Source organism: Brachycentrus maculatus, unplaced genomic scaffold (genome assembly GCF_059751285.1).
Source record: "Brachycentrus maculatus isolate JH-2025_06_01 unplaced genomic scaffold, ASM5975128v1 h1tg000751l, whole genome shotgun sequence".
NCBI lineage: Eukaryota > Metazoa > Arthropoda > Insecta > Trichoptera > Brachycentridae > Brachycentrus > Brachycentrus maculatus.
In genome coordinates this window covers 6,835-78,923 of record NW_028281481.1, presented here as the reverse complement: position 1 = coordinate 78,923, position 72,089 = coordinate 6,835, and the positions used below count along the sequence as shown (strand labels likewise).

Below are 72,089 nucleotides of genomic sequence, written 5' to 3'. Positions count from 1 at the left end.
CCACTTTGACAACGTTTTTTTGTAAATCTGTAGGTTTTGTCTCCGTATAGCTTTAACCGAATTATTGGTCCAGCATAATCATCTCGTTCCGAAGGTTCTGGTACTTGTGGGGAGAAGGGTCTTCCTTTCGTATCTGGGCACGCTTGGGTGACCAGAAATTAGAGCTCTGGGAATTTTATAGCATAAAAGATAACGAAGTTTGAAAGCTCATAGCGCTGAAAATGTTACCCCACTTACTACCGCCCTCTCAAAACAACTTCAGCTCGCCTAAACAGTTGTGTTTTAAGCTGAAGTGACTTAAATATATTCCAATATTATTTCTTCCTAAGATTTTACCTTCAAAATATATAGACATAATTTTTTATAGATAAATTTGGCGAATATCTCCCAGAAGTACCATTATTTTCTCACATTATTCAAACCTTGTGTTTTTAAAGCTTAAATAAACATTTTTTTATGGTAAAAGCAAAAAATTGTTTTTTTTTTAATTTTATTTATTTTGTATTTATTGGAAAACCAACAGAATATTTAACAAAAATAACAAAATATAAAACAATTGAAAAAATAACATCACACTTAGAAGTTTTCACTTAAGTTATCTAAAAATAAAAATAAACTGTCATGTTCATAAAAGTATTACTATATACTAAACTTTCATTACATGTTTTTTATCAAATAATAGAATTTTTCTTTATCAACTAGTCAAATAGACATAAACAATATTTCTCTTAAACGTATGAAGAAACATTATTGATGTCTATTTCCTTAAGCATTACATTACACATATCGCAGGCTCGATTTAAAAATGAATTTTGGTAGGACTTGGTGTGCGTTTTAGGGATTTATTGCATATATCAGTTGAATCTATCTGACTTGCGTTTAAAAATGGGTATCAAATCAAAATAGACTTATAAATTAAACTATTATTGGAAAAAATCAAACCTAAAATAATAATTTACATATTATGAATGTTTGTATTGAAGACCGAAGAAATTTCGGATGCTGCAGAATAAAAACATAATTCGAAGGCATTGCCTAGGTGATGTTACTCAAAATAGAATGACTATCAATCTGAGTACAAAGAAAGCTAACCCCAACAATCTAAAAAGATGATAAGTAGGGATGGAGCCAGGAAGCTGAAGAAGAATGTTTGTATTTAGTTTTCTAAATATAATGGATATATATATACTATATATATATATATATATATATATATATATATATATATATATATATATATATATATATATATATATATATATATATATATATATATAATATATATATATATATATATATATATATATATATATATATATATATATATATATATATATATATATATATATATATATATATATATATATATATATATATATATATATATATATATATATATATATATATATATATATATATATATATATATATATATATATATATATATATATATATATATATATATATATATATATATATATATATATAATATATATATATATATATATATATATATATATATATATATATATATATATATATATATATATATATATATATATATATATATATATTATATATATATATATATATATATTAATATATATAATATATATATATATATATATATATATATATATATATATATATATATATATATATATATATATATATATATATATATATATATATATATATATATATATATAAATATATATATGTGTGTATATGTGAAATTAACCCACCACTTAATGATCCAATGGAAATAATTTATAGACAGCTAAAACAGCTGTACGCTCATTTTGACTCGTTATTTTTAAATATCAGGGTTTATAAAGGCCCGAGAATTTTATAAGTGCATTGAGCGGAGTTTTTGCGGTTTAAATTTCTCACTCAAGAATTAGATGACATTAAAGTTATTTTGATTATTTATGAATAGACTAAAAACTTACAAAATTATTAATACTAAGCCTTGCAAAGGATATGATAAGCGATGCTGCACAAGTCCTAGAAAAAGTTTGGAGTCACTTAGACATCGTGTATTAATAAATAAATCATAAACCTAGGCATGTCTAGCGAAGACTGGTAAAAACAAATAATTTTACACAACTGAGAAACTTCCACAATCAACATAATAAAATTATTTTGTTTTACCTAGAACCTCAGTATGAGTTCGTTCATCAAGCTACCGAATTTTTGGAAAAGAATTACGACTTTTAAGACACGATTGCAAACCAACCTCGAAAAAGGGATGATAAATTACATGTGACATTACATGTGACTTCCGACGAACGTCGCCACTGTAACATCTCGCGTTAGGACACCTGACGTCCTGACAGATGGGTTCCGTCCAATTAGAGCAGGAATGACGTCGCAGGGGCGCGTAACACGGTGTTACGTCCCCATAAAGTCCACCCTTGCTGAGTTCTGGCGTCATAAAGAGAAACCGCGGGGTTTTCAGATAGTTTATATGAGCGCAGTGATATTTGTTCCTATGCACTATAAAATGTCTGGTACGAGATAAACCGGTGAGTGATTAACGGTTGCAGCCACATTACGAAAACTAATTATTTACGAGTATGTGTACATTCCATTACCTTTGCCTGGTAAGTAGGTACGCCAAATGTTGTAAATTTGTCATTTATCATTTCTATTGATAAAGTATAATATATTTCTCATAATATTCAAGATGTCTTTGATACATTATTTAAAAAAAATGTTTTAACCACTTTTTTTTATTGGCATACTTTATCCAACTGATTTCGACTGGAACCTTGTTATCATCAGGGTTTGTGTACTAAATTAAATACAAAAAAGTGGTTAGAACAATGTTGTTTTATTTTATTCAGTGTATAACATGTGCCACAAAGTATCTGAGAAAACATTTAAGAAAAATTATATTATTTAACGTAATAACCATCCAAAACCTATCACAGTATTGAGATACATCTGATTGCTAAATTATTTCTTTTGAGGTACTATTTTATGCAATCAGCACTACATAAATCAAAATTATTTCATGCAGGTTCCTTTTTAAATATTATTATTTCAACATAAATGAAGAAAAATATGGTAAATTGAGCTTTTATACAACCACACAACTCAAATTTTCAATTGTTAAGTACCTATTAATTTTTCATGTATGATGAGATATCAATACAATCTTTATATAAATACCTTTTAAGTGGAACAAATCCATAACGAAAGCTTAGACATATAGGAATTTAATAATATAAGATTTACTACTTAAAACATTTTTTTAAAAAAATAAAACATGTTTATAGTTTTCATCATTTCTGTTGAGGTATTATTATAAAATAACTCTATAAGTGGATAAGCTCGGATATATCAATAACATTTTGGACACATTCAAAATTATGTGAATGGATGGTCGAAATATTAAAATATTCAAATGAAATTTTCAAGTATCTCTTTAAATGGTTCGGAATCTTACAAATATTTTATAAAGATATTTGCTAATAATAAAACCTACTAAACTTGACCGTAGACGACGCCAAGAACTAGCATGTGAAAGGATGTGTTGATTGAAGGATCGTTACTTCAAAATGTAAATTCCGAAATTTGAGTAGTGTAGTTGTCGATCATGGGTATAATGGTGAATGTTACACGTGTATAAAGTGATCACGTAAACCGACCGTTTATGACAGGTCGTAAGCCTTGTTAATTCCCAGAAATATATAGTCTTCTTCATCTTTATTGTGATTTCAATATAAAATAACTCTAAAGTGGAAAAATCCAGTTTTGTGAACAAAGATTTGTATATACTCAAAATATTGTGTACAAAATATTTCAAATTAGTTAACTTTAAACGCAAAGTGTATTCAGGGATTACAATTTTGGTTTAATTTTACTGGTTTTGTTTTTTGTATCGACGACTTTAAAAACGGCCATAAAATGTAAGTTGCGTGGGTTAACATATTTTATACTTAAAAATTCTCTTTCATAAGAATTTTTACAACACCAAAAGCAAAGCACGTTCTCGGAACGTGCTTATTATATGGGTACATGATTTTCTCTTTGATGAACAAATGTTATCTTTTTAAACCACCGCACATTGTAACACAGAAAATTATTTAGTAATGGACGAAGCCTCATCAATAATAACGAAAATGTGCTAAGGGAAAAATTACATCCCCAAAAACCATACCAAGTGTTCGACACTCTAATCTTTTCTCTTGTTTTTTCCCGGCTTTTGTAATTACTGAGGTACGGTGCACGTGTAAAAAAGACTTAAATATATCTTTCTTTTCAATTTGAATAAAATTTAATCACAATTTTATTAGTGTATCCAAATCCAAACTCCAGAAAACATGATTTTTTAAAAATTTTATTAAGCTTATAATTTGACCAGTTATTTTTATTCACAAAATTTTGAGTGATTGCAAATACTTGTTCACGAATCATATTTTATACTTGGGAGTCATTTTTGCACTTTAAGATCTCAACATAGATGAAGAAAAAATATAAATCTGAGTATTTACAGGGCTTATGAATATCAAAGGCTGGATTCATTTTACACACATGTAACATTCACTATTCTACTTCCATATTCTTCGTATGCTATGCATGATTTTTAATGTTGAAATTTATGATTTAAAGTTTCTGTTTTTACAAAAAAATTAAAATATATCGATCAATAATTTGAGGAGATTCGATATTAAGAGCAAATGAATAATAACATTTTTTCACGCAGATTACCCTTGACTGGTAACAGAAGCGTAAGATTGTTCACCCTGTCTTTATTAAATCAACGGCCAACTTTATAGTGGCCCGATTTGAAGCAGTGCCTTATGCGCCATTGGGAGGGGATGAAGGTAAGAAGAAAAATAGTATAATATTTAATATAATAATTAAAGAATCTAAGTTTAAAAAAAAAGGAAATAGAATGGTGCCAAGTATGAACTTTTTATTCCTTGTTTAACTGTTGTTTATTTTTTAACAAAGATAATCTTACATATTTCTGTTCTGAAATCTCAAATGTATAAATATTGGAAATTTTTGCCAACGTCTGGTGAATTTATTAAGGATAGCCACCCAAAATCAAGAAAAATCATAAGAAATTGTTTCATTGTTCGCCCCAATTTGAAATTTGCCACAAGGGAGGGATTTCTCCGCCACTAATTCGATCTAGGTTATCCTGTTTTGAGGAAATAATAACTTAACTGGAGCGGACTAAATAAAATAACGTTTCCTGTAGAATTTCGTCTGGTAAACACACAACAGAAATGTTATTGATGTTACCAGAGTGAGTTTTTAAAACGAATGTTTGTTTATTTGGATCAAAGGTTCTGTAAATATTTTTGAAGATCCTTAGTTTATGACTATGTACATATAAATTAAATATAAAATAAATAAAAGAAATCGTTGTTTGTAGTATTAACTTACACAAACTTACATCTGTATCAGACAATAAAATAATTTTGCCTGTCATAAATATTTAATATAAATGCTTATTATTCACATTAAAAGCATTTACTTATTTTACAACATTTTGAGTGTGTCTAAATACTTGTTCACAAAATCTGGATTATCTCCAATTACAGGAGTTATTTTCATATTATTTTTTGACATCTCGTCAAATATGAAGAAGTAGAGAAATATCTACATCTAATTTTAATTTTGATCTTAAGAAATATCTAATTTTACATCTCATAAAAAGATATCTCTAGTGATTCTCTAGTGATTCAAGAACAAGTTTTCTTAATTGGTTTATATATATAGAGCTTCCAAGAATTTGAGTAGTGTGGTTGTCAATAATGGGTTGAATTCATGAATGTTACACGTGTGTGAAATGATCACTTAAATCAGCCTATGACGGTCGTCAGCCCCGTAAATGTCCAGACTTCCATATTCTTCTTCATCTTTAATGAAATGTCATAAAATAATATCATTTACTTAGTGGGTAGTAATTTTTACTTTTATGTTTTTTTTAACAAAATTTTAAGCAATAATAGTGTAGCACTAATCACCGAGATTTTTATTTCTACCAGTTTCGAGACGTACACGTCTCTTCGTCAAGACAATCACTACAACAGCATGCAAACAATACTACCCGTCAACACCATAGCACTATTCACACATTGCGTAGTTTTAAGTGTGTGAATAGTGCTATGAAAGTGACGGGAAGTATTGTTTGCATGCTGTGGTAGTGATTGTCCTGATAAAGAGATGGGTACGTCTCGAAACAGGAAGACATAAAAATCTCGGTGTGTAGTTATAAACTAATATAACTAACATTTTTGTTAAAAAAAAAATATTCAATAAACAATGTGGCAATTTTTATCAGTGGCGTTAAAACCTGTAAATAAACAAGCTTTCATTTTTATTTACAACATTTAGACTGTGTCCAAATACTTGTTCACAAAATCTGGATTATCTCCAATTACAGGAGTTTTTTTCATATTATTTTTTGGCAAGAATTTGAGTAATGTGGTTGTCAATAATGGGTAGAATTGGTGAATGTTAAACTTGTGTAAAGTGATTACTCAAACCTGCCTATGACGGTCGTCAGCCTCGTAAATGCCCAGACTTCCATATTCTTCGAGATGTCAAAAAATTATATTTCATTTTTATCTTTATGGATGTAAAGATATCAAAATAACATAACTAATTTTTTTATATTTTATTATTTTTTTAAATTTGTTTATTCGGGAATTGTACAGCTAACATATAAAAAATGATAAAATAAACAATAGTTACATTAACAATAAAAGACATTACATAATATTAACAAAAAATAGTTACGTTGAAAAAAAAGCCAATTGAACAATTCCACATTTATGTTATAAAACCATTAAAAAACATTGAAATAGATTAAAAAAAAGGGTACTATATAAAATAATAGATTTAGCAGGAAGGAGAAGTATAATGTAGGCGAGAAGTATATAATGATATAATAACATAACATAACCGGAGAAACTCAGATTTATGGATAAAGATTGGACGCACATGTTGAGCAAAAATGCAATGGTTACATTGTATGCGCTTTCTGTGTCGAAAAGTTCGAAATCGAAACTACATTATCCGGCCCCGCCTGAGTCTGTTGAAAATTCCGCTTGGCTAGCTTCACTTGTGGTGAGGGCAAAAAATAAACTTTTGTTCCGCGCTTTGCCGTTATTTGTTGTTTGTGGAAATTTTAATTAATGCCGCAAACTTTTCCGCAGACGTATCGCGGGGGTATCAAAGTTTGACTAGCACATTAATTAATGAATCGTTTGGCGGTACCTCCTAAAATAATTGATTTTATCACTATTGTGGGAAGGTAATTAAACTCGACGGTCCAGTGAATCTCAAACTTTTTTTACGTGTAGCAGCACGGCTGTTCAAACTTAAAACACAGTAAAGGACATTTTGTTGTAGTACGTTTTTTTTTGCATTTTAAGACTAAGTAGAATCTACTTAGTCCGAAAATGCAAAAAAAAACTACTACAAAAAATGTCCCTTACTGTATTTTGAGTTTGGACAGCCGAGCACCTACATTGACTATTTATTTAATAATTATTTTTATTTATTTCATAAATACATAGATACATTCATGGATACATATTTATTTCATATATACATTTACTATATGTATTACGGCTCTTTAGGCATGGCCTGTGTTAAGCCGAATACTAACATGTTAATACAATTTTTACATATTTTATTTTATTATTATAATATTTTTATTATTAGATTATATACATTACAAACAGCAGATACAATAATAATTTACAGTATAAAGTCCCGAGTTTGATTCCCAGGGGATGGTGAAAATTAACATGAATTATTTTACACTCTATTTATTAAATGTTACCCAGGACTGGTCCCTGAAGTGCAGGATTGATCACTTTACCTTTGTGCAAGAAACGATCAAGATAACAGTGCATCAATACGATTCATTGTTCTATGCATCATTGGGTGTGAATAGCGGATAGAAGAAAAAGGTTAACATTATGGAATGACATGTTGATTATTAAAAATTAATCTCTTTTATGAGACCACTAATTTTACCCCGAGTTTTATTTCACACGATTGGTTTTGAAAACTACAAATGTTTTCATCGACAAGTGATAACTAAAACTTGTTATTACCTTTTATTATTCTCATTAACATATTTTTAAATTGAACGACATTCTAGTCTGTCTTTGCAAACATTCTTCCCGTCTTCAACATTCATGCGCATCTTCATACAAATCCGCCAATTGCTCCGACCCCTAAGATGTCCCCTTTCAAGTATTTAAAGTGCGTGATCATGGAAAGCTTTCTTTGCTTTTCTAATTTTTATAAATCTTCTTGATTTTTATTAGTTTATCCTCTTCCATCATTCATTCAGTGTTCAAAACAAATTAATTTACATTTTTCCTTAATATATCGGTAGTTTTTATCACAGCCTTACATAAAAAAAACAACATTCAATTTTGTCAGTAAATTAAACGATTCATCGTCATGAATCAATCAAATTCGACGTACTAAGCTAAGAATCTGCCATGATTTGCACATAAAAATACAAAAATCGCACGTTTTCACCCTATTTTTCTCAAAACAGCTTTATAATTGTGCAAACATTAAAAGTCTACCCTAATTTCATTATTGAGCAGTGTTAAAAAAATATGAGGCGAAAATGTTACATGATAAATTCGTTATACATGATATCTTTCTGGGTAGACTACGTAGGTACTTTGTAAGTTTAGTAGCTATAAAGCTTGAACCTACGTTAAGATACATTGTGTTAGAAATTCATTTGATCGAGAAGCCATAAAAGTCACATGTTTGATATTGAAAATTTTATTTTCTCATTTTGTTATTCGGCAGTTACTTCAAGGCTACATTTTCATACATTTCTAAAATAAAGTTAAGTAAATAACACGTAAAATTGTACATTGGATATGAAACATATTTTGATGTAATCTGCATTATTTTTAAATAAATAATTATGTAAAGTGAATGAATAACTTACTTACTAACTAGCTAGAAGCTCCTACCACCAAGACAGATCGTGAGTTACATGACTTATGTAGGTCTTGGTAGTGAGCTATGATACAGAGGGAGGTCACAATAGACCTAATAAGGTCGCAGTGACATAAGGGATGCAAGACCCATTGACCTAAAAAAAAACTAATTAACCATTAAACCTCTTCCACGTTCAAACATTTCCTCATTCATACCCGCCGATTATTCCAACTCCTTTCCTGACACCACTTTCACACATATAAAATTCTTGATCATGTTAAATTTTCTTCAATCATCATTTGCTCCTTTTTTCAACTAAATTTAAATCATAAATTTGTTTCAGTTTTCTTTTTTCACTCATTTGTTACACACGCTTAAACCAGCTCATCCCAATACATATTCAATATTATCAAAAATGCTTATCATATCATACTTCCATTTGACACACGTATGTCTGAGAAATCGTATTTTGACTGCATTTTGTCTACTTTCATCCGTTTTTTGTTAAATCCACGCTTCACTTCCATATATTTAGGTTGGAATCAGGACTCTGTTGTGTACTGCCAGCTTAATACTGATAATTCATATTTTTCTGTATTTTATAATCATCTGACCTCTAGTGCATTCCGATCATTCCCCTAAATAGCGTCTTGTTCTTATTCCTTTTCTTTTATTAGTTATAAATGTCTGTTTTTTATTTAAGAAGTGCCTCCTCTTGTGATGTTGACGCTCAGCCATCCCTCCATCTCTTTGGTGGTCTTCCTGGAAGGACTAAACTGGTGGTATCTTGTTAACTCCTGTACTATAATCCCGTTAAACGTATTAAAGTGATTAAAAAATACAGAAAATTACTTTTGGTTTTACTCATGCATGTGAGTATAATCCAGAATTCGGACTTCACATACAAATAAAATAGTTTCTGTTCAATAAAAAAGCTTCTTCGTCTCACCAATACATGTCTCTAGTGAAAATTCTAATGATTCTTATTAAATATTTCTAAATTTATTAATACATATAAAACTTCCAAGAATTTGAGTATTGTGGTTGTCAATCATAGATATAATTGGTGGTAAAGTAATCACTCAAACCAGCCTATGACGGTCGTAAACAATGTCATTGCCCAGACTTTCATATTCTTCTTCATCTATGTTGAGATGACAAAAAAAGTATTAAAATTTTTTTTCTCTAAAATCTAGATTTAGATGGAGTTTAGAATACAATTGGGGTGTAATGGTAATCTGTCTGTAAATTATAAAATAACGATGTTCCGCCATGACATATTTTGATTGCGTAAACACACTTCGTAACGCATCTCCAGTAAGCCCGAACTACAGGCATGGGCTGCGGGCACGGCCTAAAGCCTGTGGCGTTTTATGTTACCGCAATATAACCTCAAACAACCAAATAACCACCATACAATCCCATAAACCATCCCCCACCAAGCGTATGTATAATACAAAGTACGTAGAGATTTGAAATACGCAGTACTAAAGCGTGTACTGCGTTATTATCTCATAGAACCCTTCGTAACTTAACGCCGAAATTTACACTAGACTTTTACATTTTGACATTTCGACATAGAAGAAGAAGAAAACGGAAGTCTTGAGTATATATATATATATATATATATATATATATATATATATATATATATATATATATATATATATATATATATATATATATATATATATATATACTCATGAGTATATAATAAAAATATATATATCGATATATTTACAGAGGTTATAACCTATCATAGGCTGGTAAAGTGATCACTTTCCACACGTGCAACATTCACCATTCTACCCATTATTAACAATCATATTATTGAAATTTTCGGAACTCCTAGATATATTGATCAATCTCATGATATAGTACGTATGAGTTTACAACATACTATATTGAGTTGAGAAAGCTTTTATTACGAAGAAACCTTTTTATCTGCATGCAAGACCAGAACCCCGGATTATTTGTTAATATTAAGAAACGTCTGAAAACATGATTATTATTTTTTGTGTAAATGTAGCTTATAATTTGACTAGTTATTTCTATTCACAACATTTTAAGTGTGTCCAAATATTTGTTCATAAATCTGAGTTTTCTCCACGTGGGAGTTATTTTTACATTTAGATATCTCAACATAGAAAAAGAAGAATATGAAAGTCTGGGTATAAACGGGACTATTAACAAAATCTGTTTTATAAGATATATTATCCAAAAACATCGATACAAACATATCAAAAATATATTGTCAATAAACTTTTTTCTTTCCCTCATATTAAATAACAATAAACAAATAATATTATTTTTTTATTAAAATGACAATGTTTTAAACCTCTCTCCCCCTATTGCCCTTTTTCTATGTTCCATGTTCCATTTAATAAATAAAAAGAATTACCTCCTCACCTCCTCTCATCTTTCATCGTTCCAAGCGCACAACTACTTCTAAGGCTGCGTTTCACATACGATGTTTGACAATGTTATTGAATGCTTTGAAATACGTATCACAATAGGTTTAACTAAGTAAAAGCTTTCTTTTAAAAAAAGTATTATAATTTTTTTCCACATTTAACTTTGTATTTGCTATTTTAATCTCTTTTAGCGTCTATCCTGCGTCACACACCTGTTGTTTGATGTGAAACCAGTAGTGTCAATAACTGGGAAGGTGTCATCAACACTCCCGTTTACGCTGCTTCAATTAAAAGTCAAACCTTTACTCATAAGAATACGTTGATCAACATAATGGACTAAGGTGGCGTTGTTTATATAGTTAATTACTCTGAAAGGAATCAATATGGTTTAGTTTAAGTATAGCAATATTGGTGCAGTGGCGTGCTTTACAACAATTCACTTTTTAATGATCCTTTTTCACGACTTGTTTTACCATTAAGAATCTGCGTTACTTATTGATTTTTGGATGGATTGAAATTATTGCTACATAGTTTTTAACTAGGCAATTTAAGAAATAAGAGTTCAGATAAGTTGAAATCAATTGTTTTATTGATTGAAAACACGATAATTACGAATTTTACTTCACCTCTCTTCAAAATAACTATGAAGAAAATGGAAATAATAGTATTATTTTCCTACAAATTGTTCTTATAAAAATGCGTGATTAGTCTATGGTGAATTTATAAATCAAGTCGTTTGCTTGAAGTGCTAATTGTTTCTTTAGAAAAAAAATAATTTGTGTTGTTGTTGTGTTATCTTGATCATTAACACACGAAGGAAAGGTGAGACCCCTTTGCTTCGGGTACCAGTCCAGGGTAATATTGTTATAAAAAATCGCTTTTAAATTTATATATTTATTTGACCCCCCCTGGGAATAGAACCCAGGATCTCCAGAACGGTAGCTGAGTGTATTGACCATTTCACTACGGAAAAGGTCAAAAAAACATTATTCTCAGATATATGAATTCATCACCTGTTTCAGACTTTCACTGTTGGACTTTTTCATATTCCGTCAACCATTTATTATTTTAAACACCTTACAATTCGATTTTATGGCATTCATTGAAAAAATCGTAGATTTTTCCATCTGAAAATAAATTTAATCGTTTGCATTAGCGTCTATTGAATAATAGTATGTAAAAACAAATACAAACAAATATCCATTTGCTTAGGATGTTAAAAGAAGAAAAATGACACTTAATTAGTTAATCTCGTTAAGAATCAGCTACTCCTGTCCTGAGCGTTAATACGGTAGAAAGAGAGAGAGTAATTCCTCGGAATATCCTTCATTTATCATCTCTTGTCAGAAGGGATATGGGAATAGCCTAGAAAAAAGGTACTTCACCTAGGATATCTCGGTGTTATCTCTGTACAACAACTGTATCTCGAGACGCCTCTCCTCGGATCGCATGAACCTCGGGGAGGCACGTCTTAGTTAGGGTGAAGAGGGTAAATGACTGCGGACTATTAATCTTGTTTATTAAAGCGCCGACGCCGTTTGAGGGCTGCTCGAAAATGGCGAGTTTTTACGACGTCGCCTTGGAGGCTTCATAATACCGCCAACTAGAGTACCATACAAATCCTGCGTCATCGCGAATGTTTTCGACGATTTTAATCCACATTTGTTAATTACGGCCATCGATCACTTTGCAATCAACGAATTTGTGGATTCCAAGTTCAAGGTAAGATAAAATAAACAAATTTATAAGAAAATTTATAAATATGATAAATCAAAGTTTATGATAGTAAATAAAATATATAAATATGCATATTTTTCAGACATATATAAATTACCAAGACTTGAGACAATAATATAACAACATAAAATTCATAATTAACGGTGATAATTTTTTTTAATTTTTTTTTTAATAACACTCTCCTTGTCATTCATCGTGGAATGAATCGCTATGGGAATATATTTAAAAATATTTCCACTGTGATAAATAAGCCATTTAAGCCGTAAAATCCCATTAAATTTTTTAAATAATTATTTACTTTTTTTGTATAAAGAAAATAATTATATTAAAATAATTGATAGTAAAAAACAAATATTTAACAGAAGTATTTGATGTGGGCTAAGATTTTAATTTCAGTGAATTTTTACAAGATGTTAATTTGTTACGAACTCACATTTAATTATGTCGTCAATCAAATGATATTGATAAAAAAAATTAGTTGGATGATAGTCGCATTAAACGGTTAATATTCTGCATTATCATTTGTAAACAGATTTGAATTTCAGTGATATCCTAATATAGGTAGAAGATTAGGTCACTTTTTATGGATGAACATTAGTATTACATATAATTTATGTATACATATTTAAACATGCATGTGTGTAAATAAAATATTATAAAGTCATTGATACTTGGCCAGCACTAAACATGTGTCGTCAACATTTAAAAAAAAATATCTATGTTGTACTTTTTTTGCCTCAACTATGATAATGCGTACCTACATCATTTTTATACAAAGTCTTCATGATACGCACTACTCTAAATCTTTATATCGGTTGATTTTTTTCTAACCCTTATCCGCACCCAAGGGTGCATAGAGTATTGCATCGTATAAAAGCAGTGTTATATTGATTTTTTTATACACGAAGGAAAGGTGATTATCCTTGCATATTAGGTACCAGTCCAGGAGTCATCGAGTTTTCCGGAAACCGAGAAATGTAACGAATACCATTCGTATTAGGTAACCGAACAAGTAACATTTACCTTTTGTTCACATCTCAATCGTTCGCCTCCGTAATGTAATGGTCACCATGCTCGGCTACCGTTCTGGAGGTCCCAGGTTCGATTCCCAGGGGGGTAAAGTAAAATGAGTGATTTTTTCACAGTTATATTTATTCAATATTGCTGGACTGGTGCCTGAAGCGGAGGGCTGATCACCTTTCCTTCATGGTAAACGATCAAGATAACACTGCGTTTATATGACGCAGTGCCCTATGCATCATTTGGGTGCGGATAAGGGTTTTTTTTTAATAATTATTCACATATCTATGTGTAGATATAATTCAAAATAATATGCACTTATTTTTCACATATCATATATTGTAAGGCAGAATGTTGAAATTATTAGTTAATTATAACTATTTGAGACAATAAGACAGAAAATAAAAATTTAATTTATCCAGGAATTAAAATAACTTTGTTTTGTGTCTGTTATAAGCTTCAAACACATTAATTCATCAGTTAAATAAACATACTACACCCGAATAAGTTTATTACTAAACCTGTTCGGCAAATATTTTGATTCAAAAGCTTCGGATTGAGGTGTTGTACAAAAAATGGTATCGTATTAAAACAGGAACTTTTCTGACACGGTAATTATTTATTTAGCGGGAAAAGTCTGGCGGTGTGGAGTGCTAATGAATGCCCCGATAGAATTCCCGCCATTACAGAAAATGGCGCGCGCCATATCGGCTTTTGGCGGGAAATGCCTCGTCTTTGTATATCCCCAAAGCACACATATTAAACGTCCATAACAACCTCTTTAATGGCGTTACTGTAATTACCACTGTCACCCGGGTGCTGATAAATATATATGTACACACACTCACTGCTCTAAAAGAACATGAGAAATAATTTATTAAATATATTTATTAAACTACGTAACACTTTGAAAATTTTGACACGTCTGCGCGTAAGAACTACAAAACTCAAATCTGCAAGTCGTGTTAATTATTGAAAGTAAGAAAGAAAGTTGCAAAAATAAATAGCTGAAATAAAATGAATAGTTGGATAATAGAATGGACAAATTATTCAAAGAAAAAAATGTTACTGGAAACTAGACATACTAGTAATTTAAAAAATAGTTATAGAAAATCAAAATGGATAGCAGTAATACATTATTGGATTTTTATGTAAATATTAATATTTTTTTATCTTTTCATTATATTTTACGTCGATAATTCTGCTATAGTTACTTGCTTAGGTTGTAAATAATTAAAAATATAATATAAGTTATTGATATATTGATAAATATAATAAAACAACAACTAAGTACTTTTTTCCACTTCAATTTTACTCTTGTCCAGGTTTTTTCATTACCACATATCATCATCAGACTGTTTTTTATTAGATAAAATCATCAATTTAATGAGGATAGTAACAACGTTGAATATTTGAGAGATGTTTAATTAAAACGGTTCACTGCATGATCTTTTTTTTTTTTTAAAGAAACATATGCTTGACTTTGATAAGATAGAATATCCTATTCAATCAGATTTCTAATCGCTAACTCCTATCAAAACGGATATTTTAGGCTACAAATATAAATACTATAGACTTATTTAACTTATCCCTATGTCTGGTAACTCTCCGAAACTCTCTCTTGTGTCGGGTTGTGGTCCCGTGGTTAGTGTCGCGGACTTTTAAGTAAGAGTTTCTCTGTTCGAACCCACACTACCACAATTTAATACCTATTTCTAATAATGAGCCACTTAGGCTCACAGAAATAGCATGAAATTCAAATATTTGTGTAAATAATAAAAACAAAAAATATTTATACTTAAAAAAAGTCGTTATATGTAGATTCTTGTGATCCATCTTATCAAATAAAATTATTTATAAAAAAAGGTGTTGTAACCCTGACGTGTCAAAAAACATGTGTTATCTCTTCGTATATAAATAAGGTTATCATGATAACGTTTTCTGAGTATCATCGTTGTTTGATAGTTTTGGTAAACGTAATAGTTCGCGGTAACATACATTTGTGAAAATGGCATCCCAACCTCTAAAAGTGTGGAAAAGATTTGAAAAGAAGCTAAAAGATGGGTCAGTGAAAAAATTTAAGATTCAAGAAGTTCCATCGGATATGTATGAGGATGTTATGAATTTCATGAAATTGAATTTCTTGTGTGATGAACCATTTACAATAGCCTCAGGTAAGAAATCAGCATTTTGTTTTATTTTATTTTTTGTAAAGGATTTTCTTATTGCATAAAATCTTTGAGTTACAAATTTTGTATTTGCGCTGTTTTTACATTTTAATTTTTGAAGTATTTACATTTATTTATTAGATATGGGATCATTTTTTTGTTAATAAAAAATATTAAAATTGCTTAACATATCTAACATTGTAGAGATAGGAATATTTCAAATTATAGGATAACAAATAGTCAAATATTACATTTAATAAAATAATTTTATACTGACAGTTTTAATAAAAACTTCATTTTATAAAAATATAATAAAAGAAAAACGTAAAAGATTTTTTAATTTAAAAAAAAAATATTGGACCAGTAACCGGGTTAAGTAAATTAAATTACTTGCATTACTGACATAATCAGACTGTCTGATGACGTTGATAACGATGAAACCCAATCACTGGTCAAATAAAATAAAGTATTATAAACTGTATAGTTGTTATATTATATATGTACAAATAAATAATTTATGTTATTATTTATTTACAACCCAAGCAAGCACCTTGAATCTGGGTTTGTGTAATATATGATGAAACGACATAATTTATTTGTTAAATATTTATCTTATCTCTATATAACAGCGACCTACGTTTGACATTCAGATTTATTTTATTGAATAATTGAAAACTTATCATTTATGAAATATAAACATAGATTTTCAAGTATCGTGAACAATAAAAGTTTATAAATCAACTTGTTTATATCTAAGTATTACGTTTTCATCACTATGTAAAACAATAATAAACTATTGAAATAATAGTTTCTGAACTCTTGTATAGTTGCTGCATAAATGCGCTAGGGATTATTGTGGTCTTCTATTTGTCAGTGAATCATATTAGAAACTGATAATAAGAAGGGGATATGGGGAGACATACTAAAAACAGAAATCTGTGTTATCTTTGGATTTATCCACCAATACTCATAATATTATTGTTAAACATTATTTATCAGGAACGAATTAAATTTGATTTTTAGTTTTTGTTTGTTTAATATATCAGAATGTTTTAAAGCTTAAATTATGTACCACAAAGCATTATGAAATATTTTTGTATTAATTGTTAAATGAAACACCGATATTTTGAGTCTATTAAGTTGTATTTTATTGTTAAAAAACACATAAAAATTAATAGCACGACAATGTTTCGTCTAGTTATGGCATTTTCAAAAGAATGTAAAGATTAAATGGACTGACGGTTTAACAATTATATATAACTAAGAAGACTCAAAAAATCTGTATTTGTATTATTTTTGACACCTCATCAAAGATGAAGAAGAATATGGAAGTCTGGGCATTTACGGGGCTTACGACCGTCATAGGCTGGTTTAAGTGATCACTTTACACACGTGTAACATTCACCAATTCTACCCATTATTGTCAATAATGGGTAGAATTGGTGAATGTTACACGTGTGTAAAGTGATCACTTAAACCAGCCTATGACGGTCGTAAGCCCCGTAAATGCCCAGACTTCCATATTCTTCTTCATCTTTGATGAGATGTCAAAAATAATATGAAAGTAACTCCTGTAATTGGAGATAATTCAGATTTTGTGAACAAGTATTTGGACACACTCAAAATGTTGTAAATAAATTATCTGGTCAAATTATAAGCTTAATAATAAAAATGAAAATGGTATTTTCTGGCGTTTCTCATGTGTGTGATTATAATCCAGGATTCGGATCTCACATACTAATATAAGAGTTTCTGCTTAGTAAAAAGCTTCTTTACATCTCACCAATAGATGTCTCTAGTGAAGTTCTAGTGATTCATGAACAAGGTTTCTAAATTGGTTCATATATATAGAGCTTCCAAGAATTTGAATAGTGTGGTTGTCAATAATGGGTAGAATTGGTGAATGTTACACGTGTGTAAAGTGATCACTTAAACCAGCCTATGACGGTCGTAAGCCCCGTAAATGCCCAGACTTCCATATTCTTCTTCATCTTTGATGAGATGTCAAAAATAATATGAAAGTAACTCCTGTAATTGGAGTTAATTCAGATTTTGTGAACAAGTATTTGGACACACTCAAAATGTTGTAAATCTGTATTTGTTTTAATAATCAATACATAAAATAAAATTGAGTTCTACAAACGCCAAATCAATTAATACAATATTTAATCTTTGGAATAATAATTAAAATGTTCGTTTATTCAAAATATTGAATATCTTAAAGTAAATTACCGATTGCATTAAACGCGCGTGACTTTTTTACATATCACTCACTCCTTTCAATAACGTCATATAATATATCAAAATACTTGATTTTTCAGAAGATCGTTTTTAATGTTTAAAAATATAATAAAATGTATTCAAAATAAATATCAAGCCACTTATTGAACTTTTTACTGTGCAACAGATCTTGTTAGGTAAAACCTGAATGATTTTACTCCATTTGAAAAATATTAAGTTTATTTAAAAAAATAATTAAGCAATACCTTTTCTTCAAAATGCAAAAACAATAATTTCTGTCCTATAGCGGGTAAATATTAAGTTAAAAATATGCCTCTTTTGCTGGGATATAGTATATTTTCTGGTCAATCCGGTAACATGCACAACTGAAAATTTATGATTTTTTATTTATGACGTTGTTGAAAGGAGTGAGTGATGTGCATTTTGAAACACCTATAATAACTCATTTTTTTAAACACATATTACCTCAACGGCTGCTCCATTTGTTGAATGTAACAGCAACAGATGCAAATCTAAACTTTGCTTTTGGTGGACATCCTACTTCGTGACAGCTGCTGTCACCTTGTATAATCCATGTTTTCTACTACATTGTTTTTTTATAGATTTTTTTATATTTTTATTGCCTTTTCAAGCATTTATGAAATGATACAAATTATATATTTTTTTTATTTAAGTAGAGTAAGCCACAGCAATGCGTGGCCTGATACACCTAGTTAAAAAAACATGCATTTTTGCTTTAGGCATTATCAACAATCCTGAAGATTTGAAGCAGCTGTGGAAATTTTGGTCAAATTTTGTTCTTCCACAAAACTTGACTGTTCTTTGCTTAGAAGACAAGGATAATGATGAGGAAAATAAGGAAATTGTCGGCGTTAACTTCCTTTTACACGAACATAAAAATGATCCTGGACCAGTGAGTATATTTTGAAAGATTTATATTATCCACTGACACTTCGTGATGGAATTGCATTTTTAATTTATTATTAGATTAAAACCAATGTTTTTAGCTTTTCAATTTTTTTTTTATTTGACCAGCGACCGGGTTTCGTCGTTAACGACATCATCAGACTGGTGAGAGGCTATACAAATTGTTATGTTATATATAAAAGAAGGCAGGAGTTGATAACCATGATTTGATATAATTTTAAATCATGGTTATCAACTCCTGCCTTCTTTAATATATAACATAACAATTTGTATAGCCTCTCACCAGTCTGACGATGTCGGTAACGACGAAAACCGGTCGCTGGTCGAATAAAAAAGTGGAAAAGCTAAAAATATTGGTTTTAATCTAATAATAAAGTATATTTTGAGTATTTTTGAACATTATTTGTTCATTTATGAACATTAACAACTAAAATAATTTTGTTTATTTTTTTAGGGAGAAAATAATTTACCCGAAGCAATAGATAAAATTTTAAATGAAGTATTTTCCAGATTCGATGTTTATGAAAAATTTGGCGTTGATCAGTATTTAGGTGCTTGTGGATTGGCAGTAAACAAAAAATATAGAGGAATGAATATTGGAGCTGAATTGTTGTTAGCAAGGTATTTTTTTGTATATACATATATTTATCAAAACCTTCAATGCAAAACTTTAGTACAAAAAAAAATTGTATGACCCTTGGTGGCCTCATTTTTATTTATTTTTGTAATTATTTTATTCTTAATTATATGTGCCGATTCTCTTTCTCCGCTTTCATTTAGCAATACTGTACTTTTCTCATTCTTCTTACTCATATTGTTATTATCTAATTCATATTCACACCCAATGGTGCAAAAATACTGCATCGTACATATAAGAAATGTTATTTTACATTGATAATGTTTTTTTTTTTAACACCTCATAAGAAATGATGAAGAATATAGAAGCCTGGGAATTTACGGGGCTGACGACCGTTATAGGCTTGTTTAAGTGATCACTTTACACACGTGTAACGTTCACCAATTCTACCTATTACGGACAACTCAAAATAACATTTATAATTAATATATGGACACACTCAAAATAATGTAATTTTTAAAAGCCAAGGGCAGTTTAAAAAAATATAAAAGTGCAAAATCATTTATATTTATTTTTACCCTGCTGATATTATTACCCGGGACCTCGAACACAATAACCTTATGTGCTCAGCACTAAACTACAAAGGGGGATAAAACTTCCTATAATCTGACTTTATTTCTTTACGTCACCCGTGTCATTTCAAATATTCCAATACAAGATCAAGTTACTCTATCATAGAATTGATCATCTCGCCTTCACGCATTGGAATCGACATTTATTTATCAATCAGAGTCAAACGCTTAAACATCTAAAAAATTTTAAGTCATAAATAGTAAAACATGTAGATTTAAGATAATTTCCTTAAACTTGTGTGCTAATTTTAATTAAAATTTGTTTTCAGAACGCCTATCTGTAAAGAAAGAGGATTCAAGGTAACAGAGACAATATTTACAGCCGTTGGTTCTCAAGTTTTGGCGACAAAAGCTGGCTTCACTTCATTATTAGATATTGAGTTCGCAGATATAGAACAAAAATTGAATATTAAATTCCCCGAAGGTTCTAAAACATTTAAGGTTATGACAAAAATTATACAATAAATTCATACATAAATAATATCTTCATAAAAAACATGTTCAAATATTTATTCTGTAAGTAAAGTAGATAGGTTCTAACCTGTCTTGGTATATTAGTCCAAATTTTGTCGTTAAGGGAGCAAGTGTTTTTGCCTAGAATTTTCACTCATGAATTACATGAAATTATAGTAACTTTAAACATAAAGAGTAAATCCACTCACAAGTAGGCATAGCCTATGAAACTTATAAAGTTGAAGCCTGAGTAGGGACATGTTAAACGGTGTTGCATAAGCCGTAGCTAGATTTCAGAGTCACTTGGATGTTAGGTAATTCAAAAAAAAAAGTCGTTAAGGGATTGGAGGAAATTATTTAAGAGTACTTTAATGGAAAGGGGAGAGGAATAAAAATATATTGCTGTATTTATAGCCCTACTTTCTGTCACCTAGTACTCCGAGTGGCCCTTAGAAGACCTCCCCAGCATCTACTAGGGGATGTTCCACCCCTGTTGAGAGCTTATGGTCTAGTACTTAATATAAATTTGGAATATTAAGACTATTAATTGTTGTTACGGTATACTAAATAAGGATATCGATGTTCAACATCCAATAGTATTGAAACATTACAACCCGAATTTGATTTTTTATTTTTTTTCCTACACTAGCATTTATAATACATAATTACAACAATAATGATCAGTACAATTAAGAAAATAACGCAAAAAAAGTGTGAAATAAAATAGTACAAAATTTAATTCACGTAGAGGTAGGTACTAAAAAACATAGATAAATAGGAAAATAGTACAAAGGAAAGCCAGATAGTAAAATATCAAAAAAGTCCACAAATGAAACTGTAAATCCTGAAAAAAGTATAAAAATAAACCAGACAGTAAAAAATAATATGAAACATGACAATAGTAAAAAAATGAATGAGATCGTTACTAGTAAGCCAACCCACAATTCTTAGATTATTTTAACTTAAGAGGTTTAAGTTAAAAATATCAATGTCAAGGATGTTTTCGTTACCCAAATAAATATATTTTACCCATATTTGTTAAGATTTAAATATCATAAATAATAAAATAACTCCTTGCCTTGAACGTTTTTGTACGATTTTATCTTTCAGCTTATGTTTGATATTGATTTAGGGTTACTTTGTATACAGAACAAACGTTAAAAGAAAAAAAACTTCATGTTTGTAAATTGTAAAATATTGTGACCAGAGAAAGGATGTTCATTGAATAATATGCATTTTTCATTTATACAAAATGCAGATCCCTCGTGATTAGAAAAGTAACGTATTTTTGAAAAAAAAATCATATGTATTGATGAAAAGTGGAATTTAATAACCTATAATATTTACGAATGTATTTTATACTCTTTAATGTAAAAAGCTGTGAAAAAAATATATCCATTATGCAGACATTATAAGTTTTGTTTTATTACTGACAATAGCATTTATTTGAGGATTGCTGCAACATATCAAATAAAAAAGGATATTTTGTTTTTATTTTATTTTATATTATGTATTTGTATATTACTCTTCTTATTGATATTGATCAAGTACCTGCCTAAAAAAATAATAGGTGTAATTATAAGAAATAGGTAATACTTTTAAGTACTTAAATGACGAATTTAATAAATTCAGTGTTTACTTAATTTTATACCATGTCTTTGGAAGATAGTTAATAAAAATAAATATATACCTGAAATATCTTAATATTTTTCACCTTTTTACCGTTTTTTTGTATTTAAATTAACATGTATTCTATTTTTTTTTCGTATGTTTTTTGCGAATATAACACATACTTTTACATTGTGAGCGTAGATAGTAACAGTGCTTTTAGTTATAATACCGTTAGTAACAGTGAGCCATTTAGATAAGGTATAATAATATTTGATAGTAGTTCACATCCTATTTTACTTAATTCTTAGATAACAATAATCATTAACCGTCAAATTTCACACAGAGTAGATAACATTTCAGGCAAGGTAACCAAATTGTTTCGTGAATAGTGTATTCAATAAAATGGTGAGAGTGTGGAGACGGTTTGAAAGAACACTGAAAGATGGGAAAGTGAAAAAGTTTAAAATACAAGAAATACCAAAAGAACTCTACGAGGATGTTTATAAGTTTATGATAGATAATTACATATATGAGGAACCATTTTCAATAGCAGCCGGTAAATAATTTTATTTAAATGTCGCATTTTTATCCTCCGCAATTTCAGTGTTTCTTAAAATTTATTGACACACGTGTTTCAATGCATTCGGCATAAACATTAAACACCCTACTGATGCTGAATGCATTACACGTATTGCAAAAGATTTTTAGAAAAATTGAAAAATGGAAAGATTAAAGTTGTTTGACTGTTGTGACTGTTGTGTCAATTGTTGAAACTACGTTATTCTATTTGAAGTTTTTAATAAATTTCACAACACAGTTTCTATTAAATAAACCATATAAAAATATTATCTCCTTAAATAAAAACGAAAAGTTTTAGTCAAGAAAAATAAATAAATAATTTTGTAGGTATGGATGGATACGAGTAGTTAATATACTTGTATTTCCTCTATTTTATTGTCATTATAGTTATCAATTTAAATAAATAAAAATGTACTTTATTACGTCTCATTAGATCTTTACTATCACCAATAGTGCTGTAGGTACCGCACTAGATCTAAATAATGTAATCTTGATCGTTAATTATATGATCAAAAGCAGAATGATCAGTCCTGCGCTATAGGGTAACATTACATAAATTAATATTAATGTAAAAAACCTTTGATGTTTATTTGATTTCTCGGAAATCGAACCTTAAACCTCCACCACTGAAACTAAATATGTTTACTACAATATTATAAGGCAAGGTGATCCGTCTTGCATTTCAGTAATATTTTAAAAATAAAGTTTTGAAAAATAACTGACGTTTATTTTATTACACCTCACAATTGATTTCGAAACCTCAAGCATTCTAGACAAACGCTTACCACTGGCGAACAATAATTAGAAAACGCATTAATACCTTTGAGTTTCTTTTGCAGGTGTATTTAATCTTCCGGATGGAATTGAGAAAACAAAAAACTTTTGGAAGTACTCGATGTCTCTCGGCCTCTGTATAATATGTGTAGAAGACATAGAAGGACGACAATCCGGGAAACCGGAAATCGCATCTATGAACGTTTTACTGCATTGTGTGAAAGGCAATGATGCTATTCCTGTAAGCTTTAAATCATATAATTTTTTACAACATTTTGAGTGTGTCCAAATACTTATTCACAAAATCTGGATTATCTCTAATTACAGGAGATATTTTCATAAAAATTTTTGACATCTCATCAAAGATGAAGAAGATCTTCCTCATGTTTGATGAGATGTCAAAAAAAATATACATATAATTTTTCTTTTTCTTCACCTTATCGGTATTCAATGACCCATAGAGTACATTGATATAGTGCTATCTTGATCGTTTATTGCATGAACGCAAGGTGACCGGTCCTGCATTTTTTGTACCAGTCTAGGATGATATGTAATACTTATAATAGTAAACATCCCTTTTTTGACTTCCCTGGGAATTGAATCTTGAACCTCCAGATGGGTAGCTAGCTAGTTTACCACACACTATGAAAGTATATTTGAAACTAGGTAAGTATTTGAAGATTTCAGGATTTTTCGTAAGACAATATTTCACTGATAAAAATGGAATTTATACAACTGATCATTGAATTTTTATCATGTTAATATTAATTTCTGAGGATTTTCAGTTCTTAAAAAACAGTACTAGATTTATCTTTTAGGTACATGTATTGGCTTTCTTTTATGAAAATCCACAATCTCTGAGTTTTTACTTTTTTTCTTCTAGGAACAATATATTTTCTCAATTTAGTTTCTTTTTTCACAAAAAACAATGTTGAAAGCTACTTAATACTTGATTTATCCACAATTTGTTTTAAAAAGTGAATAAAAACCATTTTCGTGAAATACAATGTTTGTTAAAAATAATAACCACTTACATTTATTTTGTTTTTCCTTTTGTAATTGTCTTCGAAATGCAAATTAATAATCATGAATATACTTTTGTATTAATATTAACGTTAAAATATAAAAATACATGTCCATACGTATAAATATATTCTCTTATATGAGAAAATGTTTAGTATGTACAAGTATTTTTTTTTAATATATCGCGTGCCTCCTGTTTCAATTGAATGTTCACGATAAATAATATTTTGTATGTTTATACTCACAGGTAAAAATGATTTATTATTATCGATTATCTTCAAACGATTGACAATTTGATTTATTCGTTTCTAGGAATACGCGCAAGAACCTACCCCTCTCGTTAGAATACTAGACGACGTATCTCAAAGGGTGAACGTTTATGAACATTTCAGAGTAGATGAATTCTTAGGAGATTCAGGTTTAGCTGTGAGCTCAAAGTATAGAGGAATGAATATTGGAGTGGAAATGCTTCTCGCAAGGTAAATACAAACATCGTTTTACAATATCATTCATGTATATAAATTGTGAATAAACTAATTTAACTGACTTAGATATTTTATTTCAAGTTTACATGATAATATCCATAATTTTTATAAAAACTTCGATAACATATTGAAAACCATACTTAAAAAATATTATAATTATATCTGAGAAACAAGTTGAAAACACTCACTGTGTTTTCAAACGCTCAAATGATCCTCCCATAAAAAATAGCATTTTTTGGTTTATCACTTTTCATGGTGTGCTCAGATATATTTTATAGCGTTGAATTCGATTTTTTGTTGAAAGATGAACTAATCAACCATATTCATGTAATTTTATCCACAAGAGGAAAGGTTTCAAAATTACTCATACACAAACTTCAACATTTCGCAGTATCGGAAATCCATTAAAATAAAAATCCTTAATTCGCCTACTTTTCATGCGATAACTTGATGACTGTTTAATAAATTTGATTCATATTTTTGGTAAAAATACTTTGAAATAATTTTCAATTTTTAGTTCTAAAATATTCCAAACAAGTGACAATGGCTTTCTCAATGATCCCACTCATTAAAAGATTTATTTTTCTCATCGTTCAACGTCTTAAGGACAACACTCTAATTTGGACTTAATTCTACATACGGTGATTAGTATTTATGTTTAATGCATCGAAATAAGTGTCGTAAAATATTTAAAAAATAAATAAAACTTTTCAAACCAATGTGAAATAACACACGCAAATATTTTTTTTATTTTGAAATTCGCATTTTTAATAAAATTGTGTATGTATTTTGTTTCAGAACACCTATTTGCAAGGAATTGGGATTAAAAGTGACAGAAGCAATTTTCACAGCCAAAGCGTCCCAAGTTCTGGCAGAGAAAGCCGGATTTTCCACCATTATGGAATTACAATACGTGGAACTGGAAGAAAAATTGAATGTGAAATTTCCCGAAGAATGTAAAAGCCTTAAAATAATGGCTAAAGTAATTGAGTAGACAGTGTCGCATTGTGAATGTAACAAAACGTACTTAATGATTTATGTTTTCACCCCTAGAAAAAAACTACGCATGTAACAACCCTTACAGCGATACACAGGGGTTCGATTTCAAACTTGTCGTTTATTTTTATTCTAATTTTACTACAAATTTTTGGTCATAAAACGAATTGGCCGGTAGACGTGTTCTCTAGTTTTCTACTGTTTTTTTCCAGTTTTGTTAGACTTTTTTCCCTAATATGATAGTTGCTCAATTTTTATCGTCACATGTTTCCTACCGTTGAACTGGACTATATCTTTATATTTATTTAATATAATTTCATCTTTTCTGACGTACATCATAAAAAGGCTGTATAGTAGTAAATCTGGGAGCAAAATTATTTTTTTTTTACTAAAGTTTTAGTTCAACTAAACACAGTTTTGCGGGGATTTCAAGGTGGAGGAAAATATAAGAAAAAGGACAATGACGAAACATTTTTGGTTGGCTTCTACAAAACTGATTAAATTTCGCTTACTGACGCTGCAAATTTTCTGCCTATTTTTCTTTTTCAAAGGAAGAAATAATAATCTTTTACATGCATATTTATTTGAATTTAAATATTTTAAAAATAAGACCGTCAAATTCACAATTTGAAAAGTGTATGGATTTTTCATTTAATAACTATGCTTAGTAATGGTTAAACCTCAATATTATTGATGTCAAGGACCATTCTGGATTTATTTATTAAATATAAATATCAAACTTTGTCTACTTGATTGTATTTAACTATTAAAAAAATGTAAAAAATTAAATTTGAGACAATTGTTTTGGCTTGTTTTGGCATTTCCAAACTACTTTAAATGTCATGACAAGGCGAAAAAAGTGAAGCAATTTTAATTATAAAATACAATTCAGTAGGCTCTAAAGATTAGTATTTTATTTAAGTATTTAATATACCAAATAAATTCCAATAGAGTTTTATAAATTAAACTGCAAATCTTTAAACAGACTTTTCTTTAGTTAATTTTTATTATTTAATTTTTAACAGGTAAAATACTCAAGGTTTTAAGAAAATCAAAAATGATTTATTTTTCTTAATAACATATATCAGGAGCCTTTTTTACAGAGCTTTTGGTGTGCGTCTTCCAAACACTTGATTCTTATCCTGGGTGGTTTTGCCTATGTTTCTAGTCGTAGTTACCAAAGTAACCAAGAATTTGAGTAGCGTGGTTGTCAATAATGGGTAGAATTGGTGAATGTTACACGTGTGTAAAGTGATCACTCAAACCAGCCTATGACGGTCGTAAGCCCCGTAAATGCCCAGACTTCCATATTCTTCTTCATCTTTGATGAGATGTCAAAAAATAATATGAAAATAACTCCTGTAATTGGAGATAATCCAGATTTTGTGAACAAGTATTTGGACACACTCAAAATGTTGTAAACCAAAGTAAGTCTTTCCAATTCTACCTTCCATCTTTAAGCCTCATTACGTAAACAGTATTATTCCACTTCAAGTTCGATGGCTTGTGTGATATCAACATCCTTAGTTTCATTACGTTAGATCTCTCAAGTAGATACCTAACATCCCTTGATGTATGATTCTTTGCCTAAAAGTAAGTGACTTACTGTGAAGGAGTCCATCTCTACATTACATGTGTCGACAAGAAAAGTAATAAAAAGTTGCCTCATATTTAAAAAAAATGTATACTCGTTTTTCAATAGAACATAGTCATGGATCATAAATCGATTAGAACTGTGGTTAAACTAGAGAAATTACGCTTCCAATCGATTTCTAACCTTTCGTTTTCCCAACTCTAGCTTCTTCAAATACTGGCTTTATGTAGACTTCAAAAAGTGTTCCAGGAACAGGAATGACTCAAATAAAGAAGTGATTGCTGAAACGAGGGCCTTATGTGAGAGTTTAAATGAACCGTTTTGTAAATGAAAAATATTGAATTGAATTTGAGAGATAAAAAACCTTTTTTTATAAGTTAAAGTAGCATTAGAATGAAAATATCACTCAAAAGGGATGTTGTTGAATTAAATATAATTCCAAAAAAATGTTTTCTTTATTAGATCCACGACTTATAAGTGATGTTTTGGGCCTTGATTTAGTTCGAAAATGTTACGGTGACTTATTTAAAAAAAAATATTTCTCACTATCATCAATTTTAAAATAGATAATTGAATATCAAATAAAAAACATAAATTAAAATTCGAAAAGTTCTCTCAAATCGTTTCAAATTCGAGTTCTTTCGAAAATTTCGAATGAAAATTAAAATTGTTATTCGTTACTTTATGATTTTTTTATTATCAGAGTTTGTGCGATTTACCGTAATTCAAGCAATTTGTACATTTGTATAAGGCTGTATTAACATGAGCGGGTTAAGCCTGGGATATGTCATAAACGGAACCAGCTTCCGTTTTTGCACGCCTTAATCATGTTACCTGCCGGAAATGCTTGTTCTCTTCTCACAACGTGACTTGCTCCGAAACCCTCGTTACTTGCACTGAAATTCAGAGATATCATTCTAAAATTCACGGATTGGAGAAAGTGTCATATTATGAATTCATCGCGTGTAGTTAGATCCTAATTAAGGTAAAAAGCTGACTGCTGTAAAAAAAATCATTTAAATTAAGTTTGTTTAAATATTAAACGCTTTCAAATATGTCTGTAAGTTAAATTGGTTGTTTTCTGACGCATATTTATGTACATACATCAGTTATTTTGGTCGAATGAGAATGATATTATTGACTACTCGTTTAGGTATATATTTTAAAAGCCTTTTTCTAAGAAAATTCAAAATGACCAGAAAAAAGGTCGTAAAGTGGTTTTTCTAACGTGAAACAAGACCTTACCCTTTCCTTATAAAATTTCATTAAATAATTTTTAAGCCCCTTTATGAAAAAACATCAGAGAATCCACGAATCAATAAATCCGTGAATCGAAAAAAAAGGTATTAAAAATCAGTGAATGGGTAAATGTTTGATGAATCTCTCTTTATTACAGGTTCAACTATAAAATTGTTTTTAATTAGAAAATCTTATTTTTAGAATGATAGCCATTAGTTAGCAAGATTGTGTTTGATGTACAAATCCCGAAAAATAAAATCGTTACTGGTTATTTTATGATTTCATTTATATTCAGGCCTTTGGCGAAGTTAACGAAGCATTAATAAAAGTGTTATAAGAAATATATTTTTCTTTTCATTTTCTTAAATTCTTATATTATTTTGTTAATTACTTGCCTCAGGTTTATTATCCATTAATAATTTATTTGACTCTTTTTACCATTCTAACTTTCATCGTTGAATTTATTTTGCTAAAACATTTATTTAAGAAAATTCTTCTTCATGAACCTAGTTGAATTTCATCAACAAACGAATACAATGATAAGAGTTTTTAAAAAACTGATAACTCTCAAATTTTATATAAAATCAATACAGCCTTTATTAAACAGGAATTTTTCAGGAAATTTTTGGGTTTATTAAATGAATCCAAAGTTTATGTCAAGAACAACAACAAAAAACAGTTCGTGGTCAAAATATAAGCTTTAAAAAAAAACTATCATATTTTCAGGCGTCTCCAAGTATTTGAAATGAATCGAGTAGAATCTTGCATACATTTATAAAGTTCGCTGTTAAATAAAAAAAGCATAGGTACTCAAATCAACCATACATGATATAATTTGACATTGAGAAGTGTGGTTGTCAATCATGGATAGAATGATAAATATTACCTGTGTATAAAGTGATCTCTTGGCGTATGCAAGGTCGTACGGCCTGCAAATACACAGATTTCCATATTCTTCTGCTTCTTTGTTGAGATGTCAATATAAAAATAAACAAAATATATTTTTAAGGATGTTTTATTTTGCAATAATTCAATAATACAGAGTGCTTTCTTTATGAAATGGTTAAAATAATAAATTTAAAATATAATGTGCCTCGATTCAAATATTAAAAAAAATTATTGGGTCCGTTATAATCATGTGAATTGTTAAAAAAAAGAAAAAAATACTCTAATTAATAAAGTTGTTCGTAATAAAAAAGAACCAGTAATAAGTTTGAAAATGTTTGACAATTTTACTTGATAGAATTTCGAAAATTTTGAATAAAAATATTTTTGTTTTACTGGATATTTCAATATAATTTTATTAAGAAATTATTATCACTGACCGGTGTTTTCATTTAATGATGAATTGTTTTATTGAATAAATGCTTTCAATGAAAATAAATTATTAGATTTAATTGTTATACCATTTTTACATATTTACAAAAACAAAAACAAATATAAATATTTGAATTATGTATAAACAAATCTTAAGTATTTTTCCAATTCTCATAATAATATAATATTTAACATTTAAAATTTAGTAATTATTCTTAGAGAATACTAATATACTATTTCTTATAAACTATGCAATGTCTTTTTTAAAGAAACACTTTTCACATTTTTTCACAGTTTTCATCGTATCACAAGCATTAATATAACCACAAGTAGAGATGATTTTGATACAACTCCATAACCGCTTGCAGAATTTTTTCTTCTCAGTATAGCTGCCATTTTGTCACCTGTGAAAAAAAAACAAATAAATCTTTCAATACTTACTACCATTTAGGGTCAGACGTGTTTAACTGGTGTTCATGTTCATTTTTTGTTTTTTTATTATTTTGCTATTCACAAAATATTATTTTTCATATAGTTCAAATATGTCATATAGTTAAATATATGTAGTTCATAAAAATAAATAATATTAATACATACATCAAAAAAATCCAACAAAGGCTTGGCCTGTATGTGGATATACATTTTACTTTAGGTTATAATAAAAGGGCACTGGCAAGAATACAATAGATATCAGAAATAAAATAAGTTTAAAAGTGCTAATATAAACTACAAATATTTTTTTTTTACCATATACCGCGTTCAACGATAATATTACACTTGACTTTGATTACAATATTAGCTACACTTTGATCTTTCTTAGGTTACCTACCTTCAGTTACGAAGACATAGATGCTGGCAGGCTCTGTGTTGCTCGCGCTGCAGGTGTAGTTACCGGAGTCTGTGTCCCGTGCCTCGTGAATGGTCAACCGAGACTGACTCTTGGGTCCAGGCTCAGTCTCTACTGTGATGCCACCTCGAGCAGTGTCATAGTTGATCATGCGCTCGTTGTGGTACCAAAACACGTACTGAGGAGGCGCGGGACTCTGTCAAAAACAATAGTTTCATAATATTTTATTTTATACTACCAGCTTAACTACTTGCTGTTTATAATTTATATTTGTAGAAATTACTTTGTGATTTTCTATTTTATAATTAAAAAAACACTATGTTTTATTATCACTGTAAATATTTTATTTTAACTTAATTAAAATGTCTACCGGTTTTGAAGCTTATTGCTTCTTTTTCAAGACTGATTTATAGTATTAATCAGTCTTGAAAAAGAAGTTGTTAGCTTCGAAACCGGTAGCCTTGATATTTAAGTTATAATTAAATATTTATAGTGATTTTAAAACAAAATTATATTTCAATTATAAACTTGTTATTTGCTTACAATTTTTGTATGTCTTCTCCCTTTAGCGTACATGAATATTGTTATTTATTACTTTTTTCGTTTTGTGCCAAATTTTTAAATGCTTTTTCAGTATTATAAAGGACTTATACACACGTCACTAAAATATTTAAGCAAATGAAGCATCAAAAAGTGTATTCGTAAGGTAGGTGGAATAATTTAAACCCCAATTCTGTAATAAAAAGCCCAAACACTTCAATAAGTTAAAAAAAATTGATACATAATACAGAAAAAAATGTTTAAATAACTTTTGATCTCATAGGGGATGGAACTTTTGCGAGATCAAATAACTAAACGGAGACTTACTAATCTAGCTTAGTATCCCCTTATCCATTTAACTTTAACTTTAAATCAAATACGTCAAAAAATAATATATGTTTTTAGTTATTTGTGCAGTGTCCATCTTTGTCGCACTCACCACGTTTGGCTACCATACTGTAGGTCCCGGGTTTAATTCCCAGGGGGGTCAAAATAAATATAACTGCTTCGTTCACTGTAATATTTATTTAATTTAAGTCTGGACTGGTACTTGAAAATTAAGACTGATCACCTTGCCTTCATTTAATTAGCGACCAATTTTATTTTGCATAAATTTGATTCAGTGCCCTATGCACTATTGCATGCGGATGAGTGTTTTAAATACATTTATTTATATTAAATAACATGTTTGTTTAAAAAAATCCAGATTTTAAAATAAATATTCATAAAATTCATGTTTACTTTTAAATAATAAAGTTAATTTATTATACGGACGAGCGTTGTTTTCTAGAGAGAAGCAAAATTAAGCGGATGTGAATTTAAACGTAATAAATCTGCTTCTCATTTTCTCTCATTACTCTTATAGATCTCGAGAGATGTATTACCCTCGGCCTAAAGGCCATCATTGATGGATAGTTACTCCTCCCTCTGTGTTTTGTATGCAAAGAAGTGCCGCCCAAACCTCGACCCTGGGCGGCCACAATCAGGCAGGCTCGACACGTCCAGCCCAGGGCCGGGAAGGGCGGATTACAGTGCCGCCCCAGATAATGACGTCCTACCGATGCCGCCCTGATTTTTATGCCTTCATAATTTTTAAACCCCTCCATTGACGGAACGAAGTGGAAAAGTTAGGGCGATACTCTAAAGAAGATATTAAAGCACGTAGGCCCAGTTCTTTGTGCGGCGGATGAATTCTAAAAGCTCTCCGTGGCACTAAATCCCGATTCAGACATTTTGGGCCGCCATTAAAGTCACCGAACATTTGTAAAACGGAACATTTTACTGTCTCCGTATCTTTTATAGCATCCGCGACATTCTCTTACATTTTCCAACGTTTTTACCGCTAGTTAGTCTAATTGAATGTTGAAAATCGGATAACAATTACTATAGAATATCCTTAAAAACTGGAATATATTTTGTACCGCAGAAAATGAAGTTGTGCAACACAATAAACAAAGCACATACAGTGAATTATTTTATGAAAAAAATTATTGATCCTCTTGAATTTTAATATTTTTACCCGGTTAAATTATACCACGGTTCCAATATTTTAGTAAAAAAATCACAAAAAATATACGTGATAAATTTCGTTGAAAAATGAAAAGAAATGTGGTATTAAAAAAAAACAGTATTTTTTTATTAAATAAAAAGAGAAATATTTGTGTTTTAATTATTTTCACTAATATTTCAATTCCATACTATTTCTGTAAGCCTAAGCGGCTCATTATTAAAAATAGGTTACAAATTGTTGTAGAGTGGGTTCGAACCGAGAAACTCTGACTTAAGAGTCCGTGATACTAACCACGGGACCACAACCCGACACTTTATCAGATTTATTTTTTTATTCGGATTGATTAATTCATAAAAAAACTTTCTCGTTTGAAAAAAAAACTTTCTTCTTGAAAATGTTTTTTGAGAAAATATTTTAAATTAACAACGTATTTTAACACGTTTGAAAATATTTTTTTATTTCATAATAAAAAAAAAAAAAACAATTATTAAAAAAAAGACGTAAATTTAATAAGTGTTAATACAAGTGTTTTTTTTTAAATAAGCAATATGTCATTCAAAAAAGTCAACGCGTCACCATAAATATATTTTTTTGGTGTTGTTAAGATTCAAACACAATCTACAAGCTAATATCGTAGGTATACTGGCAAAAAACGTTATTCTAAAATGCCTGTTATTTAAAGCTTTGAGCCTGAATAAAATACCCGCTATTAAGTTGAATTTACTTTGAAAATCACAATCATTTGACATTTTAAACTAATTAGTGTATTTGCCACTTTAAAGAACGATAAAAACTTTAAAATATGCATCTTGAAGTCTGAATTTTATATTTTCGAGTAAACGTTTTTTGCCAGCACACCCACGATGTGCAATTCTGATTGTGCGATTTATTGCTACTATTCTGTTTTTCCCAAATATCCACAAATTATTCCTCTTTAAATTATTTTTCCAAAAACAAGTTTTATTCCTAAATTTATGATATTTAATTTATCGTTCTCTGTATCCCATCAAATATATCCCACTCTACCAACCATCTGGAGCAAAGGACTATCATTTAAATGACTTATTTTTTATATATGTATATATATATATATATATATATATATATATATATATATATATATATATATATATATATATATATATATATATATATATATATATATATATATATATATATATATATATATATATATATATATATATATATATATATATATATATATATATATATATATATATATATATATATATATATATATATATATATATATATATATATATATATATATATATATATATATATATATATATATATATATATATATATATATATATATATATATATATATATATATATATATATATATAATATATATATATATATATATATATATATATATATATATATATATATATATATATATATATATATATATATATATATATATTATATATATATATATATATATATAATATATATATATATATATATATATATATATATATATATATATATATATACATATATATATATGTATATATGTATATATATATATATATATATATATATATATATATATATATATATATATATATATATATATATATATATATATATATATAAATATATATATATATATATATATATATATATATATATATATATATATATATATATATAATATATATATATATATATATATATATATATATATATATATATATATATATATATATATATATATATATATATATATATATATATATATATATATATATATATATATATATATATATATATATATATATATATATATATATATATATATATATATATATATATATATATATATATATATATATATATATATATATATATATATATATATATATATATATATATATATATATATATATATATATATATATATATATAAATATAACATTTATTTATTTATTGTATTATTTTTCTAATATAATAATAGAAAAATAAAAGAAGGTTAGCATCATTCTATTTTTTAATACCATGATAAAACATGCACTTAAAATCTTAGGAAACAAAGTTTTAATAAATTATTGATAAGGGTAAAAGCTTTCACAAGAGTAAATTACAAAATAAAATGGCTGTGCATTTTAAATAGTGTGCATACCTTCTCAATGATGCATACGAGGCTAATTACACTTCCGGTATCCACGTGGTGCTCGCCGGAACCCAAGATGAAAGCTTCGGGTATCACGATGAAGAGATTCACGTAGTGGGATAATATGCCTGCACTGGTGGAAACCTGAGGGAACAAATTCACTCACTAAAATATGATCATGTCATAATTTATGCATGCTATGATTAAATGCTCGTATACCCAACCATCTCAAATATAAAGTAATAGGATAGTTTAATATTAAAGCATACTTCACCATTAATGTTTGGTTCATCTTAGATTTTTGATAGGGAAATTATATTTTTGGATTATTCATGTGAAAAAAAAAAATAGTTAAATAATAGTCTCATAATTATTTAGCTTTTAATAATATTTAATTTAATAAAACCCGGGACCTCCAACACCCTAACCATGGTTAAACCCTAACCATGGTTAAATGGTTAGCGTGTTGGAGGCCCTGGGTTCAATTCCCAGGGGGGGGTCAGTTAATAAGTAATTTTTTCACTCTAATAATATTATTCAATATAACCCTGGACTGGTCTCTGAAGCGGAGGGCTAATCACCGTTCCATCTTGTGTTAACGATCAAGATAACACTGCGTTTATGTGATGCAGTGCATGCACTATCAGGTGCAGATAAGGTTTTTAAAAAATATTACTTCTCCTTTTTTTCCAACTACAATACATTTGCCTCATAAATTACTTGAAAGCGGTCGGGTCAGAAGTCGAAATGACAGCGAATTTGGTTGAGGAGATGCATGAATGTGGAAGTGGCAAAGATTGTTGGCAAAGACAGATTGGTGTGGCGTTATATTATATCTGCCTTCCTCTGCGAGGAAGCGGCGCGATGATTAGTAAGTTGGTTAGTTAGTTACATCAAGAAACTAATAATTATGAATTTTGATAAATTACGTGGATCGACAGCTGGGAATCGCAGGAGGTTAATCCCTCCTAAAAACAGGCCATAAGGCCTACACTAAGCAGCAAAAGAAGAAGATGAATATAAATTATCAAAAATTACACGAATTAATTTATCAAACTTTATCAATATCTTTATCAACGTTAAAATATACAAGCATGTATGAAAAAAATGTACATGTAAAAATTCTAAGCAAATTCCTTACTAAATTGTAATTTAAGCTTTTGCAAAAGGTCGTCGTCACCTCGAAAGCCAACGTAGTTTATTGCATAGTTTATGTAATAATGTAGGATTAATATTTCGAGATGTGATATGTTTGTATGCGCCAGTGTGGCCCGTCCTTTGTCTAGCGTGAACATGAGCGCGCTGCATTACACTTTTCTCCTTTCGCTCCGGCGAGCTTCAACACAATGGGGACCGTGTTGTGCGTTGTTCACATAACACACTCCCTGACCATTCTATTAGGATTGCTTTAAAATAAAATAAAAATAAAATAAAATCGTCTGGGTTTATAAGGGTAACATCACAGATGAATTTTTCCCATTTCAATGATTTTAAAGCCGATTAACACAATATTTTTTTTACTAAGCAAATCGTAGTCGTACAGGAGAAAGTGACCAACTAACAAAACGTTAAATGTTCAGGAGGGCCATTTAAATCACTTTTGCTTGGCTAGAAAATAAACATCAATGCAGTTAGTCATTTTTAACAAGTCAATATATTATACTTCCAAGTTTAAAATCCTTTGGGATTTTTTTTCTGGGCAATATTAAGCTACTAAGATATCAAACAGTCATATAAATAATATTTCATCTAAACCTAAAAATATCCTTATAAATGGAAATTTGGTTTGTGAAACAAGTTTAAGGACTTCAGTTTAGAAAGGATAATTACTTATTTGTGAATAAAATATTAATTTTATTGTGGTTAGGTGTTTTAATAGCTTTTTTAATGAAAATAAAACCTTCACTTCAAACTGACAATTAAAGGTTAGACATTATCCATATTTAGTAACCATAAAAAAAAAACAAAAGTCATAATTTACATAAATCAAAAGTAGTATGGCTGACTAGTGAACGTTACATTAAGTATTAAGAAAAGCCATTGCCATTAAGCTAGTGAATGAGAGGTCGTAAACCCTTGTAATTTCTAAAGATTTACATGTTAGTGTCCCATAATTTGCTTCGTCTATGTGAATTTCTGTAATAATCTTAGAAAATGTGTATTTAGAAATAGTCAAGCGACTATAATAATTATTTGGCGAGGGACTGTACATTATACGACACATTCATGTGTACGTAATGCACATATACCCGTGGAAATGCTACATGGAGAGTGGTTGGAAGTAAGGGTTGTCCCCAACGATAAATTGTTTGTCTTTCTGTATTTTAAATGGAACCTTGACCTTCACGTATGGAAGATTTGAAATCAAAACTTTGTTTTACAAACATTATTTGGCGAATCAAGCTTATCCGTAATTTCTTGGTCATTATTAACATAAGTATATTTCCATGGTCAAATTCAAAAAGTGTTAATGTTCTTTTAAGAATATACCAAATGTTTGAGGAATGTTTTTATCTTATTCCATTTCAATACTTCTTGGAAAATTTAAATGTAAAAATCTGATTCTCTGACTTATACGGTACTTGTTATTTTAGAAGAAAAGTATTTTGATTAAATATTTTTATGCATTAATGTTCTTTTTGAAGATAATGAGATGTTCTGAGAAAATCTTAATGATAAAGAAAGGCAATTAATTTACTTGTATTTTTACAATAAATATGTCTGATTTTCTGATTTTAATGTGATATTTCAACAAATATACAGACGTTAGTAGGATGTTTTAATATTGAACAAGTTCGTTTTTATTTGACTTAATTATATCATTACATATGTACATATGTAAACTATACATCACTTATATTATTATTTTGACAACTTAACATAGATGAAGAATATGGAAGTCTGAGCGTTTATGGGGCTACGACTGTCATAGGCTGGTTAAAGTGATCACTTTACATGCGTGTGATATTCACCAATTCTACCCATGATTATCAACAACAGCTCTCAAATTCTTGGAGGTTGTATATTCTTCTGCATTTGTGTTGAGATTTAAAAAAATATATATAAAAATAACTTCTATAATTGGAGATAATCCAGATTTGTGAAAAAGTATTTGGACCCACTCAAAATGTTACACAACTAATTTTATAAATTAGTAAACAAAGCATAATTTTCGCTAGATTATTTTGTGGCAGCCCTAGTGAAAATAATAACCTTTAGCATTTAAACATATGCTATTTTATGTGTACATATTATTACTTTTGACAACATGTTATGACTTTCACTAGTCTAACGACTGCTCTGCGCTGACTGAAATGCCATGGATCATTAAGGGTCTAAGGTACATAAATACTTTAAATAATTTTCGATATAACAACTGTATATAAATAATTAAAAAAAATATTTTAAAAAAATCAGGATTATAAGTTTATCAAATAACTAAATGTTGCAACTTATTTCGTTTTTCGTGATATTTCTCTATCCAAATTATGTATGGTTTAAAAAAATAACGGAGAAATAAACGTCAAAATTAAAAACAAATGCTGAAATTATTGAATGAGCATTTAGCGTCGAATAATAAGCAAAGCTTCTTGACCGTACGGATGACCCGATTCGATACAACTAGACTTATTTGTGGTGAAATCAGTAAAGTAAGGTAACAATCGTCTACAGTGTTAAACCTATCTAAACGTTCCAATATGTCCTGAATTTTTGCTAACGTATTGCCAAAATCCAAATATGTCCGTTGACCGGGTTTCGTCGTTACCGATATCATCACACCGGTGATTTTGGTAACCACCAGTCTGGAGATATCAGTATTAACAAAACTCAATCACTGGTCGAATAAAATAAATGTGATAAAATGCACAAAATTGTTGTTTTATTATTACACATAGAATTCTGTTCCACTAACAAATGTCAGCTAAAAACTGAAACTTATTTATTTTTATTTAATATTGCGACATGATTAAAAACTTTTTTTTCTATTTTCTGCAATGTTTCTCTTTAAACGGCGAGACGTACGACCATTATTCTTCGTGAAGTTCACAATACTCCATTTTTGTATGTAGAAGTGCATTTCAGTTTGGTCCCATTACTGAAACGTGCCTCGGAAAAACTGAGCCACTTTTCAGGGCGATTTTTATTTCGTAACTTTGCGAACTCTTGCGTGACACTACGGGCTGGTAATTAACTTGAAGTTGGTTAATTACCGCCGCAAAATGCACCCACCACAATTACCCGAGTACCTAGAAATGTTTTCTTTGTTCCCCTGACGCAAAGAGAAACTGTTGTATTTTTCAAAAAAAAAAACGTAAATTAATTTAAAAAAATACATTTTATGAACTTTTTTTGATATAAATTTAAACGATAAATTGAACTTTTTTATTCTTAATTTATCTACGCTACAAACAAAGAAATTTTAGCGTTATATATGATACTAATTTAAAAAAAATAAATAATAGGAAATTAACGTGGATAGAATACAGCTGAGTAACAATTTTTTATAATTGAACAGTATCATTAATTTCATTCCATACCTGACACTCGTAGGTTCCGTTATCACGTTTTTGGGCGTATTTTATCTGTAAGGTCCAATCCTCAGAGGATTCTTCGTGGAGCATCTGTAACAATGTGAAAAAAATGAAAAAAATGGATAAGTATATGTAAATCCCTAAAAGAATTCAACAATTTATCCATTAAGTATTTTGTTGAAGAGGTATTTTTTAATGATATTTTACATGTTTTTCACTTCAATAAAATAATATTTTATACAAAGACATTTTTTTTAATTGAAATTGGACAAACAAATATGTATTTATTGTAACTGCAGACAGTTGGTAGAATTCCATATTGAAATGTTGGGTAATATATCCAAAATAAAACAAGGTTTGTAGGATCGATGTCTACAATTATTTATATATATGTTTATATACATACACAAATACTCGTTTGATAATGTCCTAAGAAGATGAAACGCGTCACGTTTTAACATATACATAATTAAATATAGAATTCGATACAACAAACCTTGTTAATTTTGGATATATTACCAAACAAAACAAATATGTACCTATATTTATTTAAAAATATATTAATTTTGCAAGAAAATAAATGATTAAATAGCAGAAAGTAACACTGAAATAAAATGTTTAAAAATCAAAAAAACCTCTCAAGGTTAAAAAAAATCAAATAAAAAAAATCTGAATTGTATTTCCTTTATGACAAATTTTTGAGATTTTCATTTGAAATTTAAGCAACTAATCCGAATATTTCAAATTTAACTGATTTTTTTAAAAAACTTCTAAAAGGATGAGGATGAAGTGCTATTAGTAAAGTATGTTTCATTTTTATTATTAAACTCAATGCAAGTACAAAGCGAGTGCTTGACTTACGAGGTTAGTCGAACAATCCACTCAATGGAACTCAGCACGAAAAATGTCACTAGAAAGCATTTCAAGTCGCGATGTCAGGATTCGTATATTGAATGTACTACGTATATACGAATACTTCCACTGCATGGAACAAATCAGGATGAAAGCGTATTGTAGCATTTTTCACTTACAAATTGGCATTGGGATTGTGAAAGTTTGTCATTACAGCCATCTTGATCATATGGTGACACACTTTCTTAATCCATATTTGCTCCATATATTGTGCATAAAGAATTCATAAATTACATTTAAGGTTTTTCGTCGTTTGACATTTTTTTGCATCTTCTATTCAGAATATTCTGTCTTAACAGGCACACAATTCAAGCGAGAACTGCAGACAACTTTCCATTATTAGGTGTCCTGGGTGACAGGAGTTACATATGTGTTTTGTTTAAGTGGTCAAGCTTGATTAAAGCTGTTAGGAGAAGAGTATGGCCTAGCCACGTAAATTGCATTTTCTTGGCGGCAGTTGTGACTTCCATGGTCACAACGCATTATTTCTCCTTCATCATATTTAAACAACCGTACGCCTTGCCTTCGTCGGATACATATATTCTCAACCTTAAGTATACGGCTGTTCTAGGTCCTTTTAAAGTCCTCATTTTAAAACCATATTGGAGAATAAGGATACTTATGGAATTAAATACGCCGCATTTTGTCTTCAACGAGTATGAAATATAAGTGTTTAATTTTGTTTGAAACCATTTTTCTTTCATCTGATCTTTTTCGTACTCATTTGTGTATAAAGACCTTTATTGAATCAATACATGTCTTAAGGATATAAATGTAGGTTAGAAGGTTTCCCGTTTAAATAATGTACTCAAATTTAAAATGTGAAATGGTATAAATGTTAATAAACGAGTTTATCATTTTTCCACACTTTTAGAAATAAAAATGAGTTAAAACATAATTTTTAAAATCTGGTGAAATTTCTATAATTTTTTCCAGGAATCATGACCTGAAATTTGGCGTTACACAAGTGTTTAAAGTAATAAACATACAATTGCCAGGTTTACCACATTCTTATTTTTTTTTAAGTTGTGAAATCTACAATATTGATATATGGCAAGAAAGGTAAAACATCCGGGTTCTAAATAATAAAGAATATAGACTTATATAATTGGGCTTTATGGTTATTCGTCCAGATATCATTTTAACAAAGTTTATGTACAATTCTTAAATCAAATTATAAAAACCAAAAACAGTTATTTCATGTTAAGATTTTGAAAAATTCCGTATCTATTTCCATAAAACATATTTTTAATTGCGAGAGTGCATGAACCTTGCATTTCATTTAAAACTTTCAACATTTTTAAGTGCATTTCCAATTTGGTCATTTGAAATAATTGCATCCGACAGAATGGATTTAAAATAAAGCTTTTAAAATCGGTAAATTCGCGTAGAAAAGCTTTTCCATTTGTATTTTAAATGCGTTTGACGGTGATCTCTTAACACCAAATAGAGGATTATGAAAACTTTTTAAACAATTTCAGGATATGAAGGGTTATATGGGAAATAATTTTAATGTATTTTTTTTATATTTGACTTCATTAATTTGACTTATTAACTAACCATCACACCACTTCTCCCCAGGTTTTGGTAGAGAAAAAAGAACGCCAAACATTATTCGCCTCTTATGCGTTCATGTATTTTCTCATACATACCTGTCAATCATTTCGAATCCTTAACTGATCGCTTTCAAGTATTTGAAAAACCTGATCATACCTGAATTTTTTTTCATATATTAACAAGGTTATCAGTAATATTTAATAGTTCAGATGATTAAATATAGGAATAAAATATGTTTTACGTCGTAAAAATTATGTATTCAGGTATAGAAGCTCAAGATGAATGATTTTACTGCTAGAAAGGAAATGAATGAAATAGTAAGAAGAAAAAGGATAATAGCAGCAATGAATATTATCCTTGTATCCTGGGGTACATACCCATACCTTTACAAGTCCCATGAGGACAGTAGGTGAACTTGAGTGAAGGAAAAGAATGTTCATAATATGTACAAAATAAACTATTTTTAACTCATATCGAGGGCATACTTACAGAACCCATAAAGTCATACAAATGTGTTGTGGGATAATGGAGTTTTAAGGATTAATGTTTATTCTTAGTATTCTTTAACACTACTGCTTTAAATATTTTAAAGTAATTATTACTTGCAATGTCAGTTTTTGCAGTGTAGTAGTCACTATATTTGTTAACTGTACTACTGTAAAAGATCGACAAAGATTTAAGTTTTTTTTTTAATTACCTAACGTCCAACTCAGTCTGAAAACGAGCCACGGCTTATGTAGCACCGATTATGATGGCCTTATTGAGGCTTCAACTTTATAAGCTTAAAAGTATTTACCTTATCGTGAATGGATTTACTCTTAATGCTTACAATAATTGTATTCTTATGTTATTCATGAGTAAAAAATCTATGCAAAAAACTTGCTTAGTGATTTTTCACTGTAATATTCATTTCATATTACCCTTAACTGGTACAAAAGTGCGGGGCCGTTAATTTTTTTTTGTATTTGACGTACTCTTAAATATTGCTTTTATATAATGCAGTAAGTGTCCTTTGCACCGTTAGTAAGAAAAAGGAAAAAAAAAATTTATGAATGTGTATACCCAAAATACATTCTTCACAAGTAAAAGTTTCCTTCAATTAAAATAATGCTGTGTATGAATGGTTTTAATGAACTTAACTCCTTTTAACTCGATTGTCCTGGAACATTTTTGTATGACGAGTTTTACTAATGTTCCCTCGATGTATGTAAAATGACTTTGTTTTAAAATCACTATAAATATTTATAGTGATTTGAAAACAAAGCTACATTTAAATTTCATTTGTATTTTAATTCAAATACTAAGTAGTTTTACGGTATGCATGCAATGGATTTTATTTTCTACGACTACGCTACTGTTTGTGAACAAAGTGAATAAATTCCTTTCTTTACAAAACATGTAACTCCATACAACGCAACTGGGTACTGAATCCTATAGTGACTACACTCTTGTACACGCTAAGTATTGCTGTATAACTGTATATTACTTTTTCAAGCCATGCACTGTATCACAAAACTCATAGGTAATAAAAAAATATGCAATTTACATTTAGAATATGGTCAACATTACTTAATGCAATAAAGTATTGTTGACCATTTTTTGAGAATAACTAAATCAGTTTGTTTTCAAAGCTAATTGTGTGTTTAATGAATATATAAATTCAATAAAAAACCAGACATTTAAATAAATATTCCCTTTGTACTTTTTCTGCAACACCCAATAATGCACTTTATTTTAAATTCTTTTATTTAATATCATTGTGTCCCATTAATATCATTCCTTTATCCAATAGTCTGATCACCTGAACTGATCACCTTACCTTTAGTATCAACGATTAAGACAAGGATGCATCAATTTGTCACTGCCTTGAGCATCGTTGGGTAAATATACTCGTACGTGTATTAAAAAAGTATTTTTTAAACATAAAAATACTACAAAATTGTTTTGAATTGTATTTTCCTTCACCAAAATGGCAGAATCTTCATAACAATTTGTTCCGTCTTTAAAATCAGCAACGACTTTTATACCCTTGAAATTTTGTCAAAAAATTGACAGAAGCTCGTACAAATAATTACATTTATTAAATTGATTGGAACTTATTCAACGAAAGATGAATTTATCTATTTATATTTCATCATACACAAAATAATAAATTACAATAATAGGTCCTTGATTTGGAAAAACACGTGAGATAGTGACGAATTTATATATTGATACAACTTTTGGATGATACAAATTCCATGACGTAACTTTAAACATAAAAAATGCATTTTTTTTATCGATTTGGCGTTTAATTTGTAGAACTCCATTTTAATTTATGTAGTGAATAATAAATCAACTTAAATCAAACATTGGTTTTTTTTAATCCACTAACATAACATTAGTTTAAAAATGCCATAACTAGGTGAAACAGTTGTCACAAAATTGATTTTAATGTATTTTTTTAACAATAAAATACAATTTAGTAGACTAAAAAAATCAGTGTTCGATTTAACATAAAATACATAAAATAAATAAAATAAAACATGCATGTATTTTTTTTTATGTTTTCTTTGTATCATGAATTTATTCTTAATTGTTTTTACATTTTAACATTTATTGAAATTACGTAATTTATCGATTAGTTAATTTTTCATATAAATAACTAAATAAAACTTTTCATCAGAAAAGCGCTATTTTTTCTGAAATAATAAATGTTTATCAGTTATGGCGGACCGTGTCCAAGCGAGTAAGTTTAATACGTACACTCACAGTTAAGTAAGTAAATTTCATGAGAGCTTTTTTTTACAGTTGTTTAATTTTTTCAGCATACGTAGTTAACGAAATTCTCAACAGAATTCTCCATTAATGCTGTTGTTTTTGCAAGTCTAGTAAACTGTTAAGGTTAATTACATCGAACAATTGAACTTAATAGAAGTGATCTGTTAATTCCGATGCCCAATCAATTTGTTATTATTAATGTTTAAGGAAACAAATATTTTTAATTAAAATAGTTGTAAAATTAGTATTTCAAATGAATTTGAATCAAGGAATTCCAATTGAAAAATACCCATTTTCAATTCACCTGTATACTCATAAAATTTGATTTTGCTGAATTCCGCTGATAAACTGACGTAAGGAATGATGAAACACATTTTCAAATGGTATTTTTCTATACGTGTGGTTCATTCAACGCATTTCAAATAATGGAGCAGTAAAATTGAAATATCTAAATCAATTCAATAGGAAAATTCAAATATTTCAGATCTCCGATGCTAGATTTAAAATTATTTGCATTCGAATCTGCAGAACGGGAGGGGTGGTCAACTGCAGTTTAAATTAATTTTCGATATAGCGATTTCCGCTGATCATACCGCGGTAAGCCGTCGTGCACAGATGGTATTTATAATTACTTTAGTATTTCGTTTGATGTTGATTGTTTTAGTATTTTTTATTCTTCCTTATTTCCCGTATTTTCATAATTCGGATATCTATCTGCTTGTTAATTTTCTTATATCAGCTAATTTTATAAATTAATTTAGCAGTCACTTTGGTTATTTACATCTTTTAATTTTTAATTACGCGGAATGCATCAAAACACGTAATACAACAGATTTAAAGAAACATTGAAATTCACCAAGTAAAATAGTAATAAAAAATAACCTTATTTTATTATTTATTGATTTGGCATTAACTTTGTAGAATGACATGTTGATTATTTTTTTAAGGTTTTTATTTATTTAAAAATTTGTATTATACCACTAAATGAATTTATTTCATTACACATGACTAGTTTCGAAAACTAACAGACGTTTTCATCTACAGGTGAAAAGTAAAACTAACGAGCAAAACATATTTAGGTACATATAAAGAGGTTGATAGGGTAATAAATAGAGGGGAGGGGAGGGATAAGGAATGGGATTTTTGTAAAAGAAAATAGTTGATGGTGACGTATTTTGAATAAACATATTATCAATTCATGTTTTATCCGATTTTTTTTTGTATTTCTTTAATTTTCTAAATTAATCATGTCTTGACCTTTATTTGTAATCGAGTGTTATAGTTTAACCAGTCGTATCTAATAAAACTTATCGTGTGTAATGAAATGAAACTCATTTAGTGGTATAGTACAAGTGTTTAATTAAAAAAAAATCCTTGTTATAGTTTTACGCATGACAAATATATTCAAACAACTTTAATTTCATTAAAAAATGTATCTTTGTGTGTATCATTTTCAAGTTGGGAACCCTTATCTACCCAAGGGCACTGCATCAAATTAATCCAATGTTAACCCTTAAATGCATACCGTTGCAGTTCTGTAACAAGAATTTCACATCAGTTAAAACATATTTTAGTCGCTTGGAATTGTTATAATTCACACTATTGCTTATTCATCACACGCCTAGGTTAGAATTAAGTCAGCCTTTTATAACTAGATGACGCTGTGAGAATTTTCTTGACATTTAGTTATTGTTGTCGGAGATTTTTTTTTAAATTAATAAAATTAAAAAATCATGCATTTTTTGGGTTGACTAATCGATTACTATATGAAGGCAAGGTGATCACTCATAACACTTAATAAGTGTCTATAAATAATAAATAATTGATTCAATAAAAACAACGAGTGAAATTATCATTAATTAAAAAACAATAACCGATGTTAAACGAACACTTTCAAGGACCACAATAATTAAATTCATTTCACAAGTCTCGAAACTTTGAATCGTGTTAAATTAATCGAATTGGCAGAATGTACCAGAGTTTAATATTAATTTTCTCTTATTGAAGTTCAGTGAAGTGATGTTTAGAAATTAAATCATTTCCTGGAAATTTCAATTCGCATCGTTCTTATTAAGAGTGATGAAAATGCGAAGATTCTGAAAGTTACAAAGATATAATAAAATATAGGAATCTTAAGAGTTTTCTAATTTGAACAAATATTCTTCCTCATAATGTATACATATATGAATCTTGATCGTATATATATATATATATATATATATATATATATATATATATATATATATATATATATATATATATATATATATATATATATATATATATATATATATATATATATATATATATATATATATATATATATATATATATATATATATATATATATATATATATATGTATATATATATATATATATATATATATATAAACATTTATATATATATATATATATATTTATATATATATATAAATATATATATACTAGTACATATAAATTTTACAATTTCATCGTGTCTCACTACAAAGTAAATGCCAAAACAATAAATAAAATATTTTGCATCATAAAGAGTATCGTTTTAACATGTCTTTTCTATCTTTGTTTAGTATTTATCCCCAATGATGTTGTGAATATATCTTCTTCTAAATCTTATCCGTAACTCAATGGTGCATAGGGCACTCCATCGTATTGACGCATCTTGATCGTTACTTACACAAAGGTATGGCGGTTCAGGCTCTTATCCGCACCCTAATGGTTTAAAAGGCATTGCATCATGTAAACGCAGTGTTATCTTAACCCATGAAGGGAAGGTGATCAGCCCTCCGCTTCATGTACCAGTCATGCGTAATATTAAGCGTGCTTCCTAAATACGCAAACTATTACATCACGGAGGCAGACAATGATATGTAGATTATGAATATATTAAATTGGCTAAAATACAAGTTTGTTTTACTATAACGGCTGTTAATCAAAACACATTAACGAATATAAATTGATTATGTGGAACTTTGAAATACCAATGACACATGCAAAACACCAGGAATATTAATGAGTAGAAACGAATTCATATGTACACATATCAAACCACCCTATTGGACATGGTAGCGAATATCTCTCTTCTCTTTCACTCCCGGATTAGCGCGGAATATTTGATTCATTTCCGTTTGATCGAACCCGCCGTCCCCAAAAAGTAATCGGACGTGTTTCAGGAATTATTCAGCTCTGCCAACAAATGAGTCCTCCTGAAAGCGTGCATAAATTTGTTCGTCCCTCGCCATTCGCCCGCCGCTGAAACTTTTTTACGATTCAGATATCATAAATTTCTGAATAGATTTATTGACATGCACGGGAGATGATCTTGCTTCAAAAATGTATATTTATGCCGTACGTGAAAATGTTTAGAATAAATTATTTAAATTAGCTATCTCATCAGGGTTGGAATATTGAAAATTGAGATTTCCATGATTCCCTTCAACGATATCAAAATATGAAGTAATGCTTAAAAAATGTGATTTCACATGTACTCATATTATAGTGCCTGGATATATATTACATCTATATGTACGGGTAAATGTAAACGATGAAAAATATCAAAAAAATGAGGTTTAAAAAAAACCTGTACTTAGTTTATGTGGCTTGGTTTAATTTCAATGAGGAAGAAAGAGAAAGGTAACCACACCTTTTTAATTTTCATTCATTTTAACGCAAATCATTGTTAAACATTGAAAACATGAAATAACGATGAAATCGAAAACATTGAGAATGATATGATAGCAGTTTTCAAGAAACATGTTATCTGTCATGAGTAACGTTTAACGGATTGCACGTATTGCTGTTACGTTCAACAGATGGCGCTGCAATTATTAAATATAAAAAAAAAAAACATGTTTTAGATGAAGTGTGTCCGGTTGTGGTTCCGTGGTTTAAGTCACGGACTCTTACATCAGAGTTCTCTTCCACTATTTGATATATATTTTTTCTTTGGCTCACAGAAATGGTATAAAATCAAAATATTTGTGGAAATAAAAAAAAAAATATTTTTCTTTTTAAAAAAAAGTGATTGAATTATTAAACTAAGGTTGATTAACATAAAAAAATTTATACCAGTCTAACGAAATGCAATCGCTGGTCAAATAAAATTTATGTAAAAAATATTAAAAGTTGTTATTTTATTATATAAAATGCAGTGTCACCAAAAGATGTCAGTACAAAACTTAAATCTAATTAAACTAAGGTATTTAAACTTTGTAAAAAGTCATATTTCTAAATAATTACATAAGTTCCTATGTGTTTCGGATCTAACACCGCAAATGCTCGCACTATGCGATGTGTTGTATATTTTCCATCAGTACGCAATAAGCAGTTACGATCCATTACTCGCCTAACGAGCTCACGTACTGGCAGTCCGATGAGCAATATCCCACAGGACTGAACTCATGGAATAACTGCTCATATCCTGAGGGAGACTTTATGCTACCGATGCACGAACGGAGCTTGCGCTGATGCAAAAATTAATTGAATGGCATTCTAGTAAGAATAAAAATTACTTAATTCGAGCGTGTCTTTGCTGGTTGCGGGACCGGTGGCATGGAATACTCTTACACCAACAATTGGAAAAAGTGAGGGTGAGATAATTTTCATAAAATAAAATATCACCCATTTAAGCATAGCCAAGCATAGCCCTTGAGGTGGTATTTGACGAACACGAAGATGTAAACAATTTTTTAAAATATTTTTTAATGTATTTCGTAAAAAAAACAGTATTTATTTGGATGGTCTGAGCTCTTAACCGAGATCAAATATTGTTAACTAACAAACTAACCATCACGCCGCTTCCCCGCAGGGGTAGGCAGAGAGAACAGAACTCGACACCACTCTGTCTTTGAAACATTATTCTTGAATAACTAAAACTTCACTAGAGACATCTATTGGTGAGATGAAAAGAAGCTTTTTATTGAGCAGAAACTCTTTTATTCGTGTGTGAGGTCCGAATCCTCGATTATAATCACACACATGAGAAACGCCAGAAAATATCGTTATCATTTTTATTATTTAAACTTTGACCAGATAATTTATTTACAACATTTTGAGTGCGTTCAAATACTTGTTATTATACCATATTCTTCTTCATCTTTGATGAGATGTCGAAAAAACTTATGAAAATAACTCCTGTAATTGGAGATAATCCAGATTTTGTGAACAAGTATTTGTACACACTCAAAATGTTGTCAATATGAAATCATTAAATCGCACCAAAACATAACAATTTTACAAGCTAGGATTCCCGATTATTAAAAATCATTTTTAATGAAACTGTAACCTTTTAGTGAGGACTTCCACAACTGTTTATATCACTATTCTACGTGGGGCGATATCGTTCTGCAGATATCTATTAGTAATCCGAAAGGAAAACTTCTTCATTAACCAAAGTTGCGCTCCTGTTGTTACTCGAAAATGGAGTAAAACTAAATGCAAAGTGATGTTATTAGGTTCAGTTTGGGGTGCCATCGAAATATTAAACATTCAAATTTGAGATTTGGTTACGCCATCGCCCGCGCTTGAACGACAAACTAACTTATTTGATGGCTTTCATAACAGCCTTACTTAACTTTCATAACATTTTATTAAGATACTTTCACTTACAAAGTATCAATTGATTAAAAAAACTTATTTTACCATGTAAATATAATAAAATAGTATCAAACAACGGAAAAAATACTTTAAATATCATCCTTTTATTCTCATTTTGCCTCGGTAGCGGTCAGCACGCTCAGTGACCTTACTGGTGTTCCCGGGTTCGATTTCTAAGGGGGGGGAGTTAAAATAAATATAAGTGATTTTTTCACTCTTATATTTATTCAATATTGCCATGGGCTAGTCATGTTGAATAAATATAAGAGTATAAGGTATGTTAATATAAGAGTATAAGGTAAATTTAAATTTAAGAGTTTAAATATATTACCTGAAGCGGAGAGCTGATCACATTTCTTTAATTTGTTAACGATCAAGATAACACTGCGTTTATATGATGCAACGCCCTAAGCACCATCCGTCCTCGTTGCGTTCTCCCATTCACATTCGCTCGAATATACTTTCTTAGTAATACTCTCATTATCCTTTCGCTTCAAATGTCCAAACCATCTTTCGAAACTTTTCTCAGTCTTTTCAATTATCCCTTTTTCCACATGACATAATATTAATGCTTGAAATAGGTAAATTATTAGGAGACACATTTATAAATACATGTTAGAATAATCTTAATTGTATAATTTTCCAAGCCAAATTTCATTACAAATTACAAAATTGTAGCAATTTTAATAAGTGTATCTACGCGTCGCGGCAACAACAAATGTACAATAGTAACGTCGCCACACATCGTACCACATGTATCCATTTTTTTATTCTTTAGCCCCTCTTCTTTGTATTTACTTGACTCCCGTAGTGACACATCCACTCGTGAGCCAAATGGCAAGCATCCAAAACCTTAATTTAAACAGCCACTTGGGAGAAAATATAAACTTTTTCACGGCAGTATAACGTTTTGTGGCCAGGTTCTATTATTATTTTAATTTGCGACTATAAATCCAATCGGTGGTGGTGAAAACAGGGTCATAAATCGACAACCAACCCCGGATACTTTTGTCGAAAATTAAGTGGTTGGCTGGAGTGTAAATACAAACTTCGGCGTTCGAGAGAATCGAAAACTACTTTCAGATACTACAGCGTTGATAAACTATAATTGGAAATCATATTGCCGATCGACATTTTTAAACTTATTGGAGAGTATTAAAAAAATAGTAACAATTTTAAAACATCTAATAAAGTATCCTCAAAATCAAATTGTAATAATTTAATGGAAATAAAACACTTATGTAATGCCACTTTTGAGTTTATTAATGTGAACGCGACTAGTTTCGATAACTACTGATGCTTATCGACCTATGAAACAGGTGAGATTGAATTATTACCTGTTAATGAGAGCATCTGTAGTTCTTGAAACTAGTCGTGTTTATATTGATTAACTAGTGTTTTATTTTTATATTCAAATCTTCATATTTTTCCACAACATCAATGCTGTAAAAAATACAAGTTTATGGGAAATAAAAATAATTCTCAAAATCTACACCAACTATCACCACAAGTGATTTTGTAATGAAAAATTTACAAACCCATAAAATAAACATATATTTTAGATTTTTTTTAAATGAATGTAATGAGTTCATTTTAATTATTGTAATTGAGTATGTGAAACTATCTTCATGGAAAAAGTAATATATTATAAATAATAAACTTATATAACAGGATATAAATAATATAAGGTTTCTTATTATTTTTATTTTTTAGACTGCCTTTCTTCATTAAATTCAAATTCATTCAAATAGCTAAGGATGAATTGATTATAAATAAGATTGCAATCGAAAAGTTGAAAAAAAAACACAAGTTAAATACAAGAATGTTAAACATACAAAAAATGTGTAACTTTTATTAAAACAGCTTCCAAATTATAAGTAAATTTTATCTTTACAAAATCAATAAAATAAATTGGGGAAAAAAAACCTTACCTGAAATCTATCATCATTTGTAAATGTTAAGTGGCCTGACGATAGAATGTGCCAATCTCTTCTTCGAATCCACGACACTTGCTGAAAAAGTATTCAGATTTTATTCATACATCTCAGCATATAAAAAAGTAAATAAAACTGTAAAAATGGAAGCGTGGGTAATTACAGTGCTAATGACCTGTATTTGGCTTATTTAAGTGATCATTTTAAAGACTGTGTAACACTCACCATTTTACAATAATTAACATTGAGAATAACTCCAAAATGGGATACAACCCAGTATTTGTGAACAACGTTCTTTTATTTTAATTTTAAATAAGTATCATAGAGCTGATCAGACAAAGCCATAGCTAAACTTTATATGAAAACAGAGGTTTCAGAATTTTTGTTAAGTCTATGATATACCTAAACAGGATCTACAAATTTTCTTTTTTCCGATTGTCTTCCAATCAACATCAATCCATATTTTGCTCCTCAAAAAGTCATTTGAAAATATTTTATAACGTAGACTTATTGTATCATATAAAGTTTGATTGTGGCGTCATCCCTCATCGACGTGATAGTTAAAGCTTTTACCAAGGAAAGTTCAACATTCAAGATTTTTTTAGATGGAATTCATTAATGAAAAATATCATAAAAGTGTTAAGTTCGTAATTTCTCACCCCTTTTTCTCCTACACTAGCAACAGGACAGTGGAGGAAGGCAGTGGTGCCAAGTTGTGCGGTGATGTTGGCGACAGTGTTATTAGCAAAGGGTTCTTCTGCTATCTGAGCTTCCGGAGTGTCGCTGTACCATAGCTGTCGCCAGTCGGTCCCACTGTGGTCCAAGTCTCGCTTCTCTGCAATAATAGTAATAAAAATTATTAAGTAATGAAAGTTTTGAACAATATTTAAACACCTTCAAAGAATAAATATAAGACAAGCGCTTTATTTTGTAATATAATTAAAATATTTAATATTAAAATCAAACACTGAATTTTAGAGTCTGCTTAGTTGCAGTTTATTATTAAAAATATTTACTCATGAAAATAAAATTTGTAACAATTATTTCGCCTTATTGTGGCATTTTCAAACTGCTGTTGTCGTTTTGTCACAATTTTTATTTTTATGTGTTTTTAATAATGAAATTTAATTTAGTAGACTATAAAAATCAACGTTTAATTTTAACATTTAATATAAAAAATAAAACGTTAAAAAGAAAAATATTTAAATGAGCGAGGACACAAGAATTTTAGGTACATGTTAAACGCCAAATCTATAAAGGTCATATATTTATTAAATGTTTTGTCCTTTTGGATAGCATTTGTTCAAACTATTGTATTTTTCGTGAAACGTTTCGATAAAACTGAGTTTAAGCCCACTGCATTAAATTAATTTCCAACTTCAATAATATATATTTTGAATCACTAGGGGTTTGACTGTTGTAATTGCCATAACATTTCAAAATACATTTCATTAATGTTTCCAATAAACTACACTTTTCAAAATTAACATAAATTAAAAATAAAACGAATTAATGTAAACTGATTTTGTTGACGAAAAATTCAAATGGTTGAATGCAATTACTTTCACAGAACATTAAAATGACTATTATTTTTTATTCTTTTATTTTTCCAGTCTTGTGATCTTTAGGTACATTTTAGGTTTAGGATAGTCTTCTTTCAAGACCAACCTAAAAAATATTAAATATTATTGTAAATATATTATTTCTAAAACTAACTAACTAACTAACCATCACGCCGCTTCCCCGCAGGAGTAGGCAGAGAGAATCGAACGCCACGCCACTCTGTCTTTGCAAACATTCTTTGCCTCTTCTACATTCATGCATCTCCTCATACATACCCGACGATTATTACGACTCCTGGCCCGGCCGCTTTCAAGTATTTGACATACCTGATTGTGCCAAGTTTTCCTCGGTCGTCCTCTGCTTCTTTTTCCAACTACATTCGCCTCATAAATTTGTTTAACCGTTCTTTCTTCACTCATACGCTCCACATGTCCAAACCGTCTCAACACACCTTTCTTAATTTTATCGATAATGCTTATCTCAGCCTTACATTCTTTCCTTATTTCATCATTCGAACATCTATCAAACATCGTTTTGCCACACATTCGTCTGAGGGATCGCATTTCAACTGCATTCAGTCTTTTCTTAATATCAATAAACTAAATGAGATGTCTGATACCCTTTTAATTGATTATAATATGTAAAACATTATATATGTTTAACTAAATACATGAAAACAATTATGTTCATGTTAATATTATATATAATGTTAGGTACACAGTTTGAATTTTTTAAAACAAAAATACGAGAAAGGAATGTAAGGCTGAACAAGGGATGATTGAAAAGATTTGTAGTTTAAGGTGGTATGGACATATCGAGCGAATGGATAGCGAGAGAATGACTAAGAAAATATATGTGGCGAATATGAGTGGGAGAACAGAACGAGAACGGCTGAAAAAGACTTGGCACGATCAGATCAATCAGAACCTTAAATCTGGTGTTGTCAAAAGCCTGCGTAATCGGAGAGCATGTACGACGAGATGTATGAATGTGAAGGAGGCGAGGAGTGTATGTCAAGACAGAAGAGTGTGGCGTTCCATCCTCTCTACCTAAATGACGTGATGGTAGTAGTAAAAGAATTTTGTAAAACAAATCGTTCACCAAATACGTTTAACCTGATGAATCTTGGCTTATTATGTTCCTCCGTGTTTATTGGTAGATTGATTAGTACATTGATTAATCAGCTTAATAGCTAACCCTTGTGTTATTATAAATATCATTCATCAGAACACCAGAGTAACTATATGAAGTGAGTTATTATATCATAATTGCTTACATACCAGAGAGTACGTTGTAGAGTGACATGCTGTTGACTAATTGACAATGATACCTGATTGACTGTAATTACATCACACAGTATCAGGATGCTGACAGACAACCAACACTAATACTAAACACTTCATATCGCAAAATAACACACGTGATATTGGATTGATTGAGATGACGTGACTTGAAGAGATCATTTTCAAAAAATAATTTTGAACCGAAAATAATTGTTTACAACATTTTGAGTGTGTCCAAATACTTGTTCACAAAATCTGGATTATCTCCAATTACAGGAGTTATTTTCGTATTATTTTTTTTTGATATCTCATCAAAGATGAAGAAGAATATGGAAGCCATATTCTTCCATATTCTTCTTCATCTTTGATGAGATATCAAAAAAATAATATGAAAATAACTCCTGTAATTGGAGATAATCCAGATTTTGTGAACAAGTATTTGGACACACTCAAAATGTTGTAAATAAATTATCTGGTCAAATTATAAGCTTATTAATAAAAATGAAAATGATATTTTCTGGCGTTTCTCATGTGTGTGATTATAATCCAGGATTCGGATCTCACATACTAATATAAGAGTTTCTGCTTAATAAAAAGCTTCCTTACATCTCACCAATAGATGTCTCTAGTGAAGTTCTAGTGATTCATGAACAAGGTTTCTAAATTGGTTCATATATATAGAACTTCCAAGAATTTGAGTAGTGTGGTTGTCAATAATGGGTAGAATTGGTGAATGTTACACGTGTTTAAAGTGATCACTTAAACCAGCCGATGACGGTCGTAAGCCCCGTAAATGCCCAGACTTCCATATTCTTCTTCATCTTTGATGAGATATCAAGAAAATAATATGAAAATAATTGTGTTTATTCGTTTTCCCGGGAGTATTCTTTTATTAAGAGGTACAAAAGAGACGATACAAAAGTTTTAGTAATTGATTCGGCAGTCACGTTGTGATAAAATCTATTCATTTTTAATTTAAATATTACTTAGTACCACTTTTTCTTAAAATGTACGTCAAATTAAAAATGGTCAAAAACGTTTTCTTGTATGACAAAGTTTTATACACAATGGACGATTCAATTGAATTATTTTCATATATTTGCATACTAACAAAATTAAAAGAATAAATGTTTCATCGTTCTATTATGTATTCATATGTTTTATTGTACAGTAAATCCCTTATTTCCTGTATTCAGAGGCTTCATTCTGTAAAGACAGCAAAGCACCTACCCTGAATAAAAACTCTGTGCACGCCACTGCCTGTATCAACCCTTTATGGTGCATAAAGCACTGCATTGTATCAAAGCATTGTTGTATCATCGTTAATTACACGAAACAAGACAAAGTCCTGCGCTTCAGGTTCCAGACCTGTGTAGTATTATATTAATATTAGAATGAAAATTTATTAAATAGTTGCCTTCATAAAAATCAAACCTTAGAACTCCAGCATGCTACCTAAACTTATAACAATTTTTTACGGAGGCCGATAAAACCATGTAAAACAATTTTTCGTGAAAATAGGATTTAGTTTGTAAATTTTTGACGTTCGTGCTTTTGACCAACTTGAATGATTTTAAATCTTGTTATTAACTTTAAATACAAATATATTTATAAATACGCGTTTAACCCTTCACTGGATAGTGTATCAAATTTGTTACACACCCAAAAGTTAGTGTTAAAACGTTCTTTAAAAATATAAGCAACCATTCTTTGTTGTTACTGATTAGATACATTCATAACTCACGTATATAGTTCATAATTTAGCCAAAAGACGCGCTATGAACGCCAAAATAATAACTTCACTTGTCTCTCGAAGACGAACTGTCAATGCAGTCATGGAGTGATGCAAATAAAGCCATGCAGAGAAGGGTTAAGCTTGCTTGTGACTGTTATTTTTACTAGCGCCTTGGCATAGTTGAGTAAATGATTGTTTGTTTACTGGTTCTTTGAACTGTTTTCAACTGAGTACCCACAAAAAATGCTGTTAAAATTAATTTATTTTAAGTATTTAAAGATGTTGGTACATCATCCTTATCATCATATTTGAGGCGCTATTTGTGTTTTTACTTAAGGATTTACTGGATTGTTTTTTACTTACCTAAGCGAGAAGCAAGTCCAAGAGAGAGTAGAGCCGAGCATAGCGAGAGCAGTACAGCGGCGGGGCCCATTGTTGGTTTGGCACCGCAATCCCAGCTCTGGAATAAACAGTTTTTTTTTTTAAATATACAAAGCAAATAATTTTTACCTTCCAAAAAAGCTTGAGAACAAACATTTGAATGGATTTTATAATTAAAAATCAATTTTTTTTATTCCAGCTTGACTAAGTAATGGGTGCAATACTTAGTCAACCATATATGCTAAGTGTACTATATTATTTATTTATTTCATCTCCTGGTACAAATTAAAACCGAAATTTACTTAGCACACCAAAAGATGAAAACATCTGTCGTTTTCGAAACTAGTCGTAAATATAAATAAAACTCATTTAAGTGGTATATTCAACTGTTTAATTTTAATAAAATAATCATATCATTCCACAAAGTTAATGCCGAATCAATAAATAATAAAAGTGTGTTATTCTAAGTGTACTAGATGTGATCTCGCTGTACTTTATAATAAAGAATATTTAAGGGTAAAACTAAATATTTCAAGGACATTCTTCAAAGTTCTGTGCCTGCTGCAAAATTATTTGATGTTTAAAAGTCGTCGCATGACATTTAAATAATAATCGTATTTTACGTTTGCGCGGTTCCATAACGATTATTCCCTTGACAATCAATCCTTTGACAGTTCACCCTTGACAATTAACCCTCGGATAGTAAATTCTCTGGTCGTTTCATCCCCCACCCGTTGATTCCCATGGAAAATAATCGCCTGAAGTTTTTTTTTCAATCTTTATATTCATTAATGCCGAACCAGCATCCGTGAAGGATATTTTTTTCATTTTTGACATCTCAACATAAATGAAGAAGTAAATAAAAGCCTGTTTATTGGTTATAGAGCTTGTGACATATTGTAGGCTGGTTAAGCGATCACTTTATACACCCGAAATATTTACCATTCTACTCATAATTGATATTTTGATGAAATTTTTGGAACTTATACATATATTGTAAACTCATAACGCTTAAAGTTAGAGTCCACGAGAGCCTATTGATCTATGATTTGTTTGAGAAAGCTTTTATTTACCAGATACTATTTTGTTTGGATGCATGCAAGATTGAAACTCGATCATTTTACATAAAATTGAAATTAAAATTTTTATGCAGCTCTTGTATTTGACAAGATTATTTTATTCTCAACATTTTAAGTGTGTGAACGAGGATATTGACGCACCAAAAATGTTGTTAATATATAATATGCATTTAAAAAATGTATTTAAAAAAATATGTTTTAACCATTCATATTAAAAAAATGGTCCTTTGTAAAAAAAAAAACTGTTTGGTGAATAAATGAAATTTGGTACCACAGTGCCTCAACGCAGGTTCCTTCATGTTAGAAGGATATAATTAATTATACACAATTTTACAAAAAAACACTGATTGTTAAAATTATCGTTCATGTTTATCATTAATTCTATTGAAATGTTCAATAAACCGACGAAATGAAAATATTATATCATTTCTCGAAATGTCATAAAATATGAAAAGAAAAAAAATGTTTTTGTATTTTGTTACGATTTATAGAAATAACACATTTTGTGGGCCTACAATATACGTTTAAGTTAACAAATAATAAAACTTTATTACTTTTATTTCTCAATTCCATCGGTTGGTATTAAATTTTTAAATGAAAGTATTTCAACAAAATAACACGTGTATATTGAAAAGCATTAGTATTTTTCGTATAATTAAAAAACTACCTGGAATTTAAAGATGAAATTCTATTAAATTACAACATTTTGAGTGTGTCCAAATACTTGTTCACAAAATCTGGATTATCTCCAATTACAGGAGTTAAATAAAATATTAAATGAAATTTATTTTTTGACATCTCATCAAAGATGAAGAAGAATATGGAAGTCTGGGCGTTTACGGGGCTTACGACCGTCATAGGCTGGTTTAAGTGATCACTTTACACACGTGTAACATTCACCAATTCTACCCATTATTGACAACCACACTACTCAAATTCTTGGAAGTTCTATATATATGAACCAATTTAGAAACTTTGTTCTTGAATTACTAGAACTTCACTAGAGACATCTATTGGTGAGATGTAAAGAAGCTTTTTTACTAAGCAGATACTCTTATATTAGTATGTGAGATCCGAATCCTGGATTATAATCACACACATGAGAAACGCCAGAAAATACCCTTTTGATTTTTATTATTAAGCTTATAATTTAGATTTTGTGAACAAGTATTTGGACGCACTCAAAATGTTGTAATTAAATGAAATTAGTTAAATATTGATTTATTCTTGAAAAAAATTAATTATCACAATGCGAAAATAATTGTAAGTCCATGTTTGTTTGGAAATATTATATAAAATGATTTTCTACGAAAAAAATATCATGATTCTTTTGAATTTAAGAATTGTTCACAAAATCTGGATTATGTCCAATTACAGGAGTTAAATAAAATATTAAATTAAACTACTTAAATATTGATGTATTCTTGAAAAAATCTAATTATCACAATGCGAAAATAATTGTAAGTCCATGTTTGTTTGGAAATATTATATGAAATGATTTTCTACGAAAAAAATATCATGATTCTTTTGAATTTAAGTAAACAGCTTGAGAATTAAGTGGGCGAATCAGACTACTTGACTCGTTTTACCCCACTTTCTGGGAAGGCGGAGTGATGAGATGTTCAAAATTATTTCAATTTCTCAAGAATAAATTTGAGATAAATGAATAAATAAATTAAATTTGCGTCTAATCAGAAGCAAGCCTTACCAAGAAAAAATTGGGTAGAATTTAAATTTTTAATAAAATACCGATCATATGGTTTTGTTACAGATAACATCCTATTTTGTTAGATTTAAGAGGGAATATACAAAAAGTTTGGTTTAGTGTTTTCAGAATTTAATGCATAATTGTTTTTTTTGCACAAAATTTTTAATGTAGGATTTGAAAAAAAAAACTTAATGTTGTTTTGATGAATAACGAAATAGTGAAACGTAATAAAAAAGTATAATGTCACATAAATACTTAGCAAACGTACCATTTATTTTACTATAAAATGCACATTTAATGTAATTATATTATTAGATTAAAACCAATATCTTTAGCTTTTCCACTTTATTTTTATTTGACCAGCGACCGGGTTTCGTCGTTACCGACATCATCAGACTGGTCTATCACCAGTCATCACCAGTCTGATGATGTCGGTAACGACGAAACCCGGTCGCTGGTCAAATAAAAATAAAGTGGAAAAGCTTAAAATATTGGTTTTAATCTAATAATATAAAACTAATTAACCATCACGCCGCTTCCCCGCAGGGGTAGGCAGAGAGAATAGAGCGCCACACCACTCTGTCCTTGCAAACATTCTTTGCCTCTTCCACGTTCATGCATCTCCTCATACATACCCGCCGATTGTTACGACTCCTAACCTGACCACTTTCAAGTATTTGGCATACCTGATCGTGCCATGTTTTTTTAATAATATATTAAAAATGCAATTCCATCACGAAGTCAGTGGATAATATAAATCTATTAAAAAAACATTTACTGTTGTTGCTACTTAAAACATGTCACATTGTCAACTGATTTTGGATAGTCAATACTCCACATTCTACTCAACTATGACATTCACAATAAAAAGCTAGTTGGTACGAAAATTCAATAACGCAAATAAATGCTTTCGGATGACGTTAAAACTAAGGGAATTGAAGAATTTTATAAATTTTTTTTTTCATTTATATCTTTAAACATATATTAGGTATAATAAGGAGCAATTAATAAGTTAATTTTGACTGTTTAAAACTTTATTTCTACTCCGAATCGATAACTTACGGCACCTAACTAATTAATTTCTGAAAATTCGATATTTACTTCTTGTATCTAATTTACGGAACGAGTTTTCTTGTAGTTTAATATTCCTTAAGAAAAGCTCGTGAAAACTGGTTTTATATTTTAACTTTCTTCGGTTTTATGTGGTTATAAAATTTTATTCTCACTTCTTCAAGTGATAGTAAAAAGATTTAAAAGACCTTTGAGCACCTTGTCCTGCATTTATTTACCATGATTTTATTGAAATCCCAAAATACCTTAAGAAGATTTAAAGGAAATGTGAAATTTAAAGTATTTGTGGGGATCGCCATCTATCATGGTATGTTCGAGTATTCGTTTGATACACTGTGCATTCAACATTTACTATTCTGCGAATTATTGAATTTTAATAGTGTTTACTATATTTCAAGTGACATTCCACATATCGTTACTCTATATTTAGTAACTATAACTGTGTTCCCTAAATACCTTAACACATTCTGTAAATATCTTATATAACGATTTTTTAAATTACTAAACATAAAAATAGTGTCATGAAATTAATGAAATAGATTATAATTTTTTTAAACGTGCTTAAAAAAATAACACAATATTTTTCAATGTTTTTAATTATCTAAGATATTTATCATGGTTTTTTGGTTGTTGTTTAAGTACACAAATGTAAATTTTTTTCTTTTGGAAAAATAAAGTCGTATTCTTTACAAATAATTAAATTGGTCGTATTAACGAAGTAATTTAGAACAATATAAAGGACTGATAAAAAACTTATTTCAAGTTCAATAAAATGCTTCCGGCTCTTTAAACTCTTTTGTATTCTACATATTAAATAATATCATGGCCCAACGTGGCCTTTTTTATTGTTAAAAAGGTCGTTCTTTTTATTGAATATATAATATTATAGTTTATAAAAGAGTAAAACATTGTTTTTTTAATTTTAAATTGGTAGAAGATTTGAAAAAAAACGTGATTTTTCACACTAGTTTCAAGGAGAATGGGGTTCTCTAAATATTTTCCCCTCTAAAAAAATCATGAGATGATCAAATATTTAAATTATTCGTTGGTTCTAAATCATAAATTTTATAAAACTATTCATCAGTTTAGGTACAACGTTTCATTTGAACATGTATGTGTGAATATATACTATCTTGTTATTGTCTTTTACATATGAGATATATTAAAATATATTTTCATAAAAAAAACTTTTGAAGGCATTGCCAGCGCGATCTGTTAAATGTAACAACAACACACGTAATGCACGACGCAACAATGGTTGTGGGTATCGTATACCCACAAACATTGTTGAAATAAAAATTGTTTGTCGTTATTAATTGTAAGAAATATGCGCTCTCTCTTTTCTTTAATTTTTATTTAACCAGACTGAGCCACGACAACGCATGGCTGGGTACTTTTAGTTTTTCTTCTTTTTCTTTTTATTCATTCTCAAGATCTGTTCAAACAGATCATGCGACCTTCTATATTTTTGGAGGTCTGCTTGGGGGTTGACGTCCTTCAGGGTTTCCTTGAAGGGCGATATATGGAAGTCTGTCTTCTGACTTTCTGTTAACATGCTCATTCCAGTACTGCCTTCGTTGTCGTCTCCACCTCACGATATTTGCCGTCTTACACATGCTTCAGATATCAGTGTTTCTTACACGGCCCCACGGTATATTACAAAAATAATGCGATCTTTTCAAATAAAATTAAAATTAAAAAATTATATATTTCTTTTAAAATATATTTAGTCACCTCAGGGTTAAAGAGTTTACGTATTATTGTGTAAGTAAACTATATATAATAAAACAGCCTTCTAATACCAGGGTAGGAAAGTATAATTTATAAAGCAGAAACCTCCGGTGACAAATCCCAAACTATTTTCCGATGCTTTCTAAAAAGCAAAAAGCAATCTCCTTCGGCGACATGACCTTTACAAAAGCTGATATTTTTTGCGCAAGCTCCTAAAAGCACTGAAATACAACCAAAGTTTTCAATTCACCGTCTGAATAATGTCTTTCGCGCCGAGTTACGTCTGTTATCTATATAAATGCGACCACTGAGCTAATATGCAGAAAATCTTAAAAAAATACAGTATTTGGCTCCTTACATTCATGAAAAGGCTGAGTAAAAAACAATATACACTTTTATGATTTATGATGTCTGCCTCCGTAGCGTAATGGTCAGCACGCTCGGCTACCATTCTGGAGGTTCCGGGTTCGATTCCCAGGGGGGTTCAAATTAATATTTGTGACTTTTTCACTGTAATATTTATTCAATACTACCCTGGACTGGTTCCTGAAGCGGAGGGTTGATCACCTTTCCTTCATGTGTAAACGATTAAGATAACACTACATTATATGACGCAGTGCCCTATGCACCATGGGGGTGCAGATAAGGGTTTTATATTATTATTTATGATTAATGAAGTACTTTGAAGTTATATTGGTCAAGTTAAAATAAATAAGGTATACTCGGTTACGGGTAAATGTAGCTATGTTTGGTATTCAACCAATTTGAAATACAATAAATAAACAAAGAATATATTTGTGGTATGTATTTTAAATGCAAGTAAAAAATGAAAACATAAAATATATATGAAACAATAATGTAATAAAAAACATTGAAAATGCTAAAAATCAGGATTTGTCAAAAAGTAGACTGTTTGCATAAGCAATGTTAAGTTATTGCGTATTCTGCTGTTATGCCCAATAGATGGCGCTGCCATAGAAATATAAAAATAAGTGTTAAATTAAACTATATGTGAAGGGTGTTTTTTTAGGGGTACACGAATTTTAATTTCCCCAATAATGGTGGCACCCGCCGTGTAGCGTGTTGCGCCTTCTTGTTGAAATCACAGGTCTGTCACACCAATGCCAATCAACTGAAGTACGAAAAAGTCAGTAATCATGGTTCTGTGGCGCTTTCCATTGACCGTAACATTCTGGCCGGCATCATGTTTTTAAAAATATGGGCCAATAATTCCACCTGCTCATAAAGCACACCAAACAGTAACTTTTAATTAATATAAGGACATCTCGACAAAAGCTTCTGGGTTTTCTTCACTGTTATTAATTTTGCAATTCTGCTTATCGACAGTGATTAAAAAAAAAAAACCTCATCCGTGAACAATATTTTGCGTTAAAAAGAGGATTTAACTGAATACTGTTTCGGCCCATTCACCAAACCTACGATGTCATAATGGTCATTCAGTATTTTTATGGTGAAATGATAAAATGTACTGACTGCAAATCAACTGTCAACTGTCAAATTGACAGTCTTTAGAAACAGACATTCAAAGTTGCACGTTTTAAAACCAAACCTCTAAAATAACACCCTATATATGTATATATTAATAGTATCATACAATAGAAAATGAATTGAGGTTTTCATAATAAACCAACATGAATTTTACAAATGATATTTAGCTCAAGGAGATTCGAATGTGATTTTAACTAATTAAAAGAAATTAGGTTTTCATTTCAGAAATTTAAAAGATAACAATCATCGAGAAAGGGAGGAAAACGTATTTAATGTGGCTGAAGTTACCATTTTGCCTGGCACCCTTATTGATTTGGGAGGTGTTTTTTTAGGAATGGAGAAACTTAATTTTAAAATTCACAGAATTCTTCCCTTGTCTACCCCTAAAATTATACAAGGCGGAGCGCGCTTCAGTGACTTGATTTAAAATGGGAACCTTTCAAAGGTACGCAAACACTTCTTGACTTGTTCAAATGTTTCAGGAGAAGACTTCTTATCTTTGATCAAAAATCAACGTTGGACTTTTAATAAGATAGTTTGTCATTCAAGACTGTCAAATTTACTTTATGTTAAAATAATAATTACTGCCAGCTTTTCTGGATGATATCCTTGCACAAGTTTATTAGAAATAGTACCCCTTTTGAAAAACTTGTTGATTTAAATTATCAAGTTAAAACTAATTTTATGGGTCACGTGGTTCGTATTTATTTGATTTTTTCTTTGATTTATCTTTTATCGTATACTTAAAAAAATACTAATCATGCTATTATGTTTTTTTTTTCTAGTATTATTGAGATTTGTTATCGTATGTTTATACACACATGAACAGTGGAACTCTTCATAACGAGCATGATTCGTTCCAGAATCTTACTCGTTAACCAAAACATTCGTTAAGCGAAACAATATGCAATATCGAAGATGTCGTTGGGTGGGGAAGGCAACGAAGAAGACAACGGTATGCACATCTGAGGACAATGGAACCATCTAGACTCCATTACATTGCACTGCCCGACCAACCCCAAGGTAGATGACTTCCGGACAAACCACCAAAGAGAAGAGCCGATAGCTGAGAATCGACGTCGCTGGAGGCTAATCCCTTTTAATAACAGGCCACAAAGCCTACACAAAGTAAAAGAAGAATAAATACTTGAGGGTAGTCAATCGGGAGTTGGAATAATAGAAGAGTATGCATAAGGAGATGCATGTATATGAAAGAGACAAAGTTTTTTGGCAAAGACAAATTGATGTGGCATTCTAGTCTCTCTGTCTACCTCTGCTGTGAAGCGGCGTGATGGTACGATAACAATTTGGTTTTTAATTGAATTTGAGTATATAAAAAAAAAAACTAGGTTCATAAAATACATTTTGTAACAAAAACTCGTTGTTCGTTTATAGTATTATATGATTGAGGCAGAGTTATCAGGTATAGTAAAATATTAATCATTTTTTAAATTTTACTTTATAATAGGATAAAAGTTTTTCATACTACGTTTTGCTGACTCATATGTTTCGTGAATAAAAGTACTAAAATTATTATTTAAAAACAGGTACTTTCCGCCACGCAATTTCTTTGTTAAACAAATTCTCTGGTATATCCTATATATGTAATACATTTACGAATTTATATATATTTATATATATAAATACATGTAGCTATTATATTAAAATTACTTCATGTTTATTATTATAACTACCCTAGAAGGTAGTTTAAAGATCCGAAATCTTAGAATGTCCATTTTGAAGAAGCAAATAGAATACTAACATGTATTTTTATTGGTTATTTAGTGGGCGTTTAGAGGGAGGGTGGAAGCCTTAACGAGCACTCTACCGAAAATATATGCACAATAATAAATTTTTACTACTCTCCGATCACCCGTCTGATAAAATATTATTTATTTTACGTTATTTTCGTTTCGGATTAAGCCGTTGGCAGTTGAGCGTGCGTGCTTTTATTTCTTATAGTAAATACAAAATAATATTCAGTTTGGGAATAAAGCATTATTCACGCAACCATTCTTTACCCTTTCAGAACTAAGTCAATTACTTTTTTGTGTCTATTTGAATTCACATTATTTTTAGTTTTAAATTACATTGTACTTTGGATACAACGACACAAATATAACGTTGAGTAAGGGAGTTTAAAAACCCATATTACTTTGAAAGCTTCTACCAGATCTGATATAGAGCTTTGGGCTTTCTAATACAGTGTTCCGCAAAGTGTGTGCCGCGGCACGTGGTGATTAGTTTGTGTGCCGTGAAAAAAAGTCTAGTTTTATTAAGATAACACACCTTGAAATAGCTGAAAGCTAAGTGAGTGAGGCGCTTTGTTGAGCGAAGAGCGTAAAGATAAGGATTTTTGTCTCTGAATATTATTTAATAAATAAAAAGAGCAGTCTTATCAACAATTGTTCCAATTTTTTTCGCCTGTGCTCAGGTAAGTAGGCTCACATTTTGCATCAAACATCATATGTTATGTATGTTTTTGGATTATATTAATTTTATTAACAAATCAACATTAAATAACCTTTTTTTTTCTTAGATGTACCTCTAAAAATTCTCGATTTGGCAAGTGTACCTTGAAGAGAAAAAAGTTTGCGGAACACTATTCTAACTGACCACTCTTGCAAATAAATTTTTAAGGGGCTAAAGTTTTAAGTTTGCAAAAATTATAAAAAATACCAAAATTGTACCCAGATTATTAATATTAAAAAGCTTTCAATGACCCTTAATCAGAAAGTATCAATGTAAATAAATACAAATTTGTTTAACCGCCTCTAGGTACACAAAGTTCTGGTTGCAACCTTAACGTGTAGAAAATAATCATGCTGTTGCCAAAACAAGGATGAAAGTAGACTTAATGCAATATCGTAATGCGATCTCTTAGAGTCTAAGAGTTAGACACATGTAACGTTATAGTAGTTGAAATAAATTAATAGTCAGTAAAAATAGAGGGTGTGAAAGGGTTGAAGGACAAAGGTCGCTGTGAATTTTCTTCAAATAGAGGTTTTATACAAAAAATAATATAAAAAAGTTGTTAACACGTGATTGAGAAACAGAATGGTATACGAGTATAAACGAGGTAAGAGTTTAGAACTTTCTTTATTTTATACAATTTATGAATTTAAAACAAGTCTTTTGAAAGTCACGGTTGTTAAAAAACATATATTTTAAGAGTTTATATAAGTATATCTAAAAAAATATGATGCATTGATGGTTTCAAATGTTTTATGAGATTTTACTAAGTTATGTATTTTTCTTCTTTATTTTGGACTAAGTCCTGTTATTCTTCGGTCCACTCCTGGGAGGTGGAAGACCAGCTGTCTCTCCGTCGTTAAGGTAGTCTTTTTGGGGGTCTGTTACCTCTTGCACTGCTGTCTGCTGCTATTTTTACCACTCGATCCGAACTTGCTCTTCCCACACGATTTTTTTAGAGCCGTCTTCTTTCTCTACCCATTGCAAGACATCTTCGCAATCACAGATTTTTCTTATTTCAGTGCGAATTACTTCAATTCAACTATATAAATTTATTCAATAATTAATATGCACACTGCATACTAACATTTAAGGCGTATATATTAAAAACAAAAATTTAAATAAGTAGGCAAGAAGACTCTTGTTTAATATGTAGAAGAATTCCGCTTCGGAATACTCCTTCAGAAACATGGAACAGATTAATATCCATGTGATATTGTTCAACAAAGCCGTACCTTTTCCTACAGACATAACCATCGGCAGATTAGTCTTATAAATAGGAATATGAAACAATCTATGGCGACGCTGTCTAAGGTAACTATCGGGATTATACAGATCAATGCTTCGGATAATTTCAGAATAATCGATCATACCGCGCAACAATCGGTAAAAATTCGCAATCAAATACACATTCCTTCTAGTCTTTAAACTGTTGTAGCCAAGCATACCCTGGAGTAACTTAGCTTTGTTAGTAATTTAACTCCGCCAATGCCGGTCCCAAGCCCGGATTCAAAAGGAGGAGGGTTCCTGGGTGAGGTTAGCAGCCTACCTAGGGTAAAAAAAGAGCATGCTTACAGCATCGAACACCAAGCCTCGGAACACGGTGGATCCCCAAAACTAACCAAAAACTTGTATTTTTCCATGAGACAAATTTGACAAGTACGGGTCATATATAAAGAAAACCCGAACATGTAGTTAGCCAGCCAATAGAAATGGATCTTCCTCGAAATTTATCTAAAGGAAGACCGAAAAATTCATGGGTGCTGCACAAAGATAACATGATTCGTAGGCATAGCATAGGTGAAAAGAAGAATCTATAACCTGAGGACGAGGACATCCAGAGGTCGTCCAGAACAGAAGGATCTATAACCTGAGGACAAGTAGAGCTGACCTTAGTAGTCTACAAAGACGGGATGAAGTCAGGAAGAAGAAGGGTCTTGTATGACACCTACTTCTATTTCATATATTTACAATACGTAACCATTACCCTATCCTTCAAATAAGTTTGAATGGTATTGGAATGTAATATTTCTTTTAAAAAATATGGGAAACACAAATTTTTACTTATTTATTTTTTTACAAAAATGTTGATAAAATTAGTATATAACCACTCACGGTGAGTGGTTATATACTAATTTTATTAACATTTTTGTAAAAAAATTAATAAGTAAAAATGACTAACCACAAAATAAATGCTTTAAATATTAATAATATTGAGAATACAAATTTTTATATTTTTCATACAAACGATAATAATTCTGTATATTTGCTTGTGTTTTTTTTTAAATTATATTTGTTTTTTTTATTTATATTTTTCAGGTTTTTGGAAAATACTTTATCAGATTATTTTAATTCATTGATATTTTTTTTAATATTTCAATATACCCGTACATATTTATCTACTAATACGTTATTTTGATGAGAATATTAAAGTCTGAGTACTTACTCCTTCTGAGTGGCTTTTCAAGTAATCCCACAATCAGTAAATTTCTTAGTATGTGGAATAATTGGAATAAAAAATACTACCTATAAATTTTGTTTTCATATTCATGAAATAATATTTTCACACGTAATTACTTAATTATCAATTTTCAAGGTGAGATAGCAATTCTGAAGTTTGAATTTAAAAAGTTATCCGTTGACATACGAAACATTCAATATGATAGTACTATGACTGTCAGTCATAGGTAAAATAGTAAATATTACAAAGTGTATGAAAAACATGATAACTGCTATCCGGAGTTCCAGTAAAATCCGGAAATTTATGCACATATAGTTAATTACAATTAATTTATTTTTAATAAAAGTGTTCTTAAACTTTTTCTTTAAATACTGCGTTTTACAAAAGAATGAGTGTATTTTATTATAATTTCATATTTAAGATTGCGTGATAGTAATTTAAATTTATGTATAAAGAGCATTAAACTTTGAATATTAATAATGTCGAATAGAAAATTTGCTAAATTTTACTTTCGTTGAAAGTATTTTGGTTTGTACTTTATGGTCGTTATAGTTAATGATCTCGTGACAACTTTTATATAGAGAACAATAATTACTAGAAGAGATTTGAATGGCATAATTTATTTCTGACTTCTAATTAATAAAATACTCAATTGTATTTATATAAGAAAAAAGGCAGAAAAGAGATGTTTAAATGGTTCAAATACGTTTAACGGATCGATAAAGAATGGTTAAATAAATATTTATTACCTGAATATAATATTAAAAACAAATAAATATTAATGTTGCATAATTTTGGAAGAGCCTAATATTATATGCAAAATGTTTTAATTTGTACCAGAAGATGAAAACAATTGTAGTTTTCGAAACTAGTCGTAAATAAAATAAAACTCGATTAAGTGGATTATTCAAGTGTTTAATTTTAATCAAATAACATATGCAAATGTAGAATGAAGTGACGTTCTATCCTTTATGCCTATCCCTACAGGGGACAAGAGTGATGGTTAAGTAGTTTTATAAAATATATTTTACTCTTTCTATAAGGGTCGTGATACTTAAATTAAATTTAAAGGTCAATGGAATGTCAAAAGTAGTTCCCTGCTTAAAATGTCAGTCAAAATAAAAGCTTCACTTTATTTTTGACAGTAAAGTTAACCTAGTAGGGTCATTAAATTTCTAAGTAAATTGCAGTAGCTAACATAAAGTAGCTTCTAGAAATATTTTATAGAAATCAACCGTACAGCTTCCATTTTAGAGGCTTGTCTAGACGTGTTAGAGAAGGGTGTTGGAACATTTAATAGATCAATAAAATGAATATAACTGTGAAATTCATTTGAAAATTTCCTGGAATTTATTCTTAGTTTTTCAGTCAAAGATTAAATTTATGTAATACTAATATTTTGTTTCAATTGTTTGCAGAAAATCCAAGTTTATGAAGTCAGGACTTCATAAATAATACTTACACAAAAATACAGTACTTTTTAAACAATGACATAAACCATATGATGGGAGAAAAGATATGAGAAAATAAAAAAATTAAATACAAAGAAGCTAAATAAAGTTTGTAGGTGAGTTTAATTATTCGTTCATTTTTATGAATCTTATCACTTTCAAAAAGTATGTATTAAATCAAACTTATTTTATAATGCTTCTAATATTAAAACAATGAGTTTTTAAAATTCTTTTTAAACCATTTATATAAATAACTAATATTTCATAAAATACAACCCTTAAATTGAATACAAAGTTGGTTAAAATATGTATGTTACACATATTGTACGAAAATATTAAACTTTAAAAAAATTCTTAACCCTTTAAAATCACTAAGGCTCTTTCTGTTTTTAGTAAAAAAAATGAAATATGCCACTGACTTTATCAAATAACATGATTTAAATTTTTAAATAAAACACTCATATGAGAACATTTTTGAGTTTATTAATATAATACGACTAATTTCGAGAACTACAGATGTTCTCATCAACAAGTGAAAATACATACTTTTGTTTATTTTGTTTTTTTACCTGTCCATA

The 72,089-nt window shown here is 29.4% G+C and overlaps 3 protein-coding genes across 3 annotated transcripts; 2 read left to right on the top strand and 1 right to left on the bottom strand.

Annotated features, from left to right (window-relative positions):
* The first annotated feature begins 16,061 nt into the window (after positions 1-16,061).
* On the top strand, positions 16,062-22,531 carry LOC148300313 (uncharacterized). The gene is made up of 4 exons (XM_088274958.1): positions 16,062-16,297; positions 19,273-19,445; positions 19,914-20,080; positions 20,938-22,531. Exons 1-4 carry the CDS (start codon positions 16,132-16,134, stop codon positions 21,131-21,133), a joined length of 702 nt encoding a protein of 233 aa, XP_088131084.1. The 5' UTR covers positions 16,062-16,131; the 3' UTR covers positions 21,134-22,531.
* A 303-nt stretch (positions 22,532-22,834) lies between these two features.
* Positions 22,835-30,365, top strand: LOC148300312 (uncharacterized). The gene is made up of 4 exons (XM_088274959.1): positions 22,835-23,288; positions 24,151-24,326; positions 25,421-25,587; positions 26,392-30,365. The coding sequence occupies exons 1-4, from the start codon at positions 23,135-23,137 to the stop codon at positions 26,585-26,587; spliced, it is 693 nt and encodes a 230-aa protein (XP_088131085.1). The 5' UTR covers positions 22,835-23,134; the 3' UTR covers positions 26,588-30,365.
* A 392-nt stretch (positions 30,366-30,757) lies between these two features.
* Positions 30,758-58,104, bottom strand: LOC148300311 (neuronal growth regulator 1-like). Its single transcript, XM_088274957.1, has 7 exons — positions 58,012-58,104; positions 53,727-53,902; positions 53,065-53,145; positions 40,318-40,401; positions 35,789-35,923; positions 31,569-31,782; positions 30,758-31,143 (listed from the first exon to the last, which is right to left on the bottom strand). Exons 1-7 carry the CDS (start codon positions 58,079-58,081, stop codon positions 31,037-31,039), a joined length of 867 nt encoding a protein of 288 aa, XP_088131083.1. The 5' UTR covers positions 58,082-58,104; the 3' UTR covers positions 30,758-31,036.
* Between the last annotated feature and the right edge of the window lie 13,985 nt (positions 58,105-72,089).

What these genes read in the sequence shown, in the direction of transcription:
- LOC148300313 (XM_088274958.1), top strand. Translation starts at nt 16,132, where the DNA reads ATGGCATCCCAACCTCTAAAAGTGTGGAAAAGATTTGAAAAGAAGCTA. An exon ending in ATAAAAATGATCCTGGACCA is followed by an intron (nt 19,446 to 19,913) that starts GTGAGTATATTT and finishes TTATTTTTTTAG; the next exon opens with GGAGAAAATAATTTACCCGA. An exon ending in GCTGAATTGTTGTTAGCAAG is followed by an intron (nt 20,081 to 20,937) that starts GTATTTTTTTGT and finishes ATTTGTTTTCAG; the next exon opens with AACGCCTATCTGTAAAGAAA.
- LOC148300311 (XM_088274957.1), bottom strand. Translation starts at nt 58,081, where the DNA reads ATGGGCCCCGCCGCTGTACTGCTCTCGCTATGCTCGGCTCTACTCTCT. An exon ending in TGGACTTGCTTCTCGCTTAG is followed by an intron (nt 53,903 to 58,011) that starts GTAAGTAAAAAA and finishes CTATTATTGCAG; the next exon opens with AGAAGCGAGACTTGGACCAC. An exon ending in CTATGTCTTCGTAACTGAAG is followed by an intron (nt 31,144 to 31,568) that starts GTAGGTAACCTA and finishes TTTTTTTCACAG; the next exon opens with GTGACAAAATGGCAGCTATA.
- LOC148300312 (XM_088274959.1), top strand. Translation starts at nt 23,135, where the DNA reads ATGGTGAGAGTGTGGAGACGGTTTGAAAGAACACTGAAAGATGGGAAA. An exon ending in ACCATTTTCAATAGCAGCCG is followed by an intron (nt 23,289 to 24,150) that starts GTAAATAATTTT and finishes TTTCTTTTGCAG; the next exon opens with GTGTATTTAATCTTCCGGAT. An exon ending in GTGGAAATGCTTCTCGCAAG is followed by an intron (nt 25,588 to 26,391) that starts GTAAATACAAAC and finishes ATTTTGTTTCAG; the next exon opens with AACACCTATTTGCAAGGAAT.